The 68,299-nt window shown below is 51.9% G+C and overlaps 6 protein-coding genes and 1 non-coding gene across 7 annotated transcripts; 1 reads left to right on the forward strand and 6 right to left on the reverse strand.

Annotated features, from left to right (window-relative positions):
- Positions 1–4,442: 4,442 nt before the first annotated feature.
- LOC34617949 lies at positions 4,443–11,862 on the reverse strand. The gene is made up of 16 exons (XM_026335533.1): positions 11,782–11,862; positions 10,216–10,286; positions 9,446–9,806; positions 8,862–9,042; positions 8,350–8,572; positions 7,984–8,108; positions 7,736–7,858; positions 7,283–7,430; positions 7,008–7,087; positions 6,713–6,867; positions 5,772–6,065; positions 5,435–5,621; positions 5,236–5,309; positions 5,001–5,104; positions 4,767–4,848; positions 4,443–4,721 (listed from the first exon to the last, which is right to left on the reverse strand). Exons 1-16 carry the CDS (start codon positions 11,860–11,862, stop codon positions 4,443–4,445), a joined length of 2,568 nt encoding a protein of 855 aa, XP_026191318.1.
- On the reverse strand, positions 10,902–10,973 carry Trnaa-ugc. The gene has a single exon. It is a non-coding gene; the product is annotated as a tRNA-Ala (tRNA).
- A 2,324-nt stretch (positions 11,863–14,186) lies between the features above and the next one.
- On the reverse strand, positions 14,187–19,968 carry LOC34617951 (histone acetyltransferase ESA1). The gene is given in 10 exon segments (XM_026335534.1): positions 14,187–14,307; positions 14,962–15,032; positions 15,345–15,558; positions 15,964–15,998; positions 16,555–16,661; positions 16,664–16,812; positions 17,209–17,324; positions 18,142–18,670; positions 18,740–18,897; positions 19,492–19,968. Coding segments are annotated over 10 exon segments (1,977 nt in total).
- Positions 19,969–23,648: 3,680 nt separating this feature from the next.
- LOC113146879 (chromatin modification-related protein EAF1-like) lies at positions 23,649–25,925 on the reverse strand. The gene is made up of 3 exons (XM_026335535.1): positions 25,614–25,925; positions 24,974–25,145; positions 23,649–24,760 (listed from the first exon to the last, which is right to left on the reverse strand). The coding sequence occupies exons 1-3, from the start codon at positions 25,923–25,925 to the stop codon at positions 23,649–23,651; spliced, it is 1,596 nt and encodes a 531-aa protein (XP_026191320.1).
- Positions 25,926–28,683: 2,758 nt separating this feature from the next.
- LOC113146880 lies at positions 28,684–30,061 on the reverse strand. The gene is made up of 4 exons (XM_026335536.1): positions 29,481–30,061; positions 29,234–29,337; positions 28,891–28,954; positions 28,684–28,735 (listed from the first exon to the last, which is right to left on the reverse strand). Exons 1-4 carry the CDS (start codon positions 30,059–30,061, stop codon positions 28,684–28,686), a joined length of 801 nt encoding a protein of 266 aa, XP_026191321.1.
- A 6,147-nt stretch (positions 30,062–36,208) lies between these two features.
- Positions 36,209–40,024, forward strand: LOC34620212 (signal peptide peptidase). Its single transcript, XM_026335537.1, has 7 exons — positions 36,209–36,567; positions 36,979–37,087; positions 37,555–37,911; positions 38,347–38,463; positions 38,961–39,146; positions 39,504–39,679; positions 39,940–40,024. Exons 1-7 carry the CDS (start codon positions 36,209–36,211, stop codon positions 40,022–40,024), a joined length of 1,389 nt encoding a protein of 462 aa, XP_026191322.1.
- Positions 40,025–42,092: 2,068 nt separating this feature from the next.
- Positions 42,093–47,292, reverse strand: LOC34620213. The gene is made up of 11 exons (XM_026335538.1): positions 46,764–47,292; positions 46,034–46,449; positions 45,347–45,717; positions 44,774–45,038; positions 44,460–44,546; positions 44,214–44,265; positions 44,038–44,104; positions 43,544–43,625; positions 43,231–43,357; positions 42,539–42,946; positions 42,093–42,403 (listed from the first exon to the last, which is right to left on the reverse strand). Exons 1-11 carry the CDS (start codon positions 47,290–47,292, stop codon positions 42,093–42,095), a joined length of 2,715 nt encoding a protein of 904 aa, XP_026191323.1.
- Between the last annotated feature and the right edge of the window lie 21,007 nt (positions 47,293–68,299).

The raw sequence follows: 68,299 nt of genomic DNA on the forward strand, positions 1-68,299 counted from the left end.
GTTTGCTCCTCCTGTTTCACGCCCTCCCCCACGGCCTCTTTAAGATTTTGGCTCGTAAATCCCGCAATAAGTAGAAGCAGCATGAAGCCCAACCGGTGCCTCCGAGGGCGATGATCGCCCTGAGGTACACCTGCAGCCATTGTGCATCCGTGGAAACCAGTTGGATGGCTACTCTTGCCCTCAACTGTACGACGTAGATACGCACCGGGCCCCCTTTACACACACCGACACGCCATGGGACCTTTCGAGGGGGTGGTGGCACCTCGATGTAAACGTCAAAAGAGGCCTCTCTAAGATGAGGCAGCAGCCGGCGGCATCTAGAAACGATATGCGGGGAGAGCGACTAAAACGGATACACCGGCAGCTGCGTCCTGTGTAAAGACTGCAGGAGTGGCAGCCGTGGCTGCTGTGCTGCTCGTGGCAGAGAAAGGAAGGGAAGGTCCAAATTACTCGAGAAGAAGGAGAATTCGCGCATGATTCGGTTTTGCAAACAGTACATGCAAAAAGCTTGGGAAAAGGCCACAAAAGAAGCATCAAGGCCCTCCCACGCCTCCCCGCCTGGCCCGCCGAGGCGCATAGGGATCGATATACATGTAAGGGCCCTCCTCGCGGGCAGGCAGTGCAGCTTGGAGCGCAATGCGTAATTGAAAGCACCCTCTGATGAGGCACTTAATAAAAGGCAGTGTTTCTAACGGCAGTCAAGGAAAAAGAAGAGGGAAAGAAGCTTGAAACGAGGACGTCCCGTAACGAGATTCTGCACAGAGGGCGCTCCGGAGAAGGCTGTCCGCCCCCGTCATAGGTAGAGCTGTGCGACGGCATGCTACGAGTTTTTGAGCAGTCGCTCGCTTCGCCGAAGGTCTTTCCCCTGGAAAGCAACATAACAACTTTAGCATCCCGATGCGTATAATAAGGCGCATGAATACATGGCATTTCGCTGGCTTCTATGGTGCGCGTGGCAGGAGAAACCGCAAGCAGACCACTCATTTCTCTCAGGCCTCACCTTGCAAGGCAACAATGTCTGCGTCAAATTGACCGGCAACACGACTCCTCGGCCGCGTTTGGTTCACCCTGAACTGCTAATCAAAGCTGCAAGGCCGTATTCTGCCTCGGAAGAAGACCATAGGCAGCACGATGGTATGCGAACCGTTCTCCACGCCGCTGCAATCAAGTACCTGTGGCATCAAAATACGGTCGGTACGCCCCAAACAAAACTGATTGCAACATTTCCTGCTTGAAGTACCTGTATCTGGAATCTGCTATGGTGCTTGCCTTCGCCAGCAAGTGTTTTCAGCTCAGGCTGCCGTGCACCGCAACTAGCCCCAGCGAGGCAGATTTCTTTGGTGACTGGAAGTGTATGCCAAAAGTTTCAAGAGAAACGTAGCTGGCCTCCTTAAGAGTATTCTTCTGCGTGGGGATGTAGCCACTCGCCCCCTCAATGTGCAGTGAAGGCTCTCTACAACTCTTACGCGAAAGCTTCATGTCCGCCTTTCGCATGATGCAACGGTCTCGCGCTAAAATCAACATTGCAAGTCTAGGGGCTGTACGTGCCTTGACTTGAGCAGTCGATGTAGTCCTGTGGGATTTAGCATGCAGAGGCTCTGGCAGACCTCTTTATAGCGGTACACCTTCTTAGCTCCCTTGGGTGTGCCTCCTCTGCCACAGTTCTGAAAGGGCACTGACGATTTCCATAGCCAGTCCTTCTCAGTCCTGCCGATATTTGGTGAAGTCATCCATGTTTACACACACACACACACACACACACACACACACACACACACACACACACACACACACACACACACAAGCAGCTATTTTGGGTAACCTCGTAAAACGACCCAAGGGCATGTGCCGTTCCCGCGCTGAATGCGTGTATATTGCCTTCTTTCCGGTATCCAGAAACAGGACAGCTTGAACAATCCGGCACACAGCGCTACAATAATTATTCCTGTTCTCTCTCCTAAAGGACACATTCCTCCGACTTTGAAAGGCTACAATGTTTTGTGTTCAAGGTAAAATTTACGTGACAGGCGCTTGTCACAGCTCACTCGGCCCGATCAAAGCGTCCACCTCCCAAAACCGGAGACTCATGCTCTGCAGGGAGGCTGGAAGCGCCACACCATGCGCAAAAACTACAAAATGCAGCAAACAAAGCCACGCGATCAACCGTTCCGCATCCGCATCACATGACAACAAACTCATGAGGACCCTCTCTTGGATTCGCCATTCATATAAGCAAGAATACATGAGGAGCATTGCGCAAAGTATTGCACACGCGATTCGGGCGTCTCAGCAGAAAGAAGGTGGCCCTTGGTACGACGCGCTTGACTTGTGGCGCTCTGCTGCTCAAATCCAATCTCTTGGAGCCCCACCATAGCGGCTAGGCTGGCGTGCCGTTGAGTAGCGTTTCCGTAAACCAGGATTCCTCTTGGCTTCAGTCATTCGAAGTAGAAGTGTCATCCAATTTAGTGGGGAGTCTATGCCAAGTAGATTTGGCGTGACACATATTTGGGCCTCCTTGCTTGATCTGCACAGCCATTTTATGTCGGTTTCGCGGTGCGGGAGAGAGGTCACTGCACCAAACTTGTACTGCCAATTACGTGACTAACGTCAAATTGCATTGTATGCAGTGCAACTGGACTTAACGAGCTGTTAGGACCTCCGTTGTTGTGGGCAAGGAAATGTGCTTCCTTGTTCTGCAGGACGCAAGGAGATAGTCCAAGCACATAGGCCTGAAAGTCTTCAAACCCAACAGCGAGCGTGTGCACCATTAAAATCAAGGCTTAACAAGGGAGATTTTGGAAGAGGGTATATCTATGCATCTTTATAGGCCCACGGAAAGGGACCCTTCCTCAGATTTGTGGCAAGAGCATTTGTGAGTTGCCGTGAGCGAGTACGGGGTACCTCCCCCACCGGGTCTGCGGGGTTCTTCCTCTTGGGGCCCTACCTAAAGTCCATAGGAAACAGAGGGTTAGTAGAACTAGCAGGGGTGGTAATACGGATGAGGGCAGAAAGCGGCTTTCTCAACAGAGGGTTAGTAGAACTAGCAGGGGTGGTAATACGGATGAGGGCAGAAAGCGGCTTTCTCAACAGAGGGTTAGTAGAACTAGCAGGGGTGGTAATACGGATGAGGGCAGAAAGCGGCTTTCTCAACAGAGGGTTAGTAGAACTAGCAGGGGCGGTAATACGGATGAGGGCAGAAAGCGGCTTTCTCAGCAAAGATGCCAGGACGAGAATCGGCAAGCGCTCTGTGCAGAGCACGTAGGCGGAGACGGAGGCAAAAGCAGCGAGCTGCATCCAGAGAAGGGAATCAGCGGAAACACACGAATAATAGAAGGCGGGGAGCACGTTGCTCCCGAGTTTGCGGCAGACCGTTGCAAGGCAGTAATACGTTGGCATTGGACTAGGCAAAGGCATTTTGTTTCCTCTTTGTTACTTTTTGGAGCATCTCGTATCGCTTGCGCAGCGTGAAAAGTACCTTGTTCAGCTGCTAGAGAGCACACAGAACAGACAAAAGGCCCTCCCAACATTTTTCGTGGTGTTTACGGCGTGTTTTTCCAAGGATTATCAAGACGGTACGAGGGATATTCCGGGCTCTACCAGCACCGCGGTTGTGACAGGCAGAAGTTCTGCATTGTCCTCTTCGCTGATTGCTGCTGAGTTGCAATCCCTCTGTCCTGCCTCGGCCACATGAGTTGCTCTACAGCCACGGACACAACGCAGTGTCAGTCAGTGCGAAGGCGTCTCCCACGGTTCCCAGTTGCCTTTGCTGTTTAGATAGGGTTTGGCAAGCTGTCCTCTTGCCCTGTAGCTAGCTCTCCAGCGGCTGCAGGTGGCGACGAGGTGACCTGGCCTGGCGCAGCAAACTCAGCCACACTCCTGTGCAAACTCGCAAGGCTTGCCCCCTAACCCTTAGTCTTCCATGCAATAATTTGAACTAACTAATGCGCATCTTTGATGAGACAAAGCACTACACTTCGGAAAACAATGACTCGGAACCAGAGGCAAGTGAAGTGGGACCTGAAAGACCTCAAATGGCTTCAAGAAGCGCACAAACGTCCTAGAGAAATCCCTGCATTCGAGGATGGCTTTTGCTTAGGAGCTGACGGAGGACCCTCTTGTGACACATTGCAAGTCGAATTACAAAAGTTCGGAGCTTCCGGTAGAGTACAAACGCTCTCCTGGAAGAGTTCACAGAGCCCAAGTCACTGCGTCCTGTAATTTGCAGCTAAGCCTCAACACCTAAGACTTCAGCCACATGCACCTATTGTAGATTCCCTAGCAGTACCCCGCTGAATGGGGGAGAAGTCGAGTTTTAAAAGTGCGGCAAAAACAAAGAACGTGAGGAGAGTGCCCTGGGTTTTTATTCAACGGCAGTCCTTCGCAAAGGCCGACGTCACATTTGAGGCCTACAAAGTTCTGCCTGATCTCTCACGCGTCCACCATCATGAGACAGCCGCGAAATATCCCGTAGAGCACTCTACAGCCCCTACTACGTAACTTTTCCTTCTTAGTCTTAGTGCCATATACATATTCCGCGCTGTTGCTACCGAATCTTCCAATGTTCTGTCCAGCTCGGGGAACTGCCTACCATCTAGTAGATCAAAAAGTTTCCCTGATAGGCCGGAAGGACCCTGGGACGCTAAAGAGACTCGCGTAACAGAAATATAGCCGCGTGGGGAGGGCGTGGCAAAAGGTTGCCACAGAGCTGCGGCATCCGCTTTCTAGTTTTCTCTATGGACCGGTCACAATTTAGAGTGCGACCCAACCTTCCTACTAAATGAAGAAACACTCAAGACCTCCGTTCTGTGGGGAGAGACGTCAAACGCGCGGAAGTACTCCAACTCGTATCTGCGCAGGACACCGAAAGAGCAGGAGCCGAAGCGCTGCGTGATTTCTGCTTCTCTGTCTTTCCTTCCGTAACAAATCCGAGGCACACAGAGGCGAATCGATGCTGTCTTGCTGGACGGTAGACACGTACAACGACCGCAGCGCAGTCGTACCCACAGGCGAGAAGAACCTTTGCATCCCTTGCAAAGGCTGGTTGCTCATGCGAGACATACACAAGGTAAGCAACTGCTCCCTCCTTGAGCCAGCGTCGCGTCTCCTGCAGCAAGCAAGCAATGGGCTACTGCTGGACCTCATGAGCACAAAACATTGTCAAGCCTCAAGATGGAAAGAAGAATGCGTGGGGCGCGCCGAGAAGGGTCGCTTGGACTCGACATCAAAAATACTCGCCTTGGGCAAGCCTCCCCTGGACGGCGCTAATAGAAGAATATCAGGGCGTGCAGTAGCCTCAGCCGCAGCATCGGCTGCACACACACACACACATAGGAGTGGGAGGGGAAGGGGATGAGCAGCTTTACACGCACTCTCCGAGAATGCTCGCTCCGAGAAGCCCGCCGAGCGCACGCCCTAGGGGGGATCACCTTCTTACCAGTCTTCCTGACGGTCGAGGGGCAGGCAGCAGAATCTCGGCCTGCTGCAGCCGCTGCCTCTGGTTGTCGCTGCCTCCATTTCTCAGTAGCATCACCAAAGACCGTCCGATCTGAGCCTTGGATGCCCGTAGCCTCTTCGTCTGCGCAATGCAGCTCAGCTGGTGTCCCTACACCGCTTGCTTGCTCCTGCAACTGTGGCAGCGCCCGCAGCAAAATCAGACACGCCAAGGCAGCGAACAGCACGAATGAATGCATGCGAGCGAGCAGGCGGTCTCCAAGCCTCTTCCGAAAAACGGCGCTGCGGCATAGTGAGCTGAGTCTTGTGCTGCTGCCTACCCTCTGCGCTTCTCCTCTCGGCATTTCACAGTGTCCTTGAATGCCCAAGTGCTCGGCAAAAGCGGCTGCAACACTCCTGTACGCCGCCACCACATGAAAGCCACACAGCCTCCCCAGAACACGTCGACTGCCCTGCGCTTTTGTGTTCGCAGCAATGCCGCGTTCATTGCTTTTGATGTGAGCTCCCCACCTGCTGTCTTTACACTCCACCACGTCCGACACCTGCAAGCCGTTCAGCACGTAGTTTTTTCTCGCCTCTTCAGCATCAAGGGCGCCTGCGGCAAACGCGATCACCTGCGCCACAAACAACATACATACACTAGCCGTCAGGCACGAAAACTCTCTCCTAGCCTGTATTTTAGCCGTACACCACTGCATCGCTCAGCCTTGCGCATCGCCCCCTCCTCAGTAGAATTGTCTGCGTGCAATCCTGATGCAACTTCAGCTGCATGCCTGCTGGTCCGCTTTTGAGGAAAAGGGCATCACGCGCTTCGATGCGTGCGCATGTGCAACCCTTCAAATACCAGTTCTCTGTGCCGGCAGATTTTTCTGCGTAAATCGCCGTGCGAGTCTATCTAGGGTGCATCACTGCCTCTTGAGGTGCAATGATGCACCCTAAAGAGGTTGCTCTTTTGATTCCATGAGTGTGTATGTATGTGAGGGTATGCGAATGTAAGTATGTGAGTGTACGTATGTGAGTGTAAGTATATCAGTGTATGTTTCAGCATGAGTGTATGTTTCAGCATGTGTGTATGTGTAAGCATATGTGTATATGTATGTATGTATGTTTATGAATCTATACATATATATATGTGTGTGTCTGTCTGTCTTTCTGTTTGAACGTATTTCTGTGTTTGTCGGGGCCCCCCTCGCCCCTCCCGCTAGCTCCGCAGCTCATGGCATTCTGCCATTTCGTGTAGAGGGAGCAACGGAGAGCGTACCTTCTCGAAGCGAGGAGCGAGCAGGACAGCGAAGATGCCACCAGATTCGAATGCCGTCCATAGGCGCCTTCTACCACCTCTTGCTGCTTCTGCCACCGCTGCCGACACCTCGTGCATTAAATCCCATCGCCCTGCAAAGCTTTCGCGAGTCCGTCCTGACGGGATGCTCAAGCACTGCATCGAGTGTTGCGCTCAGCCTCTGGCAGACTGACCACCGAGCGTACTGGAGCTGGAGGGATACGGTAGACGTGGGAAAGGGAACGAGCGAAAGCTGTAGTGCACTGGCCTGCCTTGCCTGTAGTTCTGTAGCGGCACCCCTCAAGAGTCATCAGCACGAAGTCCTTTCCGTAGAGCACTTGGTCCGGAAGGTGAGGCCTGTAGTTGTGGTCGCCGCACCATAGAGACACCAGCACTCCAGGGAGCGCATAGTGCTCGCGTGTTTGAGAGGTGCACTTATGGAAGCCGAACCTCCCGAGAAGCAGCAGGCGCAGCAGCAGTTGCAGCAGCAGTTGCTGCAGCCCTTGCAGCAGCAGTTGCACCAAGAGTTGCAGCGCCCTCCGTTAGACGAACCTGCGAACATCTTGGAAGGTAACGGCCTTTAAGGCAGGATACAGCGACGAGAGTGCCACAGCGAGCTCCTCCAAAACCGGCCGAGTGCTGTCCTCCAAGTGTCCCTTGAACCGCAGCAGCACTTCTCTGTCGGATGCTCCGGCTCCCTCTGCTTGCAGCCAGTCATTAAAAAGACACAGAAACGCACCGGTTGAAGGCCACACTTCTCAAGCAAGTCTCCGACGCTACGGAACGTACCCAGCCCGCCAGCGATAACTGCCTCAGGGAATGGCTGTGCGACGCGCATGTACACTGTGCGGGCTGCCAATTGCAAACACAGGAGGCTGTAGGGCCCCCGCAGCACTCTTTTGCAAGGCCGTCAAGCGCGCCTCCTGTACACCGCCACTCAGCACACTGCAAGGCATCCAGGAAAGCAGAAAGGATTCACAGCCCCCCGATAGGCACCTTTCGCACCCGCCAGTTTGAGCGTCACGCCACTGAGCGTTCCCGCGTAGCTTCTTGAGTCGAGGACTCGCAGCTTTCCACTCTCCAACAACGGCAGCAGGGTTGCCCGCAGGTGGTTGTACACCTCTTGCACTGCACAGCGTCCACAACGGCGGCATTCCACCCAAATTGCCTAGGCAGTCCAGCTCGTCGTGTCAGCGTACGAGAGGCGTTTTTGCATGTAGGATGTGTGCAGAGGCGCGGGAAGCGGTGCTTACGGGGCGCAGCGAGTCGAAGGCACCGCTCGATGCTGACAAGCGTGCTGCTCCCGTCAAGCGGTGGCAGGCCTATGCATGCCTTCCCGTGCATGTGCTGTACCAGCAAGTCCGCCTTCGCAGAAAATCTGAAGGAGACAGTCCAGAGCAGCACAATTTCCGCGAGTGCATCAGGGAACGGACGGAGCAGCCTGTCGTTGAGGAATGCTACCTGCAATGCCTAGGGGCGGCCAAGTGTCCAGCGCGCGAGGTCTCTAGGCAGCAGCAAGGGCGTGCAGTTGTTGTGGCAGCGGCGAGTAGTCTGCGGCTGTTGGCGCTAAGGTAAAAGCTACAATACTGGAGCTTAAGGGGAAGAGGCAGAAGACTCACTGCGTGTCGCTGCGTGCGCGGACGAGTGGCTCAACATCCGGCTCTCTACACGGGATGCCATCCACTTGGGCCTGTTGCCTTTGCGCAGTAAGCAGCTCGTGCAGCAGGTGGGCTACAAGCTGCTGCTTCGCCTTCCACTGGTACGGTGGATTGAGATGCAGGAACTGGCAGCCACTGCACCCCTCATGGAAGTGAGCGCAGGGAGGCGGCCGCTGTCCAGGGGCTGAGGACCCATGCCACACGCGTGCGACAGCAGTAGCGCGGCATCAGCAGCGTCGACGCACTGCGTGTGGCAAGAGTTTTTCAGCAGTGCATGCACGAAGCGAAGACATAGAGAGAGAGACACAGGGGGAATTTTTTTCCAGAGAAAAGACGCCTATTAATCGGGAGCTAATGTGCGCCACTGCGCAGAAGAGGCTGGGAAACGAGATCACGCCTGTAAATTGAACACAGAAGGCACCGAGATAGCACGCAGGGATACCTGCCTACAACTGAGGTGACACACCACGCACCAGGGCTTTCCGTTCCAAGAAGCGTCACCGTGCACTTGCCCTTCTTGGAATGTATGCCCTCCACACGGAGTGTGACGGTCTGTCCAGGAAGCAGACGCTGAAAAAAGGCGGTATCCTCAAAGCTCCATCGCTGCAACAGCAACCGAATGCGGCCTTCCCCTGTCCACGTGAGGGCTCCCACCTGCGCAGACACCCCATAAGGCAGGAGCTGAGGAGATTGGGAACGCGCTGAACGAGGCACTGAGGAATATCGACAAGACAGAGGCACTCAAGTGCCGTCTGCGCGGCCTAAAGGCAAGCACGGCGCACACGAGTATACCACGCAAATGCGAAGAAAAGGTGCGATGCGGCAACAGCAAGCAGGCGAAGCAAGCAAGAAAGGCGGAAATCGCGAGCTCAGCACTTCCGCAAGATAGGGCAAAGGTGGTCATGGGGAGGAAAGCTTCAAGCTGCCAGAATGCTGCTACACGGGAGATGCGCTTTGTCTAGTGGAAATCGCTCGTCAAGTGCCCGTTCTTGAGCATCCCAACCGCTAAACACTGTACTACTGGCCCCAGCTGCACCAACGCCTTTGTGAGGCGCACCTTCAGCCCACGCAGGATATCGCCTTCCCCTGCATTTCTAACGACGTTAAGGGAGCCAAGGGAGGCCCCTGAGATGGATGGCGTGGTGGTCGAGGTGCTGGCGGGAGTCGCAGCACCCTCTGTTGCAGCTTGTGCTGCTGCCTGTCCAAACGTCCTCGCAGACTTTGCAGGCAGGCAGGCAGAATAATGAAGCCATGTCGCAGCAGAGCCAGCACGCGAATACGCCAGCAGGGGCTGAAGACGCTTGCATGCACTATCAAGGGAGGGCAGGCGGGAAGTCGTCGTCAGCCACCGACTCCATGAGGCACTGGCCCCATCCTCGGAGCCTTGCCCCCTTGCAGGTGTTGGAGCACCCCTTCTTCTCGCGGCAAAGCTCCTACGCGGAAGCGCCTTTCCCAAGAACTGCAGCGTTTGCGAAAGCAGCTCAAACATGGCCAGAAACTTCTGTCTGGGCAGGCTTTCCTGCCTCGCAGGCAGCACGCGCTGATGGCTTTCTACATCGATCGCGGCGGCCCATCACTTCTGCGCAGCGCGCAGCACCCCGAGAGAGGGCTTTTGAAGCGCAAGCCAAATCTCGCACTAGATGCGGCAGGGGCACAAGGCTGAGAGTATTAGCTCGCCACGGCTAGAAGTCTCAATCAAGAAGCAGGCGTCTTCTCCTTCCTTCAGGAGTCTTGGTCTTTGCAGCTCCCCGTAGAGGCGAGGACGCCTAAGATCCTCCTGGTGCTGCAGCGTCCACTGGCGAATATTTATTCGCCTTTCAAGGCTACCCCGAAAAACGTCGTGCGTGAGCCTCCGTGGAAGCCTGCTTTCCTGCTACACCTCTCAGACTTGCAGAACGCTGCTCAAGTAGATAAACAAAAGGGAAAAAACGCTCCGGGATCAAAAACAAAAGCCTTAAAAAGGCTCAAGGACGCCTTCTACGAAGGCTGCTACCCACAGAAAGCCTTGATAGTAAGGGGCCCCCCTCCCAGGGCACCCTGGCCGTTCCTGAGGATCGAGTGTGCGTTGGGGGGCAAAGCGAGCGCCTTCGCCAGATACATTTGACAAAAGGATGGCTGTTCAGTTGATGCAAAGGCGTTTCTGGCTCTGGAGTCGACTGTTTCACAGATCCCGGCACACGGAATTTCTCGGTAGGCCCCAGAGAACCTGACGGCTGTGTGTTTTGGGTTCTGCCTTCCTCTCCTTCTGTGCCTTCTTCCGAGGAAACGCGCAGCGAGACGTGTGTGTTTAAAGAGGCACCATTATATTTCGTACGGAGAACCCCCCCTTGTCATGGCACTTATGCTCGAACTTGCAGCTACCCGCACTCCGCCCGCTTGCCACGACGATCGGGCCCAACATACTGCGGGTAAACAGTCAAAATATCAATATAGTGTGAGCCTGATGATGCTTTATATTTAAAAGGTAGCAGAGAAAAAATCCCGGAAGAAGCCAACACATAAAGCAAAAGACTTGGACTGACGGGGAATTGAACCCCGGACCTTTTGCATGCAAAGCAAACGTGATACCCCTACACCATCAGCCCTTGATCTAGGTTGCCTTTTAGCCGTGCGTAAACCCGGATGCACGAGGAACAAATATTACTAGATTCCACACCCGCTTTCATGGTTGTTCAAACGCACACGACACATTCTGAGAGAGCAGTTCTAGCTTATCATGAATTCCTCCTCACTCTCGTAAGTCATTTAGAGGAGCAGAACTCGGGAACAAGCTCCCTGTAGTGGTAGCATGTTAACACAACATAGCGTTTTTGTATGCTGCCTAGGATTTGACGCTCTTTTCTGATGGTTGGTTGGCATATCTTACTCCATGAGCAGGGTAAAGAGGCGTGTACCGGTAACCACCAGGAAAATAGCCGGCACTAACTCTCAGTTGGTAGAGCGGCGGACTGTAGACGCTGCGGCTATCTGATAGGTCCTACTTTGACTCTGACGTGCTGCACTTTTCATGCTTTTTGGGGCAGCGTGTACGTCCTCGTGTACGTGTACGAGCGTGGATGTGTGCACGTGTGTAAATGTGTAAGCATGTATGTCTATGTGCCTTTATGTGTTTGCATGTGCATGTATGCCGCGATACAACATGATTGCATGTTAATAAGTACGTCATGTTTTACTTGTGGCATGGCAGAGTTGGGTGGAGCGTAGCGGCGCCTCAGCGCTACAGAGTGAAGGTGCCAGCCAGTTTCAGGATTGTCTTGTTGTTGGCGTCACTTCCCTGTGGACTTTGAGGAATACGATCGTGCCTGCCGGTTCGCCTTGGAGCAATAGAGCAGTTTTGATTAGAGACATAGTTCGTTAGACGCAGTCCCTAAAGGACCTCCTGGTGCCGCTAACCTCTGTAATGCTCACAGCACGCGGACCGCAAGACTTCTGAGGGGATCCGGCTGTAAGGGCACCGTCTTTAGTACAAACCATAGACCAATCATGTGGTTGCTCAAGTGCTCACATAGAGCATTGAGGCCCCTTAGGCCTTTTTTGGTAGCTGAAGCGTCCATTCCGAGCTTGCCTTGAACGGGAGTGCGCGAAAGACGCTTTGGCGAAAGACCATCGCATTTTCATGTGTCTTCATGTGCTTGAGATCACATATCCAAGGTTCTCACGACAAGAAGGCATCCCTTACCTGAATTCTGGAGACGACCTGTTTTGTTAATTAGTGACCCTCCTCTAAGGGGACCTCAAGTACCCTGCGAGCTGATCGCGGCCCCTCTTGCAGGCACATTAGAGCGTGACATTGGAATCGCAAGTTCTCGTCAGACTTAACGCCGAGTGGGGAGCCACGGTATAGCTCATAGGCTGCAGTTGTCTTTTGCTTAGTCCTGTGTGCGTTTCCCCCAGCGAATGCGCCTGTAAACGCTGAAATGCCCATGGCACTGCAAGGCGGAGGACCTCAGATTTACAACCAAGAAAGGGCGCCGACATCACCCAGCGAGGCTTTCAAGAAGAAAAAGTTTTGGCGAATGGGGACCGTTCGAGGTTCAGTGGCCTTGGATTCTGCTTCCTTCGCCGGCGGCCAGCAAGAAAGCTCTCCGCAAGGGCTTGATGTACATGGACTGGCGCATCCTGCCCTCAAGGGGTGGAGTGGTGCGGGCTCACCCACCAGCATAAAATGCAAGCAAGCTCATCGCTCTTTACTTGCTGCTTGTCCACACTTTTTTTTCTCCTAAGCTCTATCGTTAAAGCATTGGTTTCTCCCCTCACACTTGCTTTAGACGTCGGAGAGAAAGCTGCAGCCTATTCCTCTATGTCTCACACAAGCGAAAAATTTCGTGTGGCATAGTTCCACGCAGTTCTCTGGACGCTTAGCCCTTGTAATTCGCCGGCGCAGTGCACCGACAAGAAGCCTCAGAATGGAGGACACGACAAGGAGCTAGCGGTGCAGATCCTTGACGCCAGCTCTGCAGGCCCCGTGGTTCGGTTTTTGACCAGCCGTGTATGTTGTCGCAATGCATAGCCAGAGCAGTTTACCGCTGCCTTCGAGCGCGTTGAGGAGCACTCTTGTGGGAGCGGAGCTTTTGAGCTTCGTTGCAAGGGGTGCCAGCCAGGCGTGGCTGGCCAGCTTGCTGCCCCTGCAGTGCTTTGGCGGCTTGCGGAGAACGCCAGATCACCTCGGTAGTTGGAGTTTGTTGAGATGAACACACATCCGTGTCGGTGCACGACAGGTTGCGGTTGTTCGTCTCCTTCGCAGCAAGCGGGTGGGTGCCACATGGGCCCCCGCATTCCCCGATGTCTAACAGCGTTACGTCCTACGTCGTTTGAGGGGGAAGCAGTTGCCCCTCGCCAGCAGCCACACGGCTGGCCAGGGGCTAAGACTCATAGAGATCGGAGCCTCATTGCAAACTGTTCAAGATAGAGGCTTAAGAATGCGGCATATGGCCTTGCCTGCCTTCAGACAGCGAGCACTTGGGCTATCTCAAGGCCCGTTGGTCGGTACTGGACAGCGAAAAATCTAGCCGCATAAACTGCGTGGTCCTACCAGCGCTATGACGAGTGTTACGCTACTCTACAGTAGAAGGCTGCTGCTAATACCCCGTGCCACCCTGCCTAGGGGTTCCAGGGGATCAGCACGTGCATCCCAACTCCAAAAAAACGTAGTGTGCACACACGCTAACAGAGGCCTCGAGCGCATCACAACACGCAATAAGGACCTAAGAGCTGCTGCTGCATGAGGCCGCGGTAACACGCGGTTGCCGCGATTTTCGCGCTGCAAGACTGGCGCTGCTCGGGGGAGAAGGCACAGCAGCTGGACGGGTGTGTGTTTGTTGGCTGTCCGACAGCGCGGGGATGAACGCATGCGTGCATGCCGTCAGAGTACATTAAAGCCGAATGTTTTCCTGGCCAGAAGCCTCCGCCAAGGAAGAGACGCGCACACTTTCACGATGCAGCTATTGGACTGACTGCCTCTGCAGGCAGGAGCGCTCAAGCCAAGTGGAAGACTGACTTTCTCTAGAGAGTACGGCGTCCCCCCCCGGCTGGGACCTACAGCAGCACAGTGACTCAGATTCCGTCCTGTCTGATCGCAACAGCAGATTTCGGCTGCTGTTGCTGCGTTAAAGAAGGACGAAGGGCCACAGTCAAGAGCATAAAGAACTGCCCGAAGGGGCCTTTGCTTCACAGGTGGCGACCAGGTAGGTAGCTGCGTTGGCGCAGCAGTGGAAACGATTTAAGGCGCGTTGCTGCAAGAAGACGCATACGGCGAAAGCACTTATACGCGCTGCCTGCTGCGGCTTCCTAGAAGCCCCTCAATAGTCCTCTTCTGCCGTACGGAGAGGCATTGCCTCATTCGGCTGCGGCGCACCCTGATGATAGGGAGCAAAATGCAGCTTCTCAGGGTGTACAGGGACGCCCCCAGAGCCCGCTTCCCTAAAGCGCAGCAGCAGGAGAGCAACAAGGAGTCGCTGCCAGAGGTTGACACGGAGTGCCTCAGGGGTGTTGAGAGCAAGCAAATGCGGGACGAGAGCATCATGCAGTTGGTGAGAGGCACCACAGACGCAGTATCGATTGCGCCAGAGGATCGCACGTGCAGCCTCCGTTCAACTGGGCACAAGTGAGAGGAACCCTGCGGATCGAGATTTTCAGCGGCCTAGAAGGGGATTAGCGAATACGTGAGTGGCTGGCGTAAGGCTTCTGGGGCAGTGTGTGCTGGCGATACTGCACTTAAGAATTGCGCACTTTAAACGGGCTTTGATGAGGTCAGGATGAAGCAGCAGCACGTGGTGGCCCTGAAGGTACCTGCAGCAGCAGCAAGAGCAGAAAAGCAGCCTCCTTTGGCGAACGGGCAGCAAACCAGCGTCTCTAAAGTTCTTTATCACGGCGTGTTGATTGCTCCTGCAGCATGCGGGTGCTCTTTGTTCGTGCAAATCGCGCCAGCAAGACCCCTAACGTAACCCTAAGGCCGGCAGCAGGACATATATATATATATACCTATATATATATACCAAGGAAGCAATCGCATCAGCAAGAGCAACAGCAGCAGCAGCCTTCGTCGTGCACACTCCAGGCACGCGCGAAGCATACCTGAGAACGCCAATTTCCTCGAGAGTCCTTTGAATATCTTCGGGACGGATGGCGGTAGCCCTCACCAACTCCTGAAAAAAAAGGCGCATGCAACAAAAGCCCCAGAGCTGGAAGGAGGCCACCAGTAGCGCAACCCTCGAAAGCCTGCAGGCGTGCCGCGTGAGACTCTAAAAGAAAGGCTGGATACCCTATGCATGCGCATATGGAATTTACGCTGCAGCAGCAGCACCAGACCCTTGTAAGAGCACTTGGCCAAAAACAGCCACTAACTCGCACGTGTTGCATGCGTGCGCTGCTGTAGCGCACGCATGCACGCGCTAACTCGCAGGCGCTACAGCAGCTCGCGTCACAAACGGGCCCCACAGAAAAGCCCCTCAGCGTACATGAATAGAAACACGCTTCTTGCATGCCCACTGCGGTTCTGACAGGAGATTCAAGATGCGCCAACTCCACCATCCAATATAACTCAAACGGCCTAAGTCAGAGAGGGGCCTCTCCGGCCCTCCCCGCTTATTCTCCTTCAGAGACAACACGTAGCTGAAGGAAATAAGAAAGCGTCCATAGCCTTTCCGCTGGTGCTGCGGCAAAGTCAGAATGCTGAAAATTGGAAACATACACACGTACAAACACACGCAAAGCCCATACAAAAACACAAACATACATACGCAGAGCCCACACAAAAACACAAATACATACATACGCAGAGCCCGTACAAACACACAAATACATACACACACATGCATACACAACACGAAACACAGGCACCTGTCTGGCCGGCTGGTAGCTGCTCGTGTCGCTGCTATGCGGACTTTTGCCGCAGCCGAGAAGAACTGAAGTAACAGTTTAACAGCCGCATGTGCGCCTCTTAAACGCGAGTAGGTTGGTGCTCCCTCAGGCAAAGCCGCAACAGAGCACCCAAGCAAAGGACTGCAAGGCTCCCCACGGATGCAGGCACGCTGAACACAATGTCAGGGCTGATTGGCACGTGGTGTTTCGCCTTACCAGGCCAAGTTGTATCCTTGCAGAGATACCTTCTCCTGCACAAGGCATCGCAATTTCCCGAGCTGCACCTGCGCCTCTTCCGGAGGGCAAGAGTGTTTTTCTCTAAACAACAACGCATTGCTGCTCACGCGCAGCGGCAGAAGAGACTGCTTAGAATTGTCACAGCAGCAAGCCACCTCAAAAAGAGGCACACGTGCACAGGAGGCAACAAGAACCTCGAGAGGCCATACCTTTGAGAAGTAGCCTATAAGATGCGCGCCACCCGAGTCCACCTACATACCAGCACATATTCATACATCTATATACATATATATATATACATACATCTATATACGCGTATACATACATATGTACATCTATACACATACATATATACATCTATACACATCTACATACATATATTCATCTATATACATATACATACATATATACATCTATATACATATACATTCATACACACATACATCTACACAAATATACACATACACACATACATCTATATACACATCACCAAAGCCAAACAGCTATCGAGCACCCAGACCGCTGCACTGAGCAGACGCTGCAGGACGCGCAGTTGCACTCCCTACACACCTCAGTAAGCACGTAGAAGAGGAAAGGCTCAACGTCGAACTGAAGAGTCTTGTGATCCAGGAACAGCTTCGCCAGGAAACACAGGTTCTCCTAAACGCAGAAAGCAAATCTAGATCAGCAGCTGCTGCCGCATGACGTGTCCACGGCTGCTTTGTAATTGCTGCTAGGGAGGGGCTGAAAGGACCACAAACAGGCGATGGAGATCCACCCACACTATACACGCGCGCGGTTTTTCCATCGACCTCAAACATGGATAACCTGCAGCAGCGAAGGCAAATCGAACCATCGGCAGCAACAAAAGGAGGGGTTTAAAACGATCCCTTGGGGCATATTGTTGCCAAAAAGCCTACACGACGGTGTGTGCACTGTCGCACAAACACGCCTCTCATCGAGACTTTATCCGCGGCAAAAACACACAGCGATGTGTCGCGCGTCAGAATTTCACTTAGATCTGCGATCACGATGGCAGCACCAGGAGATCCACCAATCAAAGCTCACTGTCCGTCTCGGTAGATTTCATTTCCCGGCGGGTGTCTCGCCGTACACCTCAGCGAGTGCGTTTGCAATTCTGACGCTTTGAGGAAGAAGGTCAGGCAGAACTCGCAGATATGCAGCTGAGCTGCCTGTGCTTCCGCAGGATACGGAGAAAAGTACCAAGTATCCAATTCTTGTCCTCCAAAGAAAACTTTGTTGATCGTCTTGACTCGCGTGGCCTCCTCATGCGCTGCCAATGTTGCAGAATCCATGCCTTCATGTTCCTCCTCATCATGCTGAAAAAACACACGCGTACTCACGCACGTAGAAATCAAACACACATACAGAGGATCAAAGAACGATGCAAGCACGGCACGCGTGAGATATATGTGCAACTATACACGTATAGCGTATATATACATGCGTATACAAATAGATAGATATATAGAATACTCGTAGATCTCTCTATATACAAATGTGTCAACAAACACAAAGAGATGCATACAGATTAAGCCGCATACGTTATTCATAAAAGGATACCATATACACCTGCGTGAAGATACAAATATATACATATACATGCATAAAATCGAAATGGCGAGATTTCCCGAGATCTTGATAGAGCAAGAAGACAGCGATCATCTGTTAGATTTCAAATGCATGTGCGACATTGAAAAAAAATTGAGTATGAATTCTAGAGTAATGCGTGCAATGAGGAGGCCATGGCAAGGCCTTTTTTTTAGGTGTCCGCGTCCACACCTACCGATCGCTGTAGACGGAGCCACAGGATGCAAATAGACAGACCGCTATGCGAATAGCGATTGCATGGTGGATTCCGCACATAAATAAATAAAAATATATATATATACATACATATAATGTATACCTAAACCGATATATATATATATATTTATACTTTTATGCATACATATTTCTTCGAAGGTTTTAGCAAGACACATACATATCCGTGCACATATATATATATATATATATATATATATATATTTACATCGATATATGAATAGATAAATATAAATACATATAAATACATGTGTAGATAGAGACATATATCATTGGAACCTATTAGAGAGAGCGGAGGGGTGTGTTGCTGACATCTGAGAAGACGAGCGAGGGGTCGAAGAGGAGCACTTTGAGTTCTTCAGCTTCGGTGTTTCCCTCGGCTTCGAGCTGTTTCCACGCCGCGGCGGCAGCGCAATCTGCGTCTTCCTCTTGCGAGGCGTTGGCAGTGGCTGCTGGTGGGAGAGCGGATTCTGCAGCCTTTCCTGCAGGGAAAGAAGCCGTGGCATCTGAGGGTGGAGGCCCCTTGTCTCCGTTCGCGAGTTTCATGCGCTTCGGCAGGTGTTCTCCCCCCCCTCCAAGACTCGCTGCGGCAGCGGCTGCAGCATCGTGAGGCAGCGGAGAGGATAGACTCGGTGGGAGGGGGCAGCTGCCTCCTGTAGATCTGTGGTAGCTCGTCGGGGGGAGCACGCGGCCTTGCGCATTGACGGGCAGCAAATCCGAGAAAGGCAGCCAGCAGTCCAGCCGTCTGTTGGTGAGTCTGTAATGTACGTAATACTCGTAGTCGGTGGGAGTGGTGGAAGCTGCTGAGGCACCGGCTGGCTCGCAGTTGCTGCTGCTGGCGCTTGTACTGCCGCTCACGTCGTCGTCCTCGCAAGATGCAGCGATTCCGCCTCCCCCCGGCAGACCTGACGCTTTCAGAAACGCAGCCTTACTGCTGCTACTGCTGCTGCTCGTGCTGCTGCTGCTGCTATTACTGCTGTTCTTGGAAGAAGCCCGCGGCAAACTGGGCTGCAACACTTCGTCTGGCAGATGAGAACCTGTCTCGCCATGCGACCTCACCGACAGTATCTGCGGCAGCAGTTGCATCACAGCACAGTCAGCCGCATCTGGAGAAGCAGCACCGCTTGCTTTCCCCGCAAGCTCAAAGCCCAAGGGCCAGCAACAGCAACAGCTGCTGCTGCTGCACGGGTGAGCCAGAGGGAGCCTCATAAAGCGTCTTCGAAAGAACGCATGGTAAAAGTTTGGCAGCAGCAGAACCCCGTCCTCTCAGCAGCTCTCCCAACAGCAGCACAACGCAAGGGCTTATAAAGGGGAGAGAGAGAGTAAATGAGGGGGAGAGAGTGAATGGGGGGGGCGAGAGTAAATGGGGGGGGGAGAGAGTAAATGGGGGGGGCGAGAGTAAATGGGGGGAAGGAGAGAGTAAATGGGGGGGGAGAGAGAGTAAATGGGGGTCAAATAAGGAGAGACTGAGGGGGGAAAGAGTGATGGGGAGAGACTAAATGGGGATGAAAGAAGAGTAAATTGGGTGGATGAGAGAAGAGTAAATGGGATGAATAAAGAAGAGTAAATGGGGTGGATGAAAGAAGAGTAAATGGGGTGGATGAAAGAAGAGTATATGGGGTAGATGAAAGAGAGTGATAGAGTGATGGGATTGATGGCTACCTTGGCGAGCCGAAGTCGGCCGGTTGGCTTGAAGAGAGCTGCCACCCACTGATTGGTGCCGAGACACCGCGCAAGTTTTCCACCACCACCACCACCACCAGTAGCGGAGCCCCGCGGGGGTTGCTGCGATTTGCTGGTGGTACGCTGCACAGAAGGCAATCGGGCAGAAGGTGCTCCAATGCTGATGCTGTTGCCCACCCTGCTGGCATTCGCTGCGTCTGGAGGAACCGTTTTATCCGTAGTTGCATGCTGGTGCGTCTCGGGAGCGGCTAATGCTGCAGGATCGGGTGCAGAGTTGGGTTCACGATTTGCTGCAGAAGTTTGTTCAAGATTTGGTGCAGGATTGGGTTCAAGATTTGGTGCAGAATTGGGTCCAAGATTCGGTGCAGGATTTGGTTCAAGATTTGGTGCAGGATTCGCCGCGTTCACGGGGGCTAGCAATCCGCCTCCGTGAGCGGCAGGCTCCAGCGACTCCATGGGACTGACACTGCTGCTGTTTGTGCTGCTGCGGAAGATGCTGGATTGTTGGAGCTGCATCTGCGGGTGCTGCCCCCCTTATGGAGGTGAATGACGGCGCGTGGTTACCTATAAACGCTGCAAAGGATGCGACCCCTGGGGACTGCAGCGGCACTCTCTGTGGCTGCTGCTCTTGCTGCCCAGCTGCATGCATGGCTTCTCGTACTGCACCGGCAGCGGCTGCTGTTGCTTGCCCCACTGCCCGTGCGGTTGCTGCTCTATTAGCGTGGGGAATCGCTCCCAAAAAAACCCTCCCAAAGACCACACGCGCGAGCGCCCGTTTTTTGCCGCTGCTGCAGCGGCAAAAACACACGGAGAAGAAGCTCTCTCCGCTGGACAGGCGCCGGCTGCAGCAGACGGCTTACGAAAGAAAGTAGAACAACACTTCGCTGAATGGCGCCGCAGCTGAAGTATAGGCTGTCACCGCTCATGGGCCTCCCGCCACCCCAGCAGCAGCAAAACAGCAGGAGACGCCGCCGCTCCTGCAAGACAGAGCGTCTCTCTTGTCTCTAAAAGCCTTAGAACTTGGAATTGTACCCGTTCTTTCCCCTCCTCCCACTGCTGTTGCAGAGGGCCTTCGCCGCCTGCTGCCGCCGACCGGCTGAGCGAGCAGCATTTGAGCGGGGCTTTCCGCATGCAATCCGGAACCCTAGTACCAAGTAACGAAAGGCGAATCATTAGCGCACGAAGGTCAGAAATATTTGTCTTTCGGGACAGTGAGCAGGTGTTAATATTGGAAGAACTACTAATCCCAGCGCTAAACCAAAACGCGGATTCAATCCACTCATCAGCAACCACTCATCTCAGCTACACCACCTTCTGCATCACACACCCCATGGGTTGAAGAACCACCCACTGGCGCCACGTATCCAGAAAACCTTCAGTGAGAGTCTTCTGGAAAACACTCTATATATAAACAAGCTTTGCTGCTCACTGCCCGACATGGCAATGCCCTCCTCAAAGTCGGGCTCCTTGGCGGGTGCAGACGACTTTCTGGCGAACGTCTGCGCAAAAACACATCGTATCGAACTTTCACAGCCATGAAGCATGGATAGAGCTAGCCTAAAGGACTCCGGACAGGTTGCCGGATGTATTCCAGCGTTTCACACACGCATAGCTGACAGCCAAAGGTTTTGATTCATAGAGCGGCACTTGGTCTTCACAAGGTCATCTACGACCTGAGACAAAGGCGTTTACAACCCTCACAAATCAGTTTTAAAAGCCCATCTTGATTTTTTAAAAATGTCTTCTCTTTTTGTCGTGAGCCCCGACGGACTTAATTGGGCCTAGGGTGCGGAGAGGCAGCTGGGTTGCCGTTAGCAGTACCCCCAGAACCAAAAAATTGGTCGCATATAGAGCGGCATAGCACGCATGGGCACATAACACATCCTTATGGCAAGCCTTCTTGTAACGTGTTCATAAGAAAATCTCCAAGCAGGGAAAATCAATGTCTCTCCGTAGTTTTTTGTGGGCCCTGAGAGTCTTCATTAGGCTCAAGTTGCACAGAGGCAGCTGCGATGTCGTTAGCAGTACCCCCAAAGCAGCCGAATCGGTACATCTAGAGCGACATTTTCCTAGTTTTGCCGTACAGAATGCGCTTCCCTCCTTTGCTGTGGGGAGAAGGGAAGGAAGACACTAGCGGTATAAAACAGGTGGCAAGATTGAGCCACATAACATGCTAACCCAGCTGCACACAGCGCCTTAGTGTGCAGACGTGTATCGTGCCTTCGCATAGTATAGGACTAACCAGAAACAGATACATTCACTACGTAAAGAAACTGCCAAAGCGTGTAGTCAGAAGTAAGACCAATCATCATCAAATGCAAATGCTTTATTAGCACTTGTTTGCCTTCCTTTGCAGAGAAGATATATTGTTCCAGTGCGTGCCTAGCCGAATCGACTGTCTTTTGCAAGAATTCCCACGCGACACTTAACTCAGGTACACCACTGGGGACTTGCAGGGCTGTTGGCGACAGTCCATTTCAAGTTGAGCGTTCCTCCAACACCAGCTATCGATGCAAGCATTGTAGGGCTTTGTCAAAGGTCATCATCAGAAGATACTTCACTACAAAATCCCAGCGAAGTTGATAGAAAGTTATTGTCAAACTCCCTCCCAAATTTCCCCCTTTCCGAGCTCGCGCCCCTCGAAGTTTCCCCCACAAGGAGAGAGGAACAGGCAGGTTGCGCACAGCTGGACCCTTTAAGCACTCCCCAAACTTCACAGCCTGCTGCACATTGCATCTAGCCCAAGGACACACTCATACACACACAAACACAAAACGTTGCGCCTTTGTGCCGCGAACTAATTGTACCATGCACTAAAGTAAGTAGAGAAACAAACCAACTTGTCAATTCTTTACCAATTTTGATTCAGCAATAACTGCTGTAGTGTTTAAAGATTTGGGGTTTTGCATGGCCCGATACACGACTAAAGTCGGCCATCTTTAAAGGTTGCTGCCTGTGATACATTAGTTTCCAGGAATCGGGGCATAAAATGCGGGTAGCAAGGTCCCCCCTTGTGCGTACAAGCAAACAAGGAATTTCTGACGCCTGCGCTTTGTGCCCTGTGTGGCCTCCTTTGCTGGGGAGTATAGCTGAGACTGCATGAGCTGATATAGGGAGGAAAGTCCAGCCTTTAGGAGGCCTCAGAGTTAAGACATACTTCTGGACACCACGAAGACTCTGCAGGGCAAGGAGTCGCTTTTAACTGCACAGGCATCATGCCCCTGTCTGCGGATCTGTCTTGGCCTTCCGCTTCCTCCAGCAGTTTATCACCACGGCATCCCCTCCGAGAAGCAAGCACCCCCTTGCCCCTCGCATAGTCCCTCTCTGTGACTCTTCTCCACTTCATTTGGAAGCCAGCTTCGTCTCGGCCTTCATATCGCTCGCCCGTGTATGCTTGGTGCTCTTATTCTCATCCTGCATCCCATCGCACCAGGCTGCTGACTGCCCTATGCTCCGTTGGTGGAGCCTGTTTCCCAAGCACCTCATAGGACGAACAACCCCGATGTGTAAATGAATTTTACAGGGGCAGTGGTAATTTTAAGGAGAGGCGATCCTCACTGTCAAGTTCTGCAATAGAAAGAACTGTGAAACTTTCGCTAGCAAGCTATCGGATGTCAGTTGCAGCAGACATCCGGGGAGAAGGAATTTTTCTAATAAGATGCGGAGGTTTAGTGCAGCCACTGGGTGCATTAAATGGACGTCTCCATATGTTCTTGGGGAGAGTTAGAGTAAGATGCCACAGTCCAACTTGAATTTCCCCCCATGGGTGCTCTCGTATCAGAGATCCCTCCATGCAGATATGTATATGTACATATGCATACACCAAACCGTGAGGCGCGGTAGGTGAGGTAAACGTGCGGGCTGACAACAGCCCTATAAAGGTGCTGGCGCTCGTGTGTGTGTGTCTGTGCCCCAATGCAGCGACTGCGGCAGCAGCAGAGGACAATGAAATCTGTAGGGTGGGTGTTGGTGTATGCGCGAAGGCCGATAGCCAGTCCTAAATCCTCGTGTGGAGCATTTGCAGCGTACGTATGTATGCCCCCTTCAAGAGGGCGGTGCTCCGTCGCAGCGCGTTTCAGCAACATGCCCTCAGATGGTGGGACTTGCAAAGTCGTAAGACAAATAGATACTAGCTCCTACGCAACAACTTCTGCCTCGGGGAGGGCTGTGTTTTGAACTGGCCATTTGCAAACCGGGCATTTGTCGCTTTGCTGCAGCCAGGTGTCTACGCAGCTCGCATGAAAGAAATGAAGACAGGGGAGAAACCGAACAAGCTTCCCCTCGACAAACAGATCCAAACAAATCGCACACTTGTCCCTCTCCCCCCCCTCCTCGCGTGCCGCAGAGCCACTACTGCCAGAGGAACGTCTACTGGAGGACGCCTTTGGCCGGCTCTTAAAGGGGAGTGCCGGCAGCTGCTGCAAGACATGCGCGGGCGTTCCTTGCTGCTGCGGCTCCTGCTGCCCAAATCCAGACTCCCACCACAAATGCTGCTGCTGCTGCAACGCTTGCAGTGCTTCCTCGGACGCGTGAGCCTCCGGTGCAGCAGCAGCAGCAGCAGCGGCAGCGGCATCCTGCCGCTGCCACGGCAGAAGTGCCCTCCTAGCTCTCCGGCGTATAGCCGGACCAGCAGCAGCAGCTGCTGCTGCTGCTGCACCCAACGAGCCTGCAGCAAGGCTCTGCTGCGGCCGCATGGTCGCCACCATGCGGCGGTGCTCCTGCTGCAGCAGCTGTTGCTGCAAGTGCTGCTGGTGATGCAACAGCTGCAGACGTTGCGAAAGCCCTTGTTGGATCACAATGTACGGCAGCAAATCCAAAGGCCGCATATCCGGAGGCCCCACACGTGGAGAGGCACTTTGCCCATCAGCTGATACACCTCTCACCGCCGTTGCAGCAGCTGCTGCTGCTGCTGCTGCCTCGTCTTGTTCGCTGGCTGCTTCTGACCGCATACGACTCAAATAGCGCCGACCACATCCACTCTCTTCTCTGCTGAATTCCCCCCACAAAAAGGCTGCTGCATCTCCGTTCCAAACGCTGCCCCCTTGCTGCTGCAAATGCTGCTGCTGTGGATACACCGCAAACAGGGCAGGCCGTGCGGCATCTGGGCCCGTAAACCCGCACATCTGTGGCTCATCATCGCTGGAGTCAATGCTCACCTCCTCTGCGCGTGCTGCTGCTGCTGCTGATGATGAGGATGAGGATGATGCTGCATCCGCTAGTAGAGGCGCCGCACCAGCTTCTCTGCGGCCTCCTGCTGCAAACCCGCGAGCAGCAGCTGCTGCAGGACCACTACCACCACTACCACTACCACCAGCAGCAGACAAATCCGTTTCTCTCAAGCCGTGCGATAGCAAGTGAACAGGCAGCAACAGCTGGGGTTGCCGCCGTCGCTGCGGCAGCGAGCCACTCCTAAAGGCAGACTCAAGCGAAAGTGCTGCCCTGCTGCTGTTGCTGCTGCTGCTTGCTGTATGCTGAGCCTCTGAGTAACCTGCCCGCAATGCAGCTGGCCCGCCTTCAGTTTCTGGTGCCTTGGGGAATCTTCCTAGGAAGAGGCAGTCGTCATCCTCGTCATCCTCAACCTCCTCGCTGTCGAGCTCAATCAGCTCCCTCACCGTGCTGCTGCCACTGCCACTGCTGCTGCTGCTGCTGCCGCTGCTGCTGCCGCTGCTGCGTTTCAAGTCTCTATCGTTTGCTTTCAAGAGAACCGAGGCTAATGACTCCGCGTCTTTGCAGCCGTTCCTGCAACTCCCACTGCTGCTACTCGCACCATGGCTGCCTGAAAGGGCGATAACCCCCGTGCCAACTCGTTCACTGCCCCCCTTCTCAAGCTCCTCCTCAGAAATCCAATCTGCAATTGCTGCCGAGCAGACACGCTTCAACCGCTGACCACCGCCGATGCTGCTGCTGCCACTGCTGCTGCTACTGCTGCTGCTGCTGCTACTCAGATCTCTATGAGGCCTAGGAAGCAAGCTGAAGGCAATTGGTATGCTGCCACCGTTGCTACTGCTTGTACTGTTACTGCTTGTACTGCTTGTACTGCTGCCGCTGTTACTGCTTGTACTGCTTGTACTGCTTGTACTGCTACCGCTGCTGGTGCTGACCTGCAGTGGCTGAAGAGCAGCGGAAGTCTCACGATGCGGCGTCCCTTTACCTATCCCTCCATCAGCTTTTTCTGGCTTGTTGCGAAGGGTGGTGGCAGCTGCGGCTGGTGCTGCACGCGACGCTTTTGAAGGGCTTGCAGCTGTGCATGCAGCGGCGGTCTGGGGAGGACTGCTGGGGGGAACAGCGCTCGGTGTTTCCGCATGCGGCAGCCTCTCCCGAAGATTTGATAATAGCCCACGCCTCCATGCACTTGAGGGGGGCTTTCTTGCAGTTGCTAAGTCAGCCTCCTGCGAGCGAAGAAACCTGTCCATCGAGAAACTGCAATGGGTGCGACGTACAGTGCCAGGAGCAGATTCCTGCCGCAGAAAGGGGAGGCACGGCACGCGCTGCTGATATAACTCACTGTGCTGCTGCTGATGCAGCAGCAGCCGCCGCCGTCGCCTCCGCCACTTGAGTTTCTGCTCCTCCACTGCATGCAGTGGGTGGTGCTGTTGGGGGGGCTGCGGAGATTGCGTGGTAGCACCCTGAACAACGGCACACGTCTCAAGGGCAAGGGGGGCCGACATTGCAAACTGCTACTGCTGCGCGGCTCTCCGTGCTTCGAAAAACCTCTGCGAGGGGGTTCGAGCAGATGCCGTTCCTCCACAAATCGACTTGCAAGCAATCCGCCCTAATTGCTCTCACCACCAGATGATCCTTAGGGCGTCTGGCTGGCTGCGATTGCTGCTGCGCCTCCGCTAAGCACGAGTAGCAGCAGGGGGGGCAGCATCCATTTCCCAGAAGCCGCCGCTGCTGCTGCTGCAAAAGAGCCAACAGAACTCAACAAAAATCACAACACCAACTCCCCTTGCAGCGGGAACAGCACAGCGATAACAGAAAGGCAAGGTTGGTCGAAAAGAATATTCCAAAGATGGTGCTTAACTCGCTTAACCCCCATACCCTAGGCGCTTCATCCAGCCCTAGACGGTTTCGGGCATGCCGGCATGATGTGCTCTCCTAGATGAAGAGCCTGCGCTTAACAAATCACAGCAGCTCCACGCCACACGCCATCTTTCAAAATAGGCCACTCGAGAGGTTTGAATGTCAGAATTTTGGCTTTAGCGTCTAGGGATGCTGTTTGCTCATAATGGGCACCCGGGGGACTGCGATCTTTCATCAGGGCCGCGTCCGTCGCGGAAGGGGGTTGCAAGAGCGCTAGAACGAGTTTATATATATGCTTACTTTGAAATAATACGTGCTACAGAATGCTATATTAAGGCAGCAGCCACGTTGGTGTAGGGCTGCCCTGAGCGGGGGAGTCCGCCCGCGCATATCTAGAGACTGTGCGATCACCCCCCGTTCTTTTCTGCGCTGTCGCGAATTCTCCCCATTACTTCTGCCCTGTCAAGGTTTGACTTGCTTAGCACGCTGAATGGAGGGCTATGGAACTCTGAAGGCGGCACGGGATGCCGAGGTAATAGTGGCAGATTTGCTTAAGGGGGCCGGATCCACAGCGAAAAATCGAAAGACCGCTGTCGGCGCGACGCCTGTGATGTTTGATTCGGAACGCGTACAGAATCAAGGGTTTGGTTTGTCTGTGGGTGCATTTAACGTATCACAGGGTACACCAAGACTTAGCGATGTATGTGTGTGTGTGTGTGTGTGGGTGGGTGGGTGCGATCCATGCCTTGTGCATCTAGTTTTAGATGCTCGCGCTGCTTAGAAAATGCAATGCACAGCTATGCAAACCCTCACTGTTCCAGCACACCCCTGTCAGGAACTCGGAGGAATGCCGGCCGGGGGAGACGCAAGTGTTTCGGGGGAAACGCAATAGCTTTCAGTTAGGCGAAGGCACTGACTCTGGCGCTAAGGGTCTTCCTACGAGGACCTTCGACAGAACGCTACACCTGACTCCCCCGGAGGGAACGCTATACCACAGAGAGGCTTCACTCGCACAGTAAGGCCCATGGGTGTTGTTCACGGGGTTTCCAGTGCACTGCTGCTATTGTTCATACCGCAGCTGTTTTTGCTTCGGCGGTGCAGTGCTGTTGAGATCGGTCGAGCACCGGCAACTAAGAGTCCTCGTCTGCCTTTGTCTGGGTGCCGGGTCTCTTAGCTCGGCAGTCAGTTACTGGATGCAGTCAGGAGGGGCTGAGAATTCAGGTGACTCCTTGGCAGCAGCGGCTTCAGGAAGGGCGCCACAAGCGCCACAGCCAGGAGCCGCAACAGCCACAGCGCCTGCAGCAGCAAGACTCAGTGAACGGCAGCAAAAGAAGCTGCTGTGGCGACAGCCAAAACACAGCAGGTCATGAGAGGGGAGGGTCGATCCCAACTGGGCCTCCTGAAAGCAGGTTCCCTTGAAGGGGACAGTGCTGTTTGCCTGCGTGGCTGTTTTCTTGTCTTCATTCAGAAATGCATCATTTAGCTAGTTCCCATGCATGCCTATGGCTTTGAAGTTTGCACGATATCCCTACGTCTGTGACTAGCCTGTTTCTCTCCGTGAAAGGGCCTGCCCGCCTGATAGGCCCCTGCTGGTTCTCCGGCTGCCGCCCTCAGAACAGAACTAAACGCGCTAGCGTCATCAAAGGGGAAGAAGAGCACGAAAGCGCAGAGCAGCAGAGAAAGAATCGCACAAGGAGGCAGGCCTCTAGGGGGTCTGCGTCTTGTGGTCGGCATCCAGCTGCAGTGCCTAAAACGGCATCGCAAGCCGCGCTGCACTGAAACCCCCAGAAGAGAAGGAGCGAAAAAAAGAGACTCAGCTCCAGAACACGGCATTGGGGTTTCAAGATTCATGATATGGGAAACAAAATGCACAAAAAGGAGTCGACAGCGACGCGAAGAGCACAGAACGAAGGTCCTAGACGGACGCTGCAGAATCCTGTACTGGGAGCAGCAGGAACCGTCTAGATAATGAAAAACGAAGATTGCAGGGACGCGTAGCGTTGCCGCGGAAACCAGCTGTCAAGCTGCGAGCCGCAGATCGCGTAGTCCAAGCCTTTCGCCCATAGGGCTTGAGTACTACTACACACCGTGTAGAACAGGCGTTCACCAGGCACCGTAACAGCTGGGGTGGCGTAATCCAGACGGTAGCTACTTGAAAAGGCGTTCGTATCTGTTCGCGTCGCTGTCGAATGGTCCGAGTCTGCGCACAAAGGATCGTCCCGTTGTGTGTGGATGGCATTCAAATTTACGATTCAGGAGATGCTCGCTCGCCGCCGGAGGGGGGAGAGTAGGAACTGGAGAGGCTCGTGCTTCAGAAGGGCTTGGTGGTGTTCAGTAAAGTTTAGGCTTCCGAACCTCTGGAAGAGACTGGTGAGCTTTTGTGCTGCATGAAGGTCATTGATGATAGGCACGGCGTTCGCTGCAGCGAAAAGCAGAGAGGCTCTGCATACGTAGGAGAGGCCATCATCGATCGCATGGGGAGGACTGCAAGGGGTTGAGATGTTTCCCACAGAATGAAAAAGCGTCTTCTGCGGCCACTCCTTAAAGGAAGAGAGAGACAGACAGACAGACCTTACAGCCTAGGAGCCTGCCCTCCTGTCTTGATGCGCCGTCGCGGGGGGCACTCTATCTATGGGGACAATAAAAACAACGTGCAGCCTACAAGGGACGGTTCATCACCTCCCTCTCCGTGGCTTACATGTCAGAACCTGGTCATCTGGAGTAAAGAGGACAACAGTTGGCAAAGAGCGAACTCCGAAACGCCGAATAAGAGCGCCATGGTTGCCGTAGGGTAGAGAGAGCCTGCATACAAGCACAACACCACAGGGCTGCAGCCAGGGGCCTTCCTGAGGCGTTTGTTTTCTCCAGGAAGTTCTCCCTCCCCCCCTTAATTTTTTGGAGACTCAGCAATTGTGTCGAGGCATTCTTAGATCCTTAAGTCCTACCAAGGCATCGTGCACGCGAAAGCGGCGAAATCTGCGGGGGAACGATCACACGGAACGTATACTGCCTCGAAGAGATGCGGCTGCCCCTCGTTTTGTTGCTGTTGGCGCAACTGTGTATACACGCGGCGCATCTGAGCAGCAAACGTGAGGCAGTGGGGGCACCACGAAGCACCAAAGAAGAGCGCTATATACTTTCCCTTTAGCTCGGTTGGTGCTGCGGGAGCGAGGCCAACAGCTTGAGCAGCGGCTGCCACCGCTTTGTCTACTGCGGCCTCTCCTGCTGTCGAAAAGCGTTCGACTGCCGCAGCTGCAGCCTCGCGCGCTGCTCCATGCGATGCCTTGAATTGCGCTGCTCCTTCGGCCGAACCTTCCGCGGCTAGGGGCGGAGGGTTGCTGCTGCGGAGGAGCAAAGGGGGCCCCCCTCCCGCGGCAGAGGCTGTCGCTGTGGCTGTCGACAGCTCTGCAACTCCTTTTTTCGAAGCTGCAACGTCTGCTGCCTCCCCTGTTCGCCGCTCAAGTGTGGGGCTGGACGGCCTAGCGGTACAAAGGATCGGCTCCCTGCAAAACCCGAAGAAGGGCATTTTCGTACACGCTTTGAGCCCCCAAATCATAGATTTCTAAATCCAAACGTCAACTTTTCATTTTGTAAGTCAAGAATTTCCTAACGATATGGACGGTGCCTCGGGCCTGCTGCCGGTAGGGACCTCGTCGGCTGCCATGACTGCATGCTGCTCCTCTGGAAACGCAAATGTTTCCTTCCCACGGCGCTGCCTGATGCGTCAATAATGTGTGTCATGCTGAAACGGGTTGCCAGGGCTGTGTTTGGCCCCTCGTTACTCATGCCTGCGCAGCTACCTCGATAGTCAGCTCGCTTGACTCAAAAAGGCGTTCGCCACTCCCCGCTGATCCTTTGCAATGCACTCAATCAACTTCCTAATCTTAGATCACGCTTCACTGCTTCGGGCTAGTGTCACTCGCAGTCCAATGTAGAGGGGGTAAACGGACGACGCAGGCCGGTAGCAGCACCGGCCATAGGTACACTTTTAGTGTGCGAACTGCCGTAACACTCTCTGCAGGCGTCCACATAAAAATTACGCTTGTGGCAGTTTCCACTAGTGCAGCTCTCTATAATAAGGGATTCATTAAGAGTTGGCCTGCCAGTTTTTAAGGGCTCTGCGCAAAGTTAGTCAGCTCATCCTGCGACGATGGACGCACTGTGTGCCAAGTTGACATATGCAGTCGAGTACGTATGCTCTCGGAGCTTTTAGAGGGTCCAGATCTGCTACTTGATAGCTGCTCCCTTTCTCTCTCATGATGCCAGCACCCTGCGGGACAAGCAAAAGGCATAGGAAAAGTCTGTGCAATCGACGCTTGATAACCTGCTTAGAAGCTTGCATATGGACTTGCAAGCTACGGCCCTCCTTAGAAAGAACCTAAGTATAGTGGCACACCGCCCAACGGGTAGCCACAAGAAACTCCCAAATCACAAGGATTGCTGAGGCGGTTTGAAAAGGGGCTCTCGGTTGTTTCTAAAAGACCTGTCCTCTGCCTCCTGAAAGGCACTTGGTCACGCAATTGTGAGAGCAAATGGCAGAGCCTCACGGCTACTAAGGTCACAAAATCCTAATACAGCGCAGACTGCTCGATGTTGACAGCAAATCCACTGCAAATGTACGCACCACAAATCCATGTAATCAAAGGCTCTATTTGCCCAGGAGTGAGTACAAAGTATTTACAACCAAGCCACAGAGTCATCTGTGGAGAACCTTAACTGCGAGCAGACGTGAGTCAGGGAAAGAGCGTGATGGTCACTCCGATATGATGTTGATAGCTGGGTACACCCTCTGGTACTCATGTCAATCTGAAAAAGCGTGCCCCCCTTGCATTGGATAATAATGCACCTGTGCAGAAAAATAAGGGCTTACACCTTTCAGAATAGCTCGTTTTGCCGTCGAATGAAGAAGTATGAACGGCGCTTATTGCGCTTACCGATTGCTTGCGCTAGCATGCAGTACACGAACACAAGTATGGTGCCTCCAGTTGCTCACTTCTTGCGTGAAGGAGCACTCGAATTACCAACCCCCAAGGAAGTAGGCACTCTACGCGTAGTCTAGCAGGTCACTTGACCCCAAATGAAGGTAAATGCAGATAAGTCCTTATGTATGCCATGAGATGATAGGGGTATTGCATCACCAGATTGATCCTGGGAAACGATGCCACAGTAGAGTGTGTCATGACTGTGTGCTATTCCTCCAGTGCTTAGCTTTGCAAGCGAACTGATCTTATTCAGATGCATGGCTGGAGAAGGAGTTAATAACAGGAACGTTTTCCCTCAGGTGGCTCCATGTGGCCAAAGTGGCATTGATGCCCACGGGGCCGACGGAAAAGCTATTATTATAAAATCCCGACTTGGCTTGCACGGATCGGTGCAAGTGGAGGCCACCTTGAATAACTGAAGAGTATTGAACTGCCGATTTCGCATATAGCTTGCTGCTCTCTTAAATTATTGAGGTGTTTGCTGTAGCAAAGACTCTCGCTGTAGATAATGAGGCCTAAATTGGAGACGTGCACTAGAGAGTCCCGCCCAGTGGCTACTTGAAGGCAGCATGAAAATCTGTACAGAGTGCCAAAAGGCTCAAAGAGATTGAACGTCAAAGCTACGGGTGCCACAGCTCTGGCCCACGTAGCACCCCTGTCATCCTCGTGCCTTGGCCCGCAGACCTTGGCTCTCAACGATGAACGCTAGTCCTGAAATGGCGCCTACTCATATGCTCCAGAGCATCTTGTAATCTCCTCCACACGACACAGAGTAAGGATCTTCAATCTAGGCTAATCGCGTACACACGGAGATCCAAAACTCGATGGCCGCTCTGTTCAATCTTAAACCATGCAAACTCTATCTTAACAACGAATCAATCTTTTCAGTGGTTTGGCAAATTTCGAGGGCGTTTCACAACGACGCACTCTCCTTTTTCATGCTTCTACGTTCTCTGGGCCGGCTGCTACACGCCTCCAGGTGAAAACCCAGCACTACCAGCACGAATCTTTGCTACGATGAGCGCTTCAGTAATCTAAGAGAGTAACAAGCCATATTCGAAATCAACGGATCACTACTCTTCAATGGTCCAAGGTGGTCTCTACGTGCACCCCTCCGTGCAGGCCAAGTCGAGCTTTTGAGATAATAACTTCCCCGTTGGCCCCGTGGGCATCAATGCCACTTCGGCCACATGGAACCACCTTAATACTATGGTCTCGTTATTCGCTGCTTCTTCAACCCTGCCTGCAGGTGAAATTGGTTTCTTGTAAGGCTTGACTATGGGGAAGTAGTGCACAGTCCTAGCAAAGTTAGGGGCACCAAAAGTTTTGTAGCAAAACCCTTATAGGGTCTTTTTCCTCCCTGTTCCTTCTAAGAATCGCCCTTCGTCCGTCAGGAGGCTCCAAGAAGGTCTATTCCATTCCCTCTGAAGAAGCAAGCTATCTTACATCGCTTCAGCCTGCGGCAGCTACTCTGCCTCCACGGCGATTTCCAAGGGGCTCTTCGCGTTTCGGGTGGCCCTAATAGCTCGGATAAGATCTTGGCGGTTTTCCAAGGCTTGGATGGGCCCCCACATCTCGGCTTTTCCCCGAAACCTTCTTGATTTTTAGAAAAATAAATTTCTTTTACTCCCCGTTCACGGTTTTTTGTCGAGTTCCTGTTAAACACCATCTATCACCAAGGCTTCCATCTTTCAAACTTTTGGTTGAAACATATCTTCTGGCCATGGCCGGTAGCGCTGCAAAAGGCAAATGCAATAAGCGGAGTGTTGCAGGATGTCCAGGAGAATTTATGTTTAGTAGGAAGCTTCGAGGATACGTTGCAGAGTCTCGAACGACCCACAGACAAGGGCCTTGAATTTGACTGTTTCGCGCGGCTGCATGAAGCGGACATATGCTCAAAATAGGTTGTCCTCAAAAACCGCCACCTCTATGTACTTTTGTGTGTCTGTAGCGCTTCTGTGCCGCCTCTGTTTGCAAGATAAGACCCACCGCGCGGATAGCCAGTTGGCGCAGGGCCCGCGTAGTGGGAGGTGAGAATGTAGGCTCAAGTTCATCAATAGTGTCTAACTCCATTGCAATCAGGGAATTCTTATCTATTAAGATAAACAAGAAGGATACGCCCGCGCGGTCATGCCTGTGTAGCTGCAGGCCAACTCTGCTCTGAGAAGAACGATAAATTGTTGCCGACCCGACACTTTGGGTGACAATGAGCTAAAGCTGCTCTGGTGTGCTGTGAGCGCACGCTGTCTAGCCGTTAGGTCACAGCGGCAAGACTCTTGAAAGTGTTTTTGATTGATTTTAAACTAACAGAAGAAGAGCATATCCTAGCACTGAGACAAGATGTGCCTCGCGGTGTGACACTAGAACAGCTGGCAGCTCACCACAACGTACTAGACGGCCTTTAACCAGATCAAGGGCGCCAGCGGCTGTTGTATTTGTACGAGTAGGGCTATCGTGTTCCATCTTACTGGTGGCATTCATTGAGGTAAAGACTTGAGCATGCCATCGCGCCCTGCTGACTAGATCCATGATGAGCACTAGGGTGACTTGCGCCTGTCGCTGGTAATTTGCTGAAAATCAAACATGCGAGCTTCATGGAGGATAATCTGGTCGCTGTGTACCGTGGCTGGAAGTCCACCTACTGCTTGGCGTAGCTGGGCTTGCCAATTCAGGGGGTACTACCTTAACAGCGTGCACATGTTTTCGTGAGACGTATATGCCCTGAGGTGATGTGATCATGTGCCTAATATATGACTAAATGGTGACATACTTTGTTGGAGGGGACATCGATGCGCCATAGCTTTTTGATGAGGACTGTGAGGGGAACTTGGAAGGGGCTTGCACTTGTGCTGTCTCCCCTGAGTCTTCGCGGCTACTGTATGCAATGTGTTGGCCTGCGCTGCTTACTAAGCGCTTCCAAAAATTATGGAAAACGCTGCCGGCACCGATACCACCCTCCATTACCACAAGGGCGTGAGGGCCATTTTTATGCAGGGCAGGTTCCTTCTAATATGTTGCATGGGCGTGCAGCAAACCCACGTGAGCTCTATACCGGTTGCGGTACTTTCCTACTGTTTGACTGGTTGAACTACAGGGCATCCTTAAAATGCCTTGGCAATCACGTCTCTGGTGCCCGTTGTGTAGTTGTTGCGTGCGTCTTTGGAGATTCACGAGGAAGTCAGGCCATCTTGTGCTGGAATGCAAAAAATCCTTGTTCATCTTAATCCCAATAAGTACTGCGGAACCTGGGGCTCTGTGTAAGTGGTACCCACCGTGGTGTAAAGCAGGTGTGTTCACTTTTCCAGATTCCGTATGAAGGCTAATAGCTGGTGGTGGTTACATACTGTAATCCGCTGTGCAACATCATATATCTTGATGCTTATGCATCCCGAGAGCTTTCACCTTCCCGCAGAACTCCGTCAATTGCGTTCTCTGATGCGGCTCTCTGTAGAACATGAAGTTTGTTAGTATTCATGCCGTGAAGTGGACGAGACTGCGCTTCAAGGCCTTCACCACTGCTCTACGATTCTTAGGCCGCTGGGATCTCACCCCATTCAAAACGCTCCCTCCGACCTCTCCGACGCTACAGGCCTAACTGCAGACCCAGTGCAAATTAAGTAGAAAGTTACTGACTGTTTCTCAAGCGAACTCTCGCCTTCACTTGCCCCCACCTTTCAGAGTTCCTGACGTTTTTAAAGAGCAACAAGTAGGGTGGGCGCAGCTGCGCCCTCAAAGCACTCCAGCAATTTACAGCCAGTTGCACAAATCATCTAATGCACATGCACATAACATCGCGTCTAATAGTACATTGCAAAAGTAAGCTGAACGACCCTGCAGACCACATCGTAGGCTAGCCCGCTATAACACAAGCAAGTTCGTTCCTACGAAAAGCTTGGATGGGGCTGTACATCTCATATTGAACTCCGCGCATTGACTACGAGGCACAGGGAGATTTTTTGAAAGGATACTAAACAAATTTCTGTCAAGTTTCGAATGGGTCTAGAGTTAAATGTCTCACTACTGAGACCTCTGAAGAAGCGGTGCATCACCAGTGTATGGCAAGGAATTACTTTATGCTACCTTTCAGCCATTGGTATACAAGAGCGGCCATAGCATACACGCCGTACTTACCTTTCTTAAGATCTACGCAAGTGTATCTAGTCCGCCCCTAATGCGCGAATTCCAGACTAAGCTCTCGTGCCCTAGGGGGGCCCCATGTAGGCGTTACGGGCGACACCCTGGAATGAAAACTGAGAGTTACCCCGGGAATGGCAGGATAAATGGCTTCCGAAATGCCTTTTTAGCGGTCCTCTTCATAGAATTTCTTTGAACACCCGGGATCTTTCGTGAAGACAGCAGCAAAAGTAGTAGCCGCAAATGCAGCAGCAGCAGCAGAAGCGAAGGCAAGGCACGAAAAAATTATCGGTGCGGTAGGGTATACACAGCTTCTTCCTAGGCAAGACTCGCAGATGGAGCAGCCAAGAGCAAAAACAACACCTGCTTAGAGGGGCCCCCACATTGGGGCAGCCGCAGGGGCCCCCGTGGATGTATGCGCCCAGCCGCTTTCTCTCGCAGCTCTTGCAGCGGTGGGTTTTTTTCTTTCTCTCCCGCTCCCTGCCCGTGACTGTTTCAAATTTTGTATTCGTGTCTGTGGTGTATTGTTTAATCGGAAGCAACACAAAGACCTCGAGATGTCTTCGTCTGCAACGGGAGACACGGCTGCTGGTTTTGCAGCCCCTGCAGAGGCAGGCGGCAGTCCCACCTTAGACTGCATCAGCACAAGCAGCAAGTGCCAAGTTTCCCTAGCACTCTTCTATGGCTGTTTCGCGTGTCTGGCGGTCGTCATGGCCGCTTCTTGGGTGTCACCTCTACCAGTGCTGCTGCAGATGGGGTTGTACACAGCTCCCATAATATACGTGGGTAGTCACTTGTCTCTGAAACAAAATGAGGTCGACGCAATCACAGGGGAAAAGGTCAACAGGGGCGAGTCCATGGACAGGACTGATGCGATGCTTTTCCCGGTTTTTGGCTCTATAGCCCTCTTCAGCCTGTACGCGTTCACATGGACACCATGGGGTAATTTGCGTCTCATTAAGAGCGCAACAACCTCCTTCCTGCATTGCATTTAGATCCACGCGAATGCAGCCGGCCGTTGCCGCAGAACTGCCACGTTGCTGGATACCTGACGACTAGGGGCGCTCGGGTGTATTACCATGGGGAGGCAGCTTGCGGTGTACATGGTCCTGTCCCGTATTCACATATTCGTAAACCTACAAATGTTTGCAAATGCACATGCACATACACATACCTTCTGGGGCTCTAGTCGTGTGTGTATGTGTGTGTGTATGTATGTAAGCGTGTGTATATGTATGATGTATCTAGTCTCTCTGGGTGTATACATGTGGATGTTTACGTGTCCGTGTGTGTAAGTGTTTTTTTGGAATCTTCTTTGCGTTCGCAGCTACCTCGCCTACAAGTTTTTGGGGGCGGTTTGGGTAAATATGCTTCTCACACTATATTTGTCTGGCGTCGGCCTCGTTGCCTTAGGAGAAACCATCTTTGCTGTGGCGGTAAGCAAGGACAGACAGACAGACTGTGGAGGAGGAGGGAGAAACTCGTTCCTTCTTGTCTAGGTCTATCTATTCATCTCTATCTGTCATTCTGGCTCGTGCCAGAATCCCCTCCTCAGTTGTCTCCCCTTATCTCTGTGCGATGCGTGTACTCTACCGCCTTTGCGTCTCTTTCGTCGCAATATATATAATTCATATTTGCATATAATATATCATATATATATGCATATATGGACCCCTCTGGTCGTAGGCCGTTTCCCTCTTGCTTGATAACGCGTTGCCTCCATGCCTTGCTAAGCCGCATCACTCTGCCATGACGAAGCCTCTAGTTGGTTTGCTCCTTTTTCCTGTGGGGTTCTGATGCGAGGCTGCTGAGTTTCGCCACTGGAGTCGCGTCTTACTGCCAGCTTTTGCGATTGCCTCTTACCTCCTCCCTGCCTCTTGCCCCCCTGCCTGCCTGCCTTCAGCGGCCCTTGTGCTCTCCATCTTTCCACGACGATAGCTGGTTTGTTGTACACCTGCCAAATCGCCTCCTCTGGATCCGCCAGTGGTTGGCAGGGGCGTCCGCAAAGTCTGAGCAGCCGCAACAGCAGGAGGGAGAGGAGGCCAAGGAGGAAAAGGGAAAAGGCGAGGACAAGAAAACAAAGGAGAAAGAGGAGGCCATGGAGGAGCCTCATGAACAGAGGGGGGCGGCAGACTTGACTTGGCGCTTTAGCCCGCTGTGGGTACTCTCGCATTTGGCGGCTTTGGGAATTTGCGGCTTATGGCTTGTCACAAAGCATTGGGCTCTTCATAACATCCTCGCCATTGCCTTCTGCATCCAGGTATGCCTCCTGCTTCGGCCTTTTTTCTCCGTTCCTTATGGGCTCTCTCTATCTCTGTATGTGATGCATATATATATCTATACAGATATGTATATATGCGTATGTATATGAATATAGACATATATGTATGTATGTATGCATATATATATATATATACATGTATATATATGTATCTATATATATATACATGGGCCTCAACATTCCTATATGTTTTGAGGCCTCGCTTTCCTCAATGCGTCATTTGCGGCTTCTTCGAATCTTTTCTTGGCTTTGTCCTTCCTTACCCATAGCAGCAACCATCACGTACTGCTGCCCTACTGCGCCTTTTTTGAGCCCTTTCTGGAAAGTAGCACGGATCACGTTTCACGGCTCTCTTGAGCGCTGCTGTTTGTAGCTGCTGCTGCGTTTTTCTATGTGTGTCGCTATCTTGCGCAGGCAATCGCCATAGTCAGCGTAGGGAGCTTTGGAGTTGCGAGCATCCTGCTTTGCGGCCTCTTCGTCTACGACGTCTTTTGGGTGTTCGGGACTGAAGTGATGGTGTCTGTTGCCAAGGTAAAGTGATTTAAATGCATGTGCTTGTGACCCCCTTTTGGCCGTCTATAGGTCGGGCTACTTCTGTTCTGTCTTTTTTCGGATAAGTGTCGTGGACAGCTCGTCCACGGAGTCTTCTCTCGCCTTCTCCCTTGCACCGCTCTTCAGACAGAGGTAGTGTTAGTTGCGTGTCTGCCCCTCTTCTGCCTCCATATTGCCCTTATGGCGTTGCTGCGCGCTGTCAACTGCCACCTGCAATGCGGACTCATGTCGAGATGACGTGTGTTGTCGCCTTTTTGCGTGCTCGGCTCTTCGGGTTGAAACACTTTAAAGAAGCTCTCTTTTCTTTAGGCGGAACTCGGAATCTCACATAGCCTTCTCAGGTTCCTCTGTTTCTTTTGACCTCCGTTTTTCTGCCTCTCCCTCGTGGCGCTTCATTCTGATGCCGCCGCCTTCTTTGCCCAGCTGCCTGCGTCACACATCTCTCAGGAGTGCTGTCGGCTCGGCTGTATATGCAGGCATTTGAAGGTCCTGCCAAACTTATTTTCCCAGTGCAGCTGTCGCCTCTCCAGTACAGCATCCTAGGCCTCGGTGACATCGTCATTCCAGGGGTCCTGATAGCCATGTGCCTTCGTTTCGACAATTATTTGCATCATCAACAACAAAATGCAGCCACAGAATCGCATGCAGTGGACATCCACCAGGTGCGATGCATGGCTAAATTCTACCTCTGTCTCCTGTGGTCATGCCCCTCTGTTCTTGCTTGCAGTCTACACACAAGAATTTTGCGCCTCCCTTTTGTTTGGAAGGGGGACAAGGGGGGACGGGGAGGGGGGTCAGTGAGCAGGCAGGCAGAAGGATCATGCGCATAATACACCCGCATATGCGCATGATCCTTCTGTCTGCCTGTTCTAGTGTTGTTGGCCTTTATTCAGCAGCTTAGATCTGTTCGCACAAGCCGCTTGTTCCTCCTTGCCGTCTAAATACCCTGCCCTTACGCGGTATGTATTTTGCACGTGTTGTGTGGTTTTGCTGCTGCTGCTGCGTCCCGTTCTCTGCAGCGCTTTGCCAAGTTCTACTTTTGTGTGGTGCTGTGCTTCTACGAATTGGGGTTGCTGACCACCGGAATCGTGATGCTTGCCGCTCAGCATCCTCAGCCTGCCCTCCTTTACCTCGTGCCGTACTGTCTCTTCAGCCTTTTCGGAGCCGCTGCCCTTAACGGAAAAGTCAAGGAAGTGTGAGTCACTTCGCGTCTTGGCTGCTTCTTGCGCTGGGGAAGGAAGCGGGGGAAAGGGAACTTGCGTTTACTGTGTCTGAAGATCTCTGCGGGGGCTGCGTTTTTACTGGCGGTGCCTGGCGGCTGCTGATGATGCCGCTTGCACCGACAAAAGTCCGCGCCAGCCAAGCGCTCAGCAGAGGCACTTGCCCTCTGGCTTAGTGCTTTTATGTTGGATCGACTTGTTGGTGCATCTGCGATTTGTGTGTGCTCGTCTGCAGCCTGGCGTACAAGGAGGAGGGCGAGAACACGGAGAGCTCTGCGAAGCCGTTGGCTCAGGACCCCACAGAAAAAAAGGAAAACTGAAAAGACACGCCTCAGAGATATATGCGGCTCCTTATGCGACTCATTGGAGGGCTAATTGTGTGGATACATCCATGTAGAATCAATTTTGCGTTCGGGTCAAGTTAAAGGCCCTTGCACGCATCTTTTTGCACGTGCAGCCTCTGAGGGATAGCGAGATGTGGAAACGGACCTTCATACACACACCCCACACGCATCTGCAGCCTACCTTCTTGTATATGTAGTATATAAATATATATATGTATACAGAAAGAGAGAGAAAGAGAAAGAGAGAGGCGGAGCGCCATGTACTCTGTTTAGCCACTTAGAGGGAAGCATCGTGTGTGTGCAACACGTCCAACCCACGCATTCAAGACGACAAGAGCTTATAGAGTGTGTATGCATATGTGTTGGCGCTTGCTTGCCTGCATGCATGTAGACATGCACTAGACGCAAATGCATGCACGCAAGCGCCAAGACATATTCATACAATCTATGTTATGCGTGCATGCGTGTAATTTTGCACGCGCGCTTCCATTCTCTCGCAAAGACAAGTAGCTCAAAGGCTCACTGTTGTAGGGGGCTTTGCTATCTCTAGGGTCGCAGCAACAGCCCTCCTACGCGGCCCTAGGCCTTGCTCACAAAATGCTTGCGAGCATAGAGGCGGCAAATAGAATGGGCTTGGCAGCTTTAGCCGCGGCTGCCTCTTGCCGGGCATCGCCTTCGCGAATCTCGGCAAATCGGCTCTTCTTTCGACGTATGATCTGATGTTTTCATGCCAACAGGGTGTACATGCTCTCGCGTTCACGTGTAGTGGCTTGTGGACGGTGACAGGGCGCGGAAGGCTTTTGGTGTAGATGCAACTTTGCGTATGTATCGCCGCGCGCCCCAACAAATTCACACGGATGGAGGGCCCTAGTGTTTTCTTCCCGGGGTTTGGCTGGCGGGGAAGCAGTGCCGCTGGGAAAATCGTGGGTGCGTGCATGCATGGACGTATTTCGTGAATTATTGCACGCATTCACGTCATGCGAAATGTCCTTAGTGGTAGTGGCAGGACACGCTACAAGACAACAAGAGGCCCCCGTACCGCGTAAGCTCCCATCAGTGGCAATACCGAACCGAAGCAGCTTTTGCAAGGACTCGCCTAGCGCAGTGACATCCCCTTCCTGTGCCCGCATGCGGATGGCGCTTGACTCCGAATGCTGGTGCTGCTTCGTGCCCCTGTATCGCTGAGCTTTGCGGGCTGCCTTCCATCGTTGGCTCCGTCGGGGCCTCACCCGTCCGACGGGCGCTCATGCGCATAAAACTGCCCAGTGTCCAGCCAGCTTTCACGCCTTTCCTATCGTGCATTCCACACAGTCAGCGGCACTAGCCATCTACAAGTGCGTATGTAGAGGACTGCAGAGGAGGCCTAGATTCGGTCGAAAAGATGCCGCAGAAAGCGCTTTTTACATCAGCCACTGGGCTCCACGTGGGTATTGAGAGAGGGGGAGGGGGAAGAGAACTCGCTTATTTACGTCTTACTCACAAGAACCGGTCTGCTTCCTATCAGCGATTCAGCAGCCTAGGGCAACAGTGTACCTCGAGCTGCGCTGCCTGCCAGTCGCCCCAACGGCGGGGTGTACACAGTATCTGGCCAGCGCCATAGGCGAGTGTATGCCAAATAGTAGTGGCGATCCGCCCACCGTGCAGTTGCGAAAAAAAGAAGGTTCGTCAAACCAAACAAATATGGTGCCAAAGCTCCGGGTCTCCCACAATAGGACGTGCCCGACCCCTTTGCCATCGGGCAGCTCTTTATAAAACACAACACGCACCAGACTTCCTGGTTAAGCCCTGTCGCAGGCATTGCCTCAGTCGGCTCAGAAGCAAGCCCCGGGAGGGGGCCATGCGCAGAGTGCATATAGGCTCGGTCAAGAAAACACAGCCTCTTGCGTGCAAATAAGCCGCCACGAAAAAGACTGCTGCGCCGGCTGCCCCTCCGAAATCATTGAGCGCGTTTGCAGGAGGCACTACCACCCAGCAAAGAAAAGGGGATTTTCGTAAGGCCCCTTAAGGTGGCTTATTCGGTTTGTCCACTGCGAGCGAAAGTGCGCTACGCAGGGTAACTACCACCATGAGGTGCACCAGTTGCCTCTGCGGCGGGGCCTGCTGCTGCGGGGTGAAAGGCACCACTCCTCCCAGCAGCAACAGGCCCTGCCACAGAGGCAACTGGTGCAGCCGGCAGAAGCTTAAAGGATTCAATGGCTTGCAGAGCAGCCAACCGACGGTTGCGACGCGGAGTCACCACCGCTGACTGGACTTCCTGCAGAGCTCGAGTAGCAACAACATCCGTTTGTGCTGGTGCTGGCGCCGTTGCAATGCTTGTGTGAGAAGCATCCGAGAGCAAGCGTCCATCGGCATAGCCTTGCAAAGGCGAGGACCGGGCCTCCTCAGGCGTTACTGCTGCTGCTGCTGCACCACCACCACCATCGGAGAGAGCAGCGCTAGACGCTGCTGCTGCGACTGGCCTGCTGCCTGGCAAGAAGCAGCCGATAGAACTCCAAGGCTTTGAACAAGGCTTCTTGCTGCTGCCCCATGACGTGAACACCTCGCCGCCTTCAGGCCGACGTACATATGAGGTGTCAAGGCTCCTGGCTGCGGGGGGGTCGGATGCTGCTGCTGCTGCTGCCGGTCCTGCCGCTGTACCAGCTTCTGACAAGCAGCCACCGGCAGAAGTTGTCTGCGATGTCGATGCGCACATCTTAGGGCTGTTGCTGTTACTCTTGCTACTCCCGCTACTGCTCCCATCTGTATTCCAGCAGTTCGAGTGGTCAGATTCGGCATCCTCCTCCGAAGTGCCGTCAGGTAAAGGCCGCTTGTTGAGTGCAGCTGCACGACGCTGCAGCTGGAGATGCATTCGATGCCGATCCGCCATCAGGTGCTCAGCAGAAGAAGTTGGAAGAAGCTCTGCGCACAAGGCCGCACAACAACCGCACGCAGAAATCGGATGCCTAAAAGCACCCACCCTAAAAGCCGCCCTGCAAGACACTTTTAAAGATCTAGGCGCTCTCATTGCCTCCCGAACCCCGAAATTCTCTGCATCTGCCTGCACCGCTGTCCTATACATGATGGATATGCCCCTTCATAAAGGGAGGGGAAGGGTTCCGCAGCCTAGAGCCGCAGAAGCAGAGCACTGCCCCCCCGAAGCCGTTGTGCTAGCGCTCAGGGGTCCCCGGCGACAAGCTGCGTACTGCATGCATCAAAGGAGACAACGTCACACGCTGAGACAGGGTTCAAAGGGCCGCAATCGTCATTAACTTTAAGGCCGCCAAAGCAGAAGATCCGTCCGCCGACCTGCCATGCCTGGTGGCCTACCAGCTGCGGCAAAAGAAACAACAAACGGGGGAAAAACGCAGAACCCATGCCCTCCTCCCACAAAGCATTACCGTGCCCGCAGCAGACTTGCGCATCTCCGAAGCGAAAAAAGCAACCGCGCAGCGCAAAACAAAAAGCAGCAGATGATACAGCAGCGAAGACCGGCAGCACATGCCGTCCGCGTCGTACGGCAGGCATGGGGACGTGCGGGAAGCAAGCGCTGCGGTGGGTTAGAGCATCGTGAGAAACGATTGGTGAAGAGACAGCCAAGCTGCAGCAGCACAGCGCAACTACGTGAAGAGACTGACAAACGCAGCGGCAGCAAGCCGCACGGCACGACCTAACAGGGGCCGTGACACAGTATGCAGGGTGCGCGCAGGAGGCGATTACCACCACCCTCCTGCTCCATCCGCAGTCTTTACGCTGGGAAGCAGTGTGTGAAAGCCGGCAAAAGCCATTGAAGCGGAAGCAAGCAGAGACTTCAACAGCGCTTGGAAAGAGGGCGTGCCCACCAGAAAACGCCATACGGCAGGAGGGGCAAGCAGCAAAAAAGCCCGGGAATAGAGGGAGCAGCAAAGGCGACGCCAGAAAAAAAGTTGCGAGATGAGGAAATAATAAGGGAACGCAACAGAAAGCACCCAAGATGCCACGAAGAGAAGGATAACAAGTCGGTCTCTGCGTACGGTGGCATCGAAGAGCGAACACGGAGGCCTCCGGAGAGCAGCAGTGTTGATCCGGCGCACACGGACGCTGCAGCAGGATATCGGGCAGAGCAGCACGCCAACACAAGTCGAACTCCAGTACAGCTGCAAAGGAGCAACAAAGCTGTCGGGGAGACAAATTGAGCCGCGCGGCTTACCGTGCATGAAGCGCTGATCTGCTGCGTTGGCAACCCGCACAGGGAGGAGCGACTGAGAGAAAGGCAAAGAAAGAAAGATTCAGCAATGGCACGAGCATATTTCGCGCACCATTTCGTCTGCTGACAGGCATACGACGCCGCCCGCTAGAGCTGCTAGCACCAAGACTGCTGCTGCACGCGCATGGGACGTCTGTTGATATGGCCTGTGGGGCTGCTGCATGCGTTGCAGCTGGGCACAAGACTTACATGCCTCCAGTGACCCTCTGCATCTCTTTGAAGGGCGTAGTGACGCGCTCTTGGCAGTACCACAGACGTCCAGCCCCCCGCAATCACCTGAACCGTTCCAGACAGCAAAAAAAAGTCTGCACGTCGGGCAAGCAGCTGAAACAAGGCTTGCTGTACGCACACGGGAACCCGTCTGTGTCCAGCCAGCCGTGCCCGATTTTGAAAAGGCACACGTCTTTGTGCGCCTTTCAAAAATCGCCCTTATCAATAAAAAAACACCCCGAGTTCGCTGAGCACCCCCGCCAACGAGCTTCAGGGACAGATGTTGCACGTACAATGCAGCACGACCCATCATTTGTCGTCTTGACAAAGACGCTGCACGAGTGCAAGAAGCGGCCGGGGGGCCTGAGAGGCGAGCAGGCACTGAAATCTAAGGCAACCCAGCACAAGGCGACTGCAGGCTTCCGTTGAACTGCTGCCGCAGTGTTCGTGGTGCCCTTAGCCACCATGGCCGCCGTGTTTCCTTCGGGAGCCGCCGACTGCGAGCCGCATTTCCAGTCAAATATATCCAACACCCACACGTCACTCAGCAGTTGACCCCTAAGCCAGAACACACACGCACAAGCACCAGCAGCAGCGGCAGCAGCAGTCGTTACCCCCGTTTTTGTTGCAGCCGCACTAAGCAGAGGGACGCTGTACACGCTGCAACAGCGGCCTCACACGCACGCACGTGCAAGCGCACGGGCTGCTGGGAAGGCAGCAAAAAGGCAGCAAAAAAACAGCAAGCCTTGCAGCACAGCTAGAACCAAGCCCAAGGCCGCATTCAAAAGGCTCAAAAAAGGCACTCAAATAGGCGAAACTTCGCATGCACCAGCACAGGCAGCAGACGACACGAGGCCAAATATTACCGCTCGTCTTTCCCTCCGTGAAGAATGAGATGCGGATCTGCATACACCAAAGAATGGCCCATCCTCGGTGAGGGCCTCTTGCCAACGCACGGCGGCATCCGCCACCGCAGCAACGGCGGCGTAATAGTGCTGCTGCTGACGCAGCTGCTGTTTTCCTTGCAACCAGGCTCTCCGACGTCACCTTCTTGAGCATCGAGGGGCACCGTGATGGCTGCAGCGGGAGCCTCTGTTGCCTTACACTCGCCACTTCCAATTGTCGCTTCTGCTCGTGCTTCAGCTGCGGCCGTCGAGAGGGCGAGAAAGAGCAGCTCTCCAAGGATGCACACCGGCACGTGCAGCGAGAGTAGCTGCGTCACCTCCAAAAGGTAAAGCTGCGCGAGAAGCGGGAGAGGCACACACAGGAATCGGCAGTGGAGTGCCAACAGGCGTCCACCCTGTATTTTCTGAATAAAAAATGAAGCATGATGCGCAAGCATGCGCGCGAGCAGCCCCACAGAAGCACCAGGACAGCTGGTGAGAACAGGAGCAGCCGTCAGCTAAAGCTGCAACCATACGTCCAAGCCTAGCAGGAGGCAAGCGCGCAGCAGACGCAGTAGCTGAACCAGTAGCATCAGCAGTAGCATCAGTAGTAGCACCAGCAGTAGCATCAGCAGCAGCATTGGCAACAGCTGAAGCAGCCATCCTCACTTCATCGTTGGCGAGAGTGCCATCTGCCTTGCGGCCTCCAAAGACGGCAACGGCTGCGCACTGCCTCTCAGCGGAAACAGGTGCAGCAGCATGGTGAATGCGATGCTCCGGTGTATCTGCAGCAGCAGCAGCCCCAGTGGAGTCTACACTACAGGGTGTGCTCGCAAATGGAAGCCTCCACCAAAGCCAGTTGCGAGATCCAGCAGAAGCAAGACGCGCTAGGTAGGCCTCTAGCCAGTCTTTCTCTAGAGTCGTTCCCGCAACTCTTTGCGCGCCGCTTCCCGATGTTGCTGCCGCTGCAGCTGCTGCTGCCGATACCGCCTGTTGCAGCAGCGGCAACGGTGTCTGGCGCAGAGACGCTGCAGCCTCTGCTGCGGTAAATCCTAGGAAAGCGTCTTTTGGAGCCTTCGTTACTTCTGCAAGGGAAACACTCAGCGAGCAGAAAAGGCGGTATTGAGCCGAGGCCACGAGAGCAACACACGCGAAAAATGTGGTAGCAAGAAAAGAGAGCGAGAGAGAAAGAGATAGATAGGGTGCCAGAGAGAGAGTTACAGATAGATAGGGTGCCAGAGAGAGAGTTGCAGATAGATAGAGTGCCAGAGAGAGAGTTACAGATAGATAGGGTGCCAGAGAGAGAGTTACAGATAGATAGAGTGCCAGAGTTTAAGAGATAGATATAAGGGGAGCACGGGATGTCTGCAGAAAGGCCTTTTCTACACCAGCAACGCACTTTCCACGATCCTATGGAGCGGCTCATCGGGGTTCGCTGCTTGGGTTGCTGCTGCGGCGGCAGAGGCGCAGCAGCCTCCCACCATAACTGGCCTCACAAGAGAACGCATCCACAGGGAGTCGTCCTTGTTGCGGGTGCCCCCAGCGTTGCCAGCGGTGTGACTACTGCTGCGGAATGTGGCAGAGTGTGGAGGCGGTTGCTGGTGCTGCCTGAGCGGAGAAATCTCCGCCTGCGGCAGTGTCTGTGGAGCTGCCGTAGGCATGGGAAGGTTAAAAGGGGTAATTGTGTGACCGAGGCGCGGCCGTGGAGCATGCAGCCGCAGCGGACAGGAGTCATGTCGCGGCTGCTGCTTGTGCTGCTGAGCGGAGGTTGTGACGGCTGCGGCGGATGCCACGTAACACAGGTCATCATGTGCTGGGGGGGGAGCTGGTGATGTTGCTGAAGGTGAATTCGTGCCTTCGATGAGCCCCCCCGCGGATGAGGCATCCGTTGGAAGAGCCTCATCGGCAGCCGCGTAGTCTAACTCCATGCCCTCTAGAGCAGAACGGAGGCGGCGCTGTGTCTGTTATTTGTTGCTGCTTCGGCCTTCGGGCAGTTCCTGCGACTGTTCTCCCGCGGCTGCAGAGATCGGAAGAAGGGAATAGACGGGCGTAGGGAGGGGAGGGGCAGGGAGAAGGCTAGAGGCGCTGTTGCCGAACTCGTTTGCCCCCATGTGCTGTCGGTGTTGCTGCTGAGTCGCGGATGTGTGAAATCGCAGGCCTGCTCTGCTGCGTAGGCTTCCCTGGGTGGAAATTACAAAGGCCTGGCGTTTTCTTGCTGCCTCTGTGCCTCCTTGGTCAAAGACTGAGAAAGCTGCGACTGTTTTTCGTAGGCTTGATAGATAGGGGGAATTACTACTGCAAATGCCGGTGCTTTAAGCGTCAAGGCAGCAATGCGGCAGCCGCTGGATTTGCCGGTGCTCCTTAAGCTAGTGAACGCGAGATCCCACACAGGAAGTGCTGGCGCCGCCGCCTCTTACTTCTATAGTGGAAACCCCCGATGTTTGGCAATATTGCAGCTGCAGGAGCGGCCGCTGCCCGCAGAGTAGCAAAAAAGACCTGTTTAAACGGCTTCAGAGCCTCCGCGCAGTTTCTTGCATCAGTTCCTCTATGCGGGACCCTCTTCTGTGGATTACGATTTACCACGCGCAGTTCACCAGTAGTTTTGTCCATTCTAAGGACAGAGACTCTAAGAAGGCTGCTGCAGCAGCGCAGAAGAGGGGGGCATACGCGTAGCATCGTGCGCTGCTGCTCGTGCCTGCGCTGCGGCGGCAGCAGCAATCGACAAGACCCTTAGGATGACAAGGCAGCATGCAGCTGCCCCAGGAGCAGCTGAAACTCATATAATGGTGATGCGCGGTGATGTTTTCCTCTATTTCTTTAATTGTGGGTGCCAGCGGAGGCTTTCCCCGCTATGCTTTCTCTGATGCAGCGGGTTCCTGCTCTTCCTGCCCTGCTACTGCATACCGCGTAAGGCGTACAGTACCACTCGACGCGCAGTGTTGCCCAAAGACATCTTCTTGCAGGAAGCCTGCTCCCAAAAGACGCCAGATCATCTGTAGGAGGGGCCACATAAGACCGCAGCAATCATTGGAGCAGAGCTTCCTGCCGCGAGGAATACGCTGCGGCTTCCTGGCGCAGCAGCAGCAGTACGCACCGCAGCACAAATTGCCACGGCTGCAGGGTTCACACATGCAGAAGGGTCATGAAATCCGCGTAGAAGCAGTTGTGCGCACAAATTCAGTGCAATCTGTGTGGCACAAGTACATATATATGTGTTTGTGTGTGTGTGCATGCATGTTTGTGCGTGCAGGGTGGTGGAAAGGGACCATAATGGCTTCAGTGGCAGAGGGTCGTTGTGCCCAGCCAGAGGCCACGTCTGGCAACAGTCCTAGTACCAGCAGCAGCAGCAGCTCTCCCAGTCAAGCCTCCTCAGCTGAATCGCAGTACGCAAAGCAGCAGCACCCACATGGGGCTGCCATGCGGGAAGCAGTAAGCCGCTCCCTCTCTTTCCCGAATGCACTTTCTCTAAGCCGTTCGAATCCGAACCATAGTGTCCTGATTTTCAGACCCGTTGTCTCTCTGCATATTCCCACGCCGATCAAACAGCGTCTTGCTGCCGCCACTCGCCCCTTTCTGCAGTCTAGTGCTGCTGTTCGGTTGAAGACTCCTGCTGATTGCCTGCGTATCTGTGTGTCTTTGTGGGTGGGGGCCGGGGGTGTACACAGATGGTTTCATGTGCGGGGCTGAAAGAGCAGTATGACCGGTGCTTCAACCATTGGTACCGACATCACTTCCTGCAGGTATGGCTTTTCCTGTTTCTTTTCTCCGTTCTCGGCCACCTTGCGCGAACCCTTGAAGGCCTGCTGCCAGCTCCACTCGTTATTCCCTTGCCCCTCAAAAATAGACCCTTCTCCCACGTTGTTCTACTGGAGTATTTCTCTTCTCCCTTCTTCAACGTGTTTGATAATCTTTCGTGTCCAGATCCAAAGCGTCTTCGGACTTTGGCGTCTGACCACGTGTGCCACCTTTCTTCAGGGGGATATGTCGCGCAACTGCTTCCACTTCTTTGCAGACTATAGGCTTTGCATCTCTGAAGAACTAAGCCAAAAGGGCATTCACCAAGCGCAACAGACATTTCTCTGAGCCCTAGCATCCCATTGCACCTTAGGTATCCCTTTTGACGCATTGAACCTGGCTGGCTGCCTGTGGTGCTGGCCTTTCTCTGTTCTTGCCTTTGTATGCTTCTCACGCTTCTTGCTTCGATTTCTGCCTCTACCTCTCGGATGCCATCGTTTGCATCTGCTCTCAGCCGAGCACCCGCCCCCTTCATGTGTAGCGCGAAGGTGGCTGTGGCGGTAGCGCAAACAGCGTTGTTGCGTGCAGCAGCACTACCAAAACTTTTTAAACCCCGGTACGAACAGCCGCAGTCATGGCAGCTTGCGATGGTGCTAAGCGTGTAGGTCTCGCGGATTACTCACAAACATGAGAAGAGCTTTAGGAGTAGAGGACCTGCTTCTGATTCAACGCACCGTCCTCCATGCAGTGGAGCATTTGAGTTGTGCCGGCATGTCATTTGAGGGTCTTTACTTTCCCTGCACTCTCCGCTGGATGCTCAACTAGCACATGCAGCAAGCTAAAGTTCGTGTATTAAGGTTCAGAGCTTTGGGATTGTAGGCGTTTTACAGCCAATGCATGGAGAGCACAACTCAGGAAGCGAACTGATTGTATGATATACGCACACGGCAAAACCAATAGCGTAGCGGACGGAACTACACGATTGGTTTCACTTGCACTACATGAGTTGTATCTGACTAGCAACTAGTGAAGAATCGACTTTTTGGTTGGCCAGTTCATACAGCATATTTATTGCAGAGTAAAATTTGCTCGACACCAAGTGACACAAAGTTGTGTGCGTCTGGAGATCTTCTGTGCAACGTGGTGCGAACGCTCCAATTGCTTAGAGGGTACAGCCAAGCACACCAATCTGTTCCTTTCCCCAAGTTTCGGAACATTGAGGAACTTACGCAGGAGGAAAGGGGAGCTCATTTAAGAAACAATAGCTTTTCAAAGTTTGTACTGCTTCGGGAGTTGAGTATATCCCTAACAGAGCTTTTTGTTGGGGCGTTACAGAACGAAGTGCGCTTATTTTGGTCTAGTTTCAAGTAATCCGCGGGAAACAACACCTACATTATTTCTGTGCCGATTGCCCCCCTTGTTCGAATTTACTGCTATGGGCTTATCTCCGGTGGGGGAGAATAATGTTGAGTGCCTGCTGCTCCAGTGACCGCTCTCACTTATACTTCGACCTCCAATTCTGGAACTCAGCCAAGGTTCCACATAGTTGGGCAAGCCCCTCTCTCCGGTCTGTTTGCTTATATTTACAGGACGTGCTGTAGAAGCTTGTAACCAGTCAAAGTGGTTTCCTCAGTAGCAACTAATCGCCTTTTGACTACGTGCAACAAGACATGACTCTCCGTGGCACCCCGCAAACTTGTTTATCCGAAGAAACTTTGTTTTAAAGTACGGTGGAGGTCTACACCCTTATCCAGCCCCTTACGCCTGCATACCCAGATACGTCTCGCCGGGGTGTCGAGAACCGTTCCGGATGTATCTGTAAAGCGTTGTTCTTTTGATTAGCTTGCAGTTCAGGACTTTGATCGATAATGTGTACAGCGCCCCTAACTAAACACCATCTGCTAATCAATTCCCTTGGTAGATCTAGACAACAAGCGGAAACGCATCAATGAACGGCAAACAGCATTGTAACTCCCCTGAAACTGATCATCGTGTGTGTTGCTTGTCAACCCCTTATGCCAGAGTTTCAGCTTTGTCACGTCAAAGGACGTGGTCTGAGGCCTTGAATACTATTGCTGTTAGTGAGATCATGTTGGGCATCCGCAACTGAATTTTGGTGACACCTTCTGTTTATACAGAATTCCCATGACCTCTTCAATTAATGTTGCACGGATCAGTACCAGCTCCACATGCTATTGCTCCATTAAGGTAGAGAATCATGCCTCTTGCGGTCACGTAAAGGAACTGTTAGGGTGTGTTAGCTTGGAAGGTACTTGGACTATCCCTATAGGCCAACGGCTTTGTCGTGTGTCATGTCGCCCCCATTCCATTTTTAAATGCAGCATTTTAGGACTCAGCTAATAGTTTCACCACTCCTTGGTAGAATTTCTTCCCAAGGCAATATTCACAACTGAAAACCTTTGCTTCATAGAAGCTCTCTTGGAATGTTAACAGTTGATGCAGGTGCGATAGAACCGATAGGTACCCCCAGTAATATATCAGTAAGCTGGGTAAAGTTTTCCAGCTTATCTTCCTTCCCCACGATCAAAGAACGTGTATTGGCATGTTGCACACGGCGAAGATGCATTTGATTCACGTGGTATATTCTGACGCACGAAGGACATCTTCTGGAGCTTTAAATTTTGTTCGGTTCAATGATGAAGAACACTGCTTCGGGGAAGCTACAATTGTTGTGGAGCACGAGAATGTTTTTCACTTCTTCGCGGTGAAGCTTTATTAACGAAATAGCTCAGACAAGAATGTATAGTGACAATCTTTTCATCGTTCCCGCCAAGGTCACCCCAGGAAATACAGAGCCCCACAAACCCAGCGTAACACTTGAAAAAACCTTGGTGAATGTTTTTAAGAAGGATTATTCCCTTTCTTTCTTCTCTCTTCTCAGAATTCTGGCACAAGGGGAAACGGACTGCTCCACTCTTACGCACTCCAAGGAGACTGGTTGCTGGTCTGAACATCTTACGCTGTGGCACACAGCATTTATCTATATCGTATGAGGCTAGCTTCATCACCTGATAAGTAGGATGTACAAACAGCCACACCAAGTAGTCAAGTATATACTACTTTTTGATTGCAGATGCCTGGTGGAACAGAGAGCGTGGCAGTGTAGCAAAGCCCGCTATACTTACAGCCTTTGGCGTTCTTCATTGGCTTAGTTCCACAGCTTTTGTTTCTGTATCGAGGGGAGTTTGTTGTTCTTTCAAGCTGTCTCCTGCCCAGCTTTCCCTTTTTGCCCCAACGCTTTTCGCCTGGTGAAGTACTTCTCTCCGAGTTTCGCTTGACCCCAGAGGTTTGTGCATTCTCGGGCAGCTCCAGCTAAATTTTGAGGAACATTGGAGCTAGTTTCCCTTCTGTGCAACATTTTTCTGCAGTAGTGTCTCTGTTCAACTTCTTTTTTAGTCCCCCAATGGGTACAACCTCTCTGTTAATTTTGGCATTTCACATTGGCCAAGTAAAATCCTTGTTAGTTCAGCTGCAGCTAGGTCTTAATTGCTACTGAATCGTCTTTTTTTTAGGCCTTATCGACGTATAGCTTCTCAGCCTCCCATATTTCGTCTTGTCATGCGTGTAGTGACTTTGTGAGTCACAATTTGCATTGTGTCGCTTGGTGGAAATCCATTATAACGCCTACCGTGGTAAGCCAGTGTTCTGACTGCTGATATCGAAGAACACTGTGAAGTCTTACGCGCAGTCCTTCATGCAAGCAAGCAATCAGGGGTATGATTCTAAATGCTGAAGTATGAAGTGGTCCCTCCTTACGCTCTGTTCTAATTCCGCTGACTAAGGATATGGGTCGTACCAAGCCCCTGATTCGCCTGCTGTACTCTTGTTTCACAGAAAACTGCTCAGATTGTAAAATTTCAGCTCTCAATCAAGCTGAAATGCCATGTTTGCTTGTAACAGTAGGAAGAGGGATGGAGGTTTTGTTCCTCATAAGCAGCTACATTCTCCATAGCAAGCACAATAGGGCACAAGCCGTAGCACCCTAGAGAGGCCATTGGACTAGGGTGACACTCCCCTGAAAGAGGCTACTAGAAAAGCAGTAGAAAATGCTTTATAGCTGCACGTTTTGAAAACTCCTTCCTGTTTATGGCTTCCTGAACCCTTTTTTAACTTTGAAAGCTGGTCCATAGTTAAAGCTGAATGTCCTGCGCTCTTTAGTACCCAGAGAAAGATGCCTTCAACCCATAACTGTCATGCCTCAATATACTAAGTGTACGACCAAGGTGTCGATTTACATTAGCACTTCATCAAAAGCTTCCGTAGAGAGACACTGAAATACATCGAAGTTCTCCATTGGGAGACACCTAAATCCGGAATCCACACAAACACAAAAGAAAGTTACCAAGTGTCTCTCGAAAAAAATTCCCTTCTTGCCATGCTAGTGGCCCTCAGAGCTCCCACCTGATGGAAGAGGGGCAGCTTGGATGCGCGTCGCTGCACCCGCAGAGTGCTCCGAGCATTCCCAGCTAGTTGTACAAAGCTTCTAGCGCGCGCACACAATCCATCTTGCTGTATCGAGCTCACTGTACTGAGCAAAAAGTAAGATATACGAACAGAAAAAACATCTAGTCGACTCCTTACTAATTCTTAGTTGAATGTAAGTCATGTACTAGAAATTATATGTGTAGATTTGCCTGCCCCACCTTCTGCCACCTTTCCAAACACACGCCCTTGTATTCCGCACGTCAATACCAACTTATATCATAGGCACAAAAAAGCTCCCACCCTACCGCCACCACCGAGGCAGGAAAGGACGCAAACAAAGAGCGAATGCGAAATTCAAGCAAATCCATCAAATGTCAAAAGTGAAATCTGGCTAGCCATCAATGAACGGAGGACCAGGGCAACATAACCGTACCGTCGCTATTGCTCGCGGCGGTCATAGTACTCGATTGTTTGAGCCTTCTTCCGCGAGAGAACAGAAGACAAATACGATATTGCAGAGGAGCCTGTATAGATACTAGTTCAGTAGTGCCTCTGCGTCTCGCAGGGAAAACGTGCTTGCGAGAATCAGCCGGTATATGCACCATGATTTAGCCCAAGGCCTCAGAAAAGGCTCAAGAAAGAGTGTAGGGATGGCATACCTGAGGGTGCCTATTGAGAACATCTTGATAATAATAAGCTGGAATCTTTGAAGCAGTGCCTGCATGTGGCGTTATCCATTTCGGGTATATCAGACGCTGAGCATGAGCAATTACCAAGGAATACGAGTCCAACCGCCCACGGTGACACGTATTGACGAACAGAGCCCCAGAGTCTCTCACTGGCAGCGAAGCACGCAGCTGCTTCGTCGTCAACCACTAAGGTTAACACTTGCCACCCACTTTCACTAGAACCTCTCGCCTAGTGTGTTTTCGGTGGTCAATGCTCTCACAATCCACTTTCTGTGAATCGTCAGCCTCAACACGGAACATCTTCTAGCGCTGCAAGTCAGCGACTGATTCGGGAAGCATCAAAAATATTCGAAGCAAGAGGCAAATGGTTTTGTGATCGCTCTACTTTGTGCAGATCAATCGAGTCAGAAAAGGCGTTGGATTGTGAGCGAATGCACAAGGCGCTATCCACCTAGTGGCAAGGCCGTCGTCTGGTTATGTGCGGGTGCACCTTCCAGAGCCCGCTGATTGACCCGAGCCAAATCTTCAGACTCAGAATGCAGCGCCAACCGCCGTTAATCTAAGTCCTTTCCTTTTTCTCACGCCTTGTGCATAGACGCGCGTGCTCTAGCTAGCTGCTTGCTGAAACTTCCGCTTCTAGGGGTGACTGCTGACCCCGGACCACCAGGTCCCGGCTTCGCTCGGAGAGGGGCTCTTTAGTGTGGAATAGGGATGTGGAAGAGGAACCGTTGAACGATTGCATCATAATAGTAACTCACACAGTACGATAAAGAACTTAGTCTAAACAAGTAGTCCGTGAGCAGGAGGACGCAGCTAGTACAGAAGAGTGCGGCTGGTCTGCTCTGCTTGTTCACCTGCCTCAGCGTGTTTCATAGTGGCCATATTATGGCCAATACGTCGGCGAATTATGCTCTACTAACTGGGCGATAGTACCATTGGAAAAGTCGCGAAAGTTCCACACATTGTTTACAACTAGTGGAGCGACTTCCTATGCCGTGACAAAGTTGCAGCAAGGGATAAAATGGGCATTTTTGCTGTTTGTGTGAGCAACGACGTAGATGCCATCCTAAGCCTGAAACTGCGTCAGTCAAACGAGAGTACCCACAGTCAGAGTAGTCGACAGCCGTTCAACTGTGGAAGTTTTAAAGTGCGGAGTATAAAAGTATTTCATGGCTTTGCTTGCTGATGAATCTGCGCAAGGTAGTATATACTCCACTGCTGTGGGATGCATCCAGGGAACCAGAAGGACGGTGAGGGTTTCCCCACTGTAGTGTGAAGGCCAAAATACATTACAATATGAGAGTATGCTCTGTGCAAAACGGTGCTACGAAGCGAAGTCAGAATGTGCAAACGACGAAATTCCCGCGTTGTTTCGAGCCACATCCGGTTGACCTCAGCATCGTTGCGCTATAACGCTTTTGCGAGTACGGCTTTTGGCAATACCAGATAACTCATGGTACGCAATTTATAAAGAAACAGGAATTGATGACATTGCCAGCGGTTGCGCTGCGCACTAGTGAATCATCGGTAAGGCATCTCAAGGGTACGTTGGCGCTTAAGTTGAGGGTACCCTCAGCTGACTTCACCACAAAAAACGTATTGCAGGAAGCGCACATCATAGTGAACAACTTTGAGATCGGCAAAATCCTGAGACGTTTCCTAAGTTTTAGCGAGTTCAGTACAATATTGCTAATTTTAAAGGTGCGGGCACCCTGTTTAGCTTGCCATCGCACCGCATACAGTTCTGTTTTCTGAGCGAATACTGCTCCTGGGTTTCGATTAACCAATGAGCCTAATAGGCAGCGAGTTCGTATTTTGTAAAGCTCGTAGCCTTTTGAGAGAGAATTTCACCCGCTTCCACATCACCTGCATTGCCATTTAGGGCAAGCCAATGCTTTTACTTTGGCAGCGCAAGTAGTGGATGAGCTGCAAGAAAGTCGATATTTATCAACCTCCTCTGTCGAAGACAAGCTGCAATTTCTGAAGTAGATCATTTAAACAAGTAGCGATCCCAGCTAATCTAGGAATGCAATTCGGGGAATGCGGTGCAAAGCAGGAAAGCTTTGCACAGTCTTTGCGGGTTTAGGGCATAGTGCTTCGGCTTTGCTGTGTCTCGCTGAATTCCTCAATTTGGGTGGCCTGTTGCTGCGCGCCAAATTGGGGCTTTGTGGTTGTGGCTTGTACATAGTCGCAGTGGGTGGCGCTGCTACTTCAGCCACAAGCCGTTGAATCAAATGGTTTGGCTGGCTTTAGCGTATTATTCCAGCGTGCCGCTAATAAGGTCAACTTTGTTGTTCACTGTAGAAGTAGTGCAATATCATGCAGTCAAGAAAGCTTGGAACAACATTGTTTCACAAATCATTCCAGCCCAGGTAAATCTCTATTAGCTTGTTGTACAGGGTGGTGCCCCTGTAGTAAGGTTGTTCAGGGCCGAGGGATATGATCGACTATGGGCAAGGATGAATGCTAGACCCTTGCGTGTTTGTGTTTAGAGAGCACCTTCATCTAAGAAAACGCCTTTGGATGCATTTAATTCTTTAAGCTTAAATGCAGGAAAGGCGCATTCTAAGACAGAATCTGAGGCTACGTGTCGAGAAATGCACTCAGCACAATTGCACCAAGATGCCAAGCTCATGAGCAAAGAAAAGGCAAAACTGGGAAGCACATCTAGAACACAAGCGTAGCACTCGAGTTCATTGGCACGCTTCAAGTGATTGAAAACCTTGAATTCTCCTTCAATCATCCTTTCCCAGTCGGCGCCGGATAAGGGGCGGGTATCTTAATTAATTTGAATGTAAGAGGCATAACAATCGCATCGCTAAGTGGCACTGCACGAATATCTAAATGGTGGTTTCAAAATGCGCATTTTCACTCTATTCATAAGTGAACAACACGCGTCACGCACTGTCGTAATCTATGAGCCAAAGCACTCAAGAAAATTTGATAGATTATTCCAGGCGCACGCAGTTATAATATGCTTCCAAATTATTGTCGCGGAGACACAGAATTCGTAAAATTCCAACCCAATAGTGTACAGCCTCTGTCTTAGTTCTTTCTGGACACCCCCGTTTAGCGGTCACTGGGGGTCCACAGGCTCTCTCTCCTCCCCTTTAAAGAAGTGAGCTGCCACATGCGATTTCAAGTCACGTCAACCAATCTGCCTCCACGGTTTTCCCTCAGCAGCCTGTTGAGGGAGTGGAGTCCCTAGAGGCTTGGAGGCGCTCGTCGTGAATCTAGAGGTTTGAAGGGTGTCCTTCTTGGGTCACTGCCCGAAAGCTCTCTCTACTTGCCGCTCCCGAGCTTACATTTTGCAGTAGGGCTTCAGCCTCACATAATGCTTTAACACCATCGACCTTAAGGTGGCTAGCTCCCAATCCTATGATCAAAGCATATCCTCTGGACCTGGTGGGTAACGCTGCAAGAGACAAACCTACGGTTCGGGATCATTCAGCAGGATAAGAGCCAAACTTTGTTCGTAACTTTGCCGAAGCGTTTCAGAATCTGGAGTATGCCAACAAAATAGAACTGGAATTCGTCTACGCGTGCCACTGCATGGGAGCGATGGGCACCGAAAGCAGGTTTCCAAAAACCAATCCGCTATTCATTGTCTGTTGCTTATGTAGTGCATTTGTGCTGCTATGGCATAAACGATATGAGCTGGTGCGCGTTCAATCTGTTAGCAAAAGGCTAACGTCATGTGAGATGACAAACTATATTTAAACTAATTAATATTGACCAGGTTCCTAGTGCCCACAAGAGCCTCTCTCATTATATTATTGGAGAGAGACACGCCTGTGGATTGTGGACTGTGCAAATGCTTGCCCCCATAGCGATACGTCATTTTAAATGCACGTACACAGGATCTGCTCTAGTGTGCGGTGAATGGGCTGTGTCTTGTAGTCGGACTGAGAGTGCGAGCACCTAAATGGCGTCGCTTCACGTTGAACCTACGGCAAAAAAGCTCCCAGACCTCCGAAGATAACCTCACTCTTCACGAGTAGCACAGGTGGAAACCTCTGATTTTGTACTGGAAGGCCCGCTAGCAGATATTAGGTGCTGGCCGGCGTTACATCAGTGTGGATGCAGATGAAGTGAGCCTCCTTGCTGATGGTGTCCACCACGGTTAGGATTGCCTCATGTCGTTTCGCAGTGCAAAGCAATGCCACTACGAGGTCTATCGAGCAACGCGCCCATCTTTCAGTGGGATTTCAAAAGCTTGAAGGAAACTTGTGGGCTTAGAGAAGTGAATTTGATGTCTCTACAGCCTGGAGAAGCGTTCATGTATTCCTAGGCATAGATGCTAATGCCAGGGAACTGAAACTGTCTCTCGGGTGTATCTTGTCCCCTATATACACATTTGCTCTGTTGTAGAAGGATTTTGTGCTGGGCACATGACATGCTAACGTTGGTGTCTGTTGGATACAGCACCAATACACCACAGCCCTGGATGAGGGCTAGAAGCAAGCTGCGAAGGCGCCTGAACTCGGAATGTCTCCTTTGAGTCTTCATTGGTACCGTGTGCAGTCTGTTGGTTAACAGTGCTTGGAAACTCCAGAAATACCTGCATGCCCTGACACAACCAAGGCTCAGCGATTCGTATATTCCAAGGTCTGTTGGCTTCTTAAGTCTGCCAGAGAGTGAAGACCGGTGTGTGCTGGTAGCAACCTCCTCATCTGCTGCTGTCAAATGGCTATGCACGTTCCAAGGCGAGTCGCTTCACCCCGTGGAATGCATTTCTATTTCTCGGTCTTCTAATCAAAACGGGATCGGAATTTGGGTTGGTGATCACGCTGCTGGCACTAGATTCGTGTTCGACTTGTGGGTCTCTGAAGTCAATCAGGGCGCCGAGCCAACGTGCCGTGCTCGGGCGAGTCGGCTTTGGTATATTCAGCTCTATTCAGTACGGCAACTTCCACTGGTCTTCGCAAGCAGTAGCTAGTGCACCCAAAAGTAGACGTTTCACTTTTACACAGGCTCTATGAGGGCCTCAGGGGCCTCCCACCCTGCCCTAACACTTCGCCGAATGTGCACCCTGATCCTGGCTACAGGGCATAAGGCACGTCGATACCAGAATCCTTAAGGGTTGTAAAGTGAACGAGGCTGTGCTTTCAGGGCGTTACCCTTTCTATATGCTTCTCTGTCAAAGGCACGAGGTCTACTTTTCGTCAGCTCTACACAGGCCTCCCCGTATCTGCAACCGCTGGTTTCACAAAGATACGGCTGTACTTCATAGCATCGAAAACCGCTTTACTTCGGGAGTTGTTGCAAAGGCCTTCTGGCCACATTTCGGTAGCGTTGATCCTTGACAGGGTGAGGATTATCCCGTTTGACGCCAGCTTGTATTCAATGCACTAAACTAAGTAACTGCCAAAATGACAATTTTTGACTTACAATGGTACTTTTGTAGTCGTAAAGAATTTACAACACTTTGTTCAACAACTTGGAATACAATGCCTCGTCTGCGCTCTAGACCAGAACTTTCCCCAGGTAAGCGGTCAATGCTCGGTCAATACAGGGTGGAAACACATGATTTAATATTGTTTGAACTCTCCCTGGATCTCCTGCCTAGGAGAAGAACATGCCATTAAGCTCAAAGTGGCCAGCACAGGTACGGAACGAAGCCATTAACTGATCCTCCTGTGCCATGCGTATTTGGTGCAATCCCTGTCCTATGTGTACCATCGTACCTATATTGCACCTCGCTTCCAATCTTTCATCTAATGAACTCTTCGGTGCGAGCCTTTGGGGGATGACTTCGATGCACCATGCCCCTGAAAGCGATCACTGCAGCTCAACCGGTTTCCCGAGACGCCATTCTTCTTGTCCACAAGCGGAGAAGAAGCGGTGAATAAGGCTTTCTTAGACGCGTTCCCCTGCTGATGCGCGCGCCGTTCGTCACTTGATATCGTCTCCACGATTGTATCTCCTTGAAGGGCTACGATCGTTTACTGTCTTCGGGGTCCTCTAAACCTGACGTTGGCACCCCTAACCTGCTCGCAAAAATTGCTTTTTCTTCATGGTACCGATACGTGATGTATGCCCACGGGGTGCTGCAGTGGCTTCAAAGAACTCGTCCTGCCGAGTGTCCCATCCTCTGAGATGGCGTACGATGATATCTATTGGGAACGTCTGTCACTTAATCTACTTGGAGCCACGGGCATCAAACAGTCCGGCAATTTCGTGCTCAGAGTCTATTCATTTTCCTTCGCCAAACCGTAGCACGGAAGTTCGCCGTCTCCAATTGATGATAATCGAATAACTGACCTGCTTGTCTGAGCGTTAATGTGCTCGCTTGCTTTGTCTACCTAGGACTTGGTCTTTTTTATGTTTTACCGATGCATCCTAAGGTCACTTTGAGCTTGCTATCGCGTTTGTCGTCCGTGCTGCTGGCGATGAAGTTGAGGATAGGGGCGTCTGGTAGTCCTTTTAGCGTCTTTGAGTATTGGGAGACGATGTGTAAAAGGCTTCCTATTTGCCTAGGCTGGAGTACATCTGAGCTGTCTGGGACTTGTTGCCTGGCTCAGTCCTTTACACTCGATCTTTATGCCCAAACCCTGTTCCTCATCCTGCTGAGCCTGTATTTGGCACGACGTGGAACAACATCTCCCCCCTCCACTTACGACATCAAATGCTTTCTTCGTTGGAAAAATCATAGCAGTCGGCCTTTAATGATATCGATGTTTAATGTCGCGATATGTGGGAAACCGTGTTGGGCTAGTTATGGCTGACCCTCAACTTGTCTCTTGAAACCTTTTAAGCAGTTCTCCTACCAGATCACGGCTCTTGTGACAATCGCATTGAAATTCGGCCTTTTAAATCCTTCGTCTTTACATTCGTGAATGAAAATGTTGTTGCAGTGAATGCATTATCGAATAAGCAGGAAAGCTTGATATATACAGCTGTGTTGGAACAGGCACACTCTAGTGAGTCCAAGTGAGGGTCTTGTCAGCATCTCCAGCAGAGGACTTATTGTAACTAGTGCCTTCCTACAAAACATCTTCTCCTAGGGTTTTCCTCTCTCTCTCTTTGCTAGAACAGCTGCAACATTTTTTCAACCAGTTTCTCGTAGGCTTCAGCGTACTCTATCTTCAGCTGCTTCCTGATAGTAGCTCCTACTCGTGTGGACCCAAGGCGCTCGAGGATGAGAAAGTAAAAGTCTTTTTACATGCCTGCTACTTGGATTGAAGCTCGCCTCTTAGTCATGCAATGGTGCATCAAGAATTTGCCTGAGGAAATTTGGGATGCCAGTAAGTGGTCGCCTTTAGTCAGACCCAAAGTCTCGTTGCACTGATCCACGTGCATCAGCCGCTCCCCCGGTTGACACCGCAGAATATGGGCTTGTGGCACAGATTACCGGGGCCTTTCCGACCGGCAGCAAACCCTAAGGAGTCGGAAACAAGCGTTCGAGACGAATCCATCCACTTTCACACTTTCAGGATCTAGTTGTCTACCATGACAGCCAGTGGGTTGTTTGGTGTCAGCGTGCACGTTCCTCGGCCGCAGGATGCATCTAGTTTTTAGAGCGGCGATACAAGGCATCTTGGTGTTGTCGTGCTGTTAGGGCAGTCGCAGCACTTTGAGCTGCAATTTACTGGTTCTCTTCCCGTTATTGGCTTTATAGGAGACAGGCCAACGTCATGCATTAGGGTTTCGCTTGGCATTTGAACGTGGTTTCTAGACTTGTGGCATTCGCCAGCGTCTACCACAACGACAGTCCAGGCGCCAACCCGACAAAGACTCCTAAGTGTAAATTTGCGGTGCAGGAGGGCAGAGGGTACACAAACGTCTTGCTGTACAATGCACTCATTTAGCATAAGAAATCGAATCAATCCAAACAATTGGACTTCTGTGAGCATAGAATCTGAATTTCTGCAGCAGAGTGAAGTTGGTGCACCCTATCTCTCCATTTGCTACAGGATGGTTCGCAGTGGTCATGTTATGATCAACCTGCAGACGGGCCATAGAAGCACGCATGCGCCCACTGGCAAACTGTTTGGCTTCACCTGCTGCAATCTAGGCATTAGGGTGCATATTCCTCTGCTGCAGAACGCATTGCAGGTATCAAAACATTTTGTGTGGAATTTTATCTTGTTATGTTAATCCCTCCATTGCCCCCAAAGGCTTAATTATGTGTTTTGCACAAGACAATACTGTGAAGCAACGTTGGAATGAACACTTTTGGAGTCCCCGCTTATTCTGAACCATATTATCTCATCCTGAACAGAGCATTTTTTTATGTCTTTGCCATTCTGTATTTCAACAACAACAGGGGATGCATTGGTGGTAAAACATGAGACACACGCAAGTTTGATCGAAACCGCAGGTATTCACAAGCCCTAGCGGTTTCTCTGCACCCGGGATCACGTCGACGACCAAGTTGGTGTTCTCCTAAATATACTTCACCGCAAAAGCGCACAGTAGAAGGTGCCCAAGCCGCCTAACAGCTAGATAGTCACCGAAGGCATGGACACTCTTCGTTGGATGCATTTAATTCTGATTTAGGGTCTTCACACCACGAGCACACCAATATGTATAGTTCTTGCATTTTCCACGCCTAGTCCCCATCCATACAGTTGCTATTTCCTCACCGGATACGGCTGCTCGATGTTTTTAAACAATACTTTAGTGGTTAGAGTTAGGATTGGGGAATCTGGGCCTGCGTGCGTGTTGCTGTTTGCAGTAGTATGCTTTGCAAGCAAGGATGTGCTACGCACGCGTGTTTGTGTTTTAAAGGGTGGAGGATAGTCACGCTGAAAAGAAAGCCTGCTTGGTTAGTTTGTGCGGGCCCGTAGAATGTTTGGTTTTAGCTTTAGGGCGAGCAAAGTGCATAGGGTTTAGACGCTGTGAAAGGACGCAAAGGGTGTTGAAGTTGGGGCAGCTTTCAGAGGCGATTCCATGTAAACGTATGGTGCCAGCTATACGTTGGCTTAGTTATGCAAAAAAACAGGGTTTAGCGGACGGTTTTTAAAAGCGTGCCTTGCGCGAGGCAGTGTAGAATGTGCAATGGTATCCGTTTGCTATTCCAATTATAAGAGCATACCATGCATTAGTAGTACATTGTGTGGCGCGCCTTGAAAATTGGCACGCGTCAGGGGTGCGAAACGACTCAAAGGCTTCAACAACGCATTTAATAATTTGGCCGGAGGCTCAGGTGCCGCTACTACGGACTGTAGGCACTTCACCCAGCACACTGGCTTCCTCAAGCGCACAGGTGATTTCGGAGTGATAAAGGCGCACGCCATGCCTCTATTTTGTGTCAAAGACTGATTCAAAGTGCCAAGACCAGCACTAGGTGTAATTGTGGCTAGTTTTGTTGCAGGTACTGCAGGATGCTGCCGACATGTGGACACGGCAATGCATGGGGCATGGATGTTTCGGTAGTTTTTAAAAACCAGCAGCGCAGCATACGAGTATGTTAGCAGGCAGGGGCTGTGGTTTGATTTGTATGTGACATGGAATCGTGGTCGTGGGTTGATTAGAAAATAGCAGCTTGCTATGCAAGTATAACAATTAACTGGTCAGTTGCCTTCCTTGGTTCGCTCGCACTTTGCGTTTACAATACTATTATTTAGCTGCCTTACACTTGTCAGAGTGGATTGGATGCAAGGCCCCAGAGGCAGTGCCGACGTGCCTGCGAGAAAGGAGGACGTTTGGCTCGTCTGTTGCTCGTGTGACTTTTGCTAACAGTTTGTTGGCAGCGCGTTTGGTCACGAGTTGAAGATATATCCTTATCTGTAGAGAGCCTTATTGCTTTTCTGTAAAGCACCATAATATTTATTTTCTGCTTTGGTGCTGTTTCTGGACCGAATGTTCACTGTTTGTGGGTAAGCTGAAACTGCACGAGGTGGGCCGGCCCTACGAGGTCTCGTGTAAAAGCAACAAACTTACGAAAACTTGTGGTGTCGCGCCGGAGGAGAGTAGCTAGGAGCATGGGCCTAGTTGGGTAACGCCGCCACCTGCTGATCACAAGTTTGTGACTCTGCACAGTGGCTCTTGAGGAAATGGCAATGTGGAGTGCAAGAGCAGCGCCTGCAAGCGAATCAAGGCGGGCACCTTAGCGACATCCTTGGTCAGAAGAGCCTGAGCACCGTGGAGTGGCCGCACTGCCTCCATTATTCTCTGTTGCATTTAGTGTGGCAGTATGCATTAATCGTACTAGCGTGTTCCTGTGCCGCTGCGTTGGCGAGGCCCCGAGAGAGCGTTGTGCAAGTCATGCGCGGGTTTGGTATGAATGAGCAGGAGCCAATGTGTATTCGGTGTTGTTTGGTTTCACTGTTTCCTTTACTTTGTGTTGCCGAGTGTTGGTATTTGGCAGGAGGGCGGTAGTGCGTTTTAGCCGATTCCTGTAGGACCTTGCTGAGTTGGCTGGTCCTCTGAGAACCACTCAGAGTGCGTCTCCTGTGCGTATATCTGCGTAGATGTCATGTAGCATTCCATATGCTTAAAGCAACAACATCATTACCAGTCCTTGCATCCGATATGTGAGTATGGGGTTAAGCGTGATGCTGCTCAACTGCATCTAGAGTATTGTTCCATGGCGTGTGCTTAGGGAAGTGGCCAGCTGTGTTCAGCGTATGAAGTCTCCATGCGCGTTGGCGCAGAAGCGAGGAGTGCTCTCGCACGTATGATTCGGCTAGCGCTTGGCATCGCTTCACAGCGGAATTGGCATGTCAAACAGTTGCTCGTTGTATGACCTGGGATGTAGGCACTTTGCTTCAAGTGGTGTGGCGCCTGTTGGTGGTATTCTGTCCTGCAGCTAATGCACTGAGGTTCACACCAACACCTAGCTTCTGTGCTTTACTGGGATCGTTAGGACCGCTGCTTAGTGCGACGTCACGGAGAGGACTAGGCTGCGACTGCAGTTTAGGTGTGTTTCAGTTGGGTGTTTAGAACTTATCCATTGCTTGGCGGAAGCTGAGAGCGACGATGGGAGGACTGAATGGCATCGTTGGGCTAAGGAGAAGCCTGAATATTGTGGAGTGCCCGCAGTTCTTCCATGTTTCGCCATTGTACATAGTGCGACCTATGCGGTGATGGTGCTGGCGTGCTCATGCGCGGCTGCGTTGGCGAGGTGCAGGTAGTGGGTTGTGCAAGGCAATTCTGGTTTGGTGTGAATGAGCAGAAGGAGCCGATGTTTATGCTGTGCTTTTTTGTTGCACTGGTTCGTCACATACCTGTTACTGCGTGCGTGAGGTTTATTCGATTCCTGTAGGACCTTGCTAAGTTGGCAGGCCCTCTGAGAGCCACTCAGAGTGCGTTTTGTGTCCGTATATATGCATACGTGTAAACGGGAAATACCATCCAGTCTGTTAAGCTTACCTAGTTCGATGTCAACGTTTGTGTACTAACATATTTTGCTGGACGCACATTGTCTGAGATTCTTCAAACAATCTGCATACCTGAGGAAAGAAACGGCGCTACGCGTTTGTACCTGTGTATAAAAATTCCTGGCTACAACTTTTTTCTTGATGTTTTGTCGATGAGGAACTGGCTTTTCATCGCTTTTATGCCATCCCTGACGGTCAAGTGTATGTTTTCAGGCATGTTGCATCGACGCGGAAACAGATGCGCAGATACCACAGGATTGATGTGGACATTGAGAAGGAAGTCTTCATTCAAGAAAATTTGTGCCAATTATCTGCGACGGGTGAAAGGGAAAAAGCTGCCCAGTGTTGTGCTTGGAGTGGATCGATAGGTGCCGCAAGACTGTGTGTACATTTTGGGGCGCAGGGGGAGGGAAGGTAATGCCCCATGAAAAATGAAAGAAGCCACCCATGTTACTGTTAAGAACATTCGGCAGGAAGAGTTCTATCGTTGACTAGCGTTATAATAATCATTTATTCACCAGAATGAGTGCAGTACTCATACGGATAGCACAGTACACCCTCCGTCTTTGCTGGGGTTGGGCACTGTTATATTTGTGCTGCACAACTATACCCTCATCGGAAGGTTTCCTTAGACAAATTGACTTCGCTGCTTCTTACTGTGCTTGCAGGAAGTACCATGGTTGCGTTGCCAGTAGGATGTGGTGGAAGAGATCACTAGCAACGGATCAACACAGCTTTGGCTACTGGGGCAGTGGCTCCTGCATTACCGAGTACCGTATGTTAAAGGTTGTCGGTAGTTTCATGAATCAGGGTTTTGTGCGAAATGGGTCGTCAGCATCCGAATAGCAGAGCAGGAAAGAGACATCGCGAGTGTTATTATTGGTAAAGCTGGTCGAGTACAATGTGTGATTTTCCTCCTAGTAGTCAACGGTTGCTCCGTTGGTCCCAATTCCAATGAGCTTTCAGCCATCATTTGAACAGGCAGCGATGTGCCTAGGCTAAACGTTTGTTGCATAATTCGCGCAATTATGCAACAAATGCATACTGGACGATTCTCTTGAGGGATATCGATATTAATGCTAGGTGCACACGAAACAGCGGCAAATATCAAACAATGGTCCACAAGGTGAAAATGATACGAAACAGCGTTTAAGCGAGTATAATATTAGTTACTTATGGTAAAGCATACACAGCATCTACAATAAGGTGAAGCAAACGCGTATTGCCTTTTCATAGCGTACTCAGGTCAGCCCGAGAACTCCGTAGCCGTGACTGATGTCTGTCCCCTGGAAGGATAAGCTGTTTTGCAAGCCGATGGATGATTACCAGACTTGCATTATGTCAGACAAAATTGTTACACTTTTAGAATACGGGTTATTTTATATATATGCATGGATTTGCAGTAGTTAGCATTGGGTAGCATGCCCGATGGTCACGAATGCCTAGGAGGCCTCTTATTGCACGGGGCGTATGCCAGGTATCTGGATGTACTTATGACACAAAATGTTCTCAGCTCTGCAAAGCTACGTGTTAGCGCTTTCACATGTGTGTGCGGTAAAGTGGCGCATATACACCACCATGGGTCTTGCAGGCTTCTTGACCTGCATGCTAAGAACACTCATCGAAGACGAGAGCTCTCAATCTCAAATACTTCTAAACAGATTAACCGACGTGTGCAGTTTACTCAATATTTGTTATCTTTTTTTGATCGCCAAAAAATGTCGGGACTGCACACCCACATACGGTGTCACGAATGATTGTACGAGTCACTTGGTGCTATGCAATTGTTTGTCACCGCATGGGAGAAAAACGTTTGTGCCTCTAGCCTCACCAGGTCCACGTAGCTGGCTGTAGGCCCCACGTAGGCAATAATTATGTGGGTTAGTTGATGATCTCGAAACCACAACAGACACCTGAAATTCTCAAGAGAGCACATAGCCAGCGTGCTGGAATTAATTCGCACTTTAGCTTATCGTGCTCATGTTCGCCGGAGCTACCAAACTCTTTGACAGCAATCGACGGTTTAGTTGTCAAATGTTTTGAAGCGATAAATGCTGTATGCATTTCCTACTCTCTCGGTTTACATGCAACTAAACTCTTAAGAGAATGTGAAAAAAATCACTTGACATAGACATTGCGACAAATTAACCAGGACGCACTGGATTGTGACTTTTAGTGTCGCATTCGTTGTCCTTTGCGCAGAGCTTCAAGCCTACCTTAGATCAGTGACAGAATGAGGTTTGGTAGAGCTCATCGCCTTGGGCTTGTGCTAGAGACCCCACGTTTCCAAAAGTTGCTTCAGCTCCAGTCGCTGTCCGTACGTAGCTCGTACGCATGCGTCAAAGGGCGTGGAAACATCCCTTTCAGTAGGTTGCCGACATGTTTTCGAGTGTGCTGGAGCAAGGATTGCTGCGGTTCGCTTGGAAGGATGTGAGCTGCTCGCCGGTACCCTCTAGCTGGTGTCATGGAGGGGTGTGCATGCCAGTCTACAGGGTTGTCGAAGCGCTAGCTGATAAAACACGGGGTCGACTTAAAGTTAATTGCTATATTTTAGTCTACATGCCAGCACGTCGCCTGTGATAATTATGGACGTGGCGTCATGTCAACAGGGGAGCTCAGCTAAGAATAGTTGGAGAAGTTTTCCAGGGACTTTCTTGACATTGGAAAAGCTCACGAAGAAGGCTAGTAATAGGGATTCTTGTGGGTGGTCGATTGCCTGTTCACGAAATGTGAGCTGG

This window comes from Cyclospora cayetanensis, unplaced genomic scaffold, assembly GCF_002999335.1.
Source record: "Cyclospora cayetanensis isolate NF1_C8 unplaced genomic scaffold, CcayRef3 CcayRef3_contig_71, whole genome shotgun sequence".
NCBI lineage: Eukaryota > Apicomplexa > Conoidasida > Eucoccidiorida > Eimeriidae > Cyclospora > Cyclospora cayetanensis.

Bases quoted from the DNA above. Each gene is read 5' to 3' on its own strand.
- LOC34617949 (XM_026335533.1), bottom strand. From the start codon at position 11,862: ATGGTTTGTACTAAAGACGGTGCCCTTACAGCCGGATCCCCTCAGAAG. The intron at 8,109-8,349 runs GTGAGTCTTCTG...TGTCTCCTTCAG, and splicing joins CGCGCACGCAGCGACACGCA to ATTTTCTGCGAAGGCGGACT. The intron at 5,622-5,771 runs GTAGGCAGCAGC...CCACAGTTGCAG, and splicing joins CGAGAGGAGAAGCGCAGAGG to GAGCAAGCAAGCGGTGTAGG.
- LOC113146879 (XM_026335535.1), bottom strand. From the start codon at position 25,925: ATGGACAGGTTTCTTCGCTCGCAGGAGGCTGACTTAGCAACTGCAAGA. The intron at 25,146-25,613 runs GTCAGCACCAGC...AGCAGCAGCAGC, and splicing joins CTGCTCTTCAGCCACTGCAG to AGTGGCAGTGGCAGCAGCAC. The intron at 24,761-24,973 runs GCAGCAGCAGCA...TTGCAGCAGGAG, and splicing joins AGAGGCTCAGCATACAGCAA to GCCGCAGAGAAGCTGGTGCG.
- LOC113146880 (XM_026335536.1), bottom strand. From the start codon at position 30,061: ATGCCCTTCTTCGGGTTTTGCAGGGAGCCGATCCTTTGTACCGCTAGG. The intron at 29,338-29,480 runs GTAGGACTTAAG...GCTTGTATGCAG, and splicing joins TTCGCGTGCACGATGCCTTG to GCTCTCTCTACCCTACGGCA. The intron at 28,955-29,233 runs GTAAGCCACGGA...TTTTCGCTGCAG, and splicing joins AGATGACCAGGTTCTGACAT to CGAACGCCGTGCCTATCATC.
- LOC34620212 (XM_026335537.1), top strand. From the start codon at position 36,209: ATGTCTTCGTCTGCAACGGGAGACACGGCTGCTGGTTTTGCAGCCCCT. The intron at 37,088-37,554 runs GTAAGCAAGGAC...GCCTGCCTTCAG, and splicing joins AAACCATCTTTGCTGTGGCG to CGGCCCTTGTGCTCTCCATC. The intron at 37,912-38,346 runs GTATGCCTCCTG...TATCTTGCGCAG, and splicing joins CCATTGCCTTCTGCATCCAG to GCAATCGCCATAGTCAGCGT.
- LOC34620213 (XM_026335538.1), bottom strand. From the start codon at position 47,292: ATGGAGTTAGACTACGCGGCTGCCGATGAGGCTCTTCCAACGGATGCC. The intron at 44,266-44,459 runs GTAAGTCTTGTG...CCTTTCTCTCAG, and splicing joins CAGAGGGTCACTGGAGGCAT to TCGCTCCTCCCTGTGCGGGT. The intron at 42,404-42,538 runs GTTCTATCGGCT...CGCCTTTGCAAG, and splicing joins GCCTTGTTCAAAGCCTTGGA to GCTATGCCGATGGACGCTTG.